This window comes from Lathyrus oleraceus, chromosome 7, assembly GCF_024323335.1.
Source record: "Lathyrus oleraceus cultivar Zhongwan6 chromosome 7, CAAS_Psat_ZW6_1.0, whole genome shotgun sequence".
NCBI classification, from domain to species: domain Eukaryota; kingdom Viridiplantae; phylum Streptophyta; class Magnoliopsida; order Fabales; family Fabaceae; genus Lathyrus; species Lathyrus oleraceus.
This window is the reverse complement of record NC_066585.1, coordinates 53,722,707-53,794,795: the sequence shown is the minus strand read 5'-3', so window position 1 is coordinate 53,794,795 and position 72,089 is coordinate 53,722,707. Positions and strand designations below refer to the sequence as shown.

The following is a 72,089-nucleotide window of genomic DNA, read 5'->3' as shown; positions in this document are numbered from 1 at the left end:
GGGAGTTCTCAAAAGTGGAAAGCCGATACGAGATTGGGAGGTGGATACCGTGGTTCGACGAGTCGACGGGTGTTCTGTACCAACTTTTCTCATTTCCCCAGCTATATCCCCAAGCGGAGTTGTGAGGACTAACTCCCCAGCAGATCCAAGGTCTGTGGATCCCCTAGCTGAGTCAGGATGATTATCCCCGGCTCTGTTTAAAACGGTGTTTCCTCAGCAGCCAGGTCTGGAGGTTGCTATCCCCGAGTGGAGCGGGTTTCAATGAAATATATCTCCAGCAGTGTTCATCCTACCAGTGGATTGGATGAGTTTCCGTAGCGGACTGAGATTTGCATCCCCAGCTGAGTTGATTCTACCTATGGATTGCATGGGTTGTCCCCAGCGGAGTGGCATTCGCTTCCCCTAGCAGGGTCAGGATGGGTTATCCCCAGCAGGTGTCAAATCAATGCTTCCCCAGTCACCAGGCCTGGAGGTTGCTGTTTCCCCAGCAGAGCTATCTGTGAGCATTTCCCCAGTGAAGTCGTCAGGTATCTGTGGGGGTTCTCCAAGCAGAGTCGGGATTGATATCCTCAGCAAGTCAAAGACCGATGTATCCCCACAGAGTGTTGGTGGTTCTTATCCCCTGCAGTTTCCCGAGCGGATTGGGTGCAAAGGAGGTTCTTCCCCAGCAAGGGTTACCTTTTCCCAGCAGCAATGTTATTCCCCAGCAGGGTGGAGATCGGAGTATTGGCGAGATCCTCAGCAGAGTGTCTCGTGCTCCCCAGAAGAGTCCCTTGAGGGGGGATGCTTTTTATGCATTCATCATGTAGAATAAGCATAGCATATTGCATAAAAGATATAATAAATCGCGTAGCATTTCCATAATTATGGAGCATTACGCAGAAAAAGTCATGCATCATTGCAAGCATAGGCTAGTCTCAAGCTGTGGTTATTGTTTGAGAGGTGGTTTCGACAGAAGTTGGAAGATGTTACTCTGATGGGTTTAGCATCATGACGACAGAGCAGTAATATTCCCCAGTAGTGCGATGCTGGAGGAAACTTTTCCGTCGGACAGAGATAGAAATGTTACGCGATCAGCACGGCTCGAGCCGTGGTTACCGCTTGAGATTTGGTTTTGCCGGACAGTGAAGACGATACTCCGAGGAGTTCAGCATTGTGAGTTTGGAGCAACAGTATTTCCCAGTCATCAGTAAGTGTCTGGTCGAGCTTTCTTTGGTGTCAGTAAACATCATCATTCGATGTCCAGTAAACGTCGAGTTATTTCCCAGTCATTGTTTAATGTCTGGTCGATCATTGTTTGATGTCCTGTCAACATCATTGTTCGATGTCCTGTCAACATCCTTGTTTGATGTCCTGTCAACATCCTTGTTTGATGCCTGTCAACATCATTGTTTGATGCCTGTCAACATCATTGTTTGATGCCTGTCAACATCATTGTTCGATGTCCTGTCAACATCATTGTTTGATGCCTGTAAACATCATTGTTTGATGTCCGGTAAACGTCGTGTTTCCTCCCAGTCATCAGTAAGTGTCTGGTCGAGCTTTCTTTGGTGTCAGGTAAACATCATTGTTCGATGTCCAGTAAACGTCGAGTTTCTTCCCAGTCATTAGTTAGTGTCTGGTTGAAGGGGTTATTCTGAGGAGTTTAGCATCTGGATGTCAGATTAGCAATGTTTTCCAGTAGTGCGATACTGGATGAAACTTTTTTCCGTCGGACGGAAATGGAAATGAAATCAAAGGATATTACGCGATCAGCGCGATTTTGGGGTTCAAACGGAGAAAAGGAAATGTTGAGACATTTTCTGGAGATCGGGGTCTAAACGGAGAAAGGGAAATGTTGAGACATTTTCTGGAGATCGGGGTCCAAATAGAGATTGGAGTTGAAGATTATATCCAGGATGAGGTCCATAGGATTGTCTTCTGTTCATGTGTCACCTTAGACTTTGGCTGAGGCCAGTGGAAGTCGTTATGGGTGTCTTCTGAAGAAGAGATGCACATGCTACCTTCCTTTTGTGAAGGTGTACCCTCTGATATGTCGCCCTCAGAGTGGTTTGGTGTTATTTCCGACGTTGCCAGTGGAATTATCACGAGAGATGGGATTTCGGGGTCCAAATGGAGAAAAGGAAATGTTGAGACATTTTCTGGAGATTGGGGTTCAAACGGAGAAAGGGAAATGTTGAGGCATTTTCTGGAGAGCGGGGTCCAAATGGAGAAAGGGAAATGTTGCGACATTTTCTGGAGATCGGGGTTCACAATGGCGATCGCAAGTTATCGTCAGGCGACTGGGGTTCAAACCGGAGAATGGGGTTCATTATTTTGGCAAATAGGAGAACGGGGTTCAAATGCAGTGATCGGGGATCATTGGCGCGAAAGAAAATTTCGGGGTTCAAGAAAATGAAAAAAGAGCGATTATCAGAAATCTCGGGGTTCAAGAAAAGCATAAAAAAAGAAAGGAATGATAATCCCCAGCGGATATGTGGTGTTCAGGCCGTGGTTATCCCTGCGTTACCATTTATTTTGGTATCCAGGTCGACGTTGCTGTTTCGGTGATTAGGCCGACTTTTCCGTACCCGACGGATTTTTGTTCAGAGATTGTTCTTCGCCGATTCTGACAGGCGTTGTTAATTATTTTCCCATCAGAGTGCAAATTGTTCGTCTGTTCTTGGTATTCAATCACTCTTCATCCTGATCATCTGAATGTCGAGGTTGTTCATATCGACAGGTTCACAGTGGATTGAATAGGGGCAGCTGTAACACCTCAAAATTTGCCCTCCTCTCTTGGGACTAGCATAACATATTACATATCATTTTTAGGTCATTAGGCATTGCATATTACATATCATGTGGTTACATTGTGCAAGTCATCCTCACAAGTCTTGAGCAGAAGATGAAGAGGTTATGTGCAAGCTAGGGTTTCATTGGACTGGATCATTAATCATCTGAGGATGGGAGTCTAAATTAGGGTTTTGGTTTCTCAAGGGATTGGGCTACATCTTGTTTGAAATGATACATCATCATCATCATGGTCTTGATATCATCCAGAAGATGCAAGAAGATTGATCATATGCCTTGAGATTAGGGTTTTGACCACTGGTCAACCCTAATCAGTTGCATTGGGCCAATCAGGGTTTGTGCAGGAGATGGGGTCTATGATAGATATGGGGATCATTTCATGATTGTATTGAGCTTATTGAGGCTAGGGTTTCATCCTTGAGCCATTTCATCAGAGGATTGGGGCTCAGCTTGATCAGTGCCTTGCCAAATTCATCTATCAGTTGAAAAGTCAACTGTGGTCAACTGTGCTTGATTTTATGGATTTGGAGGTGGGAGAGAGTTGGATACACTTCATTCATGTTGGAACAAGCTTCATTTGACATGTCAAAGCTCGAGAATGAAGAAAATAAAGTCAGACAGAAAATTGCCAAAAATGGAAAGTGACTTGTAATGGAAGTTTCCAAAAATGGAAAGTTTTTCATCACAAAATTACGTGTCCAAAAAAGATTCAAATGAAAATTTTTTCAACATGAAAGTTGTAGATCTTGGTCTCACCTTTCCAAAAAGTCCAAGAACTTGAAATTCCCATGTATGGTTGACAAGTTATGGTCCATTCATTTTCCAAAAATGCCTATAATCAAAGTGGCATAACTTTTACATGGAATGTCCAAAATGGTTGATCTTTTTATGAGCAAACTCCATTTCACATGTACTTTCATGGTGCATAATCAAAATTCATCAAAAATGGTCAATGCAAAAGGTCAATTTTCAAGTGCAACAATTAAAATCCAAGGGCAAAATGGTCCAATTTGAGAAATACATGGAATTTTGAGATGGGATTTTTTGCAACACTCTCCAAATGCAAATTGAAACTTGTTCCAACTGTCATGAGCTGTCATGGTGCAATATTTGGCAAGGGCATTTTTGGAACTTTCACTTAAAGTGCAATTATGCTAATTCTTCCAAATTTTGCTAATTGAGATTAGTGCATTGGATTAAGGTGGAGTATAAGTTACTAATTGTAACTGAATTGGTAATCATAATTACAATTCTCAAGAAATCTAACAACCTTTCCCTCCATTTTCTCTCAATTTCTCAAGAACTTCATCAAGCTTTTTGGATCCAAACTTCATCAAATCTTCACCAAATGGATTGATTCTTTTTTATTCATCTTCCACATACCTTCATCTACATCTGTTTTGTTGAATTGTTGCAAGAACCTTGCTGAATCGCGACTGTTCAAAGGAAGCTCAACAATGGCATTTTGAGAATTCTTCCAATTGGAGCAATCTTGAGCTGAAGCACGAGTTCCATTCATCTTCCTGGACATTAATCTTCTTCTGTTTTCACAATTTGGACGGTGGAGCTCGCGGATTCGACACTGTCATCATTTTAAGGTCAGAACTCGAATTCTCTAATTCTCAAAATCTTGATGTGGTTTAGGTAGATCTTGTGATGTAGAACACGATGCAACTTGTGGTTTTTGATTTGATTGAGTATTGGATGAGAAATCTGAGTTTGAACCTTTGATGAGCAAACTTATTTCGTTCGATTCTTGCTGTACATGAATTTATGGATGATTTCATAGTGATATTCGTGTTGTATGTGCTTAGACCTTTCCATCCATATATCGTTTGTGAGTTTTGGTTGAGATTTGAGCATAACCGAATTTGGATTGATGAAGATGAAGAACACGGTAATGAGCGTGAAAATTCTGGAAATATATTGCGTTTAATCCACTTCGCTACCGTGCCAATTTGAAAACTTGTTTCCCACCAAATTCGTCCAGTTACACGTTGCCAGCGAATTAATGATGCTACGTCGTTTTTGGCATGGCTGAGGAGAATTACAACAATGCCATTCGCTTAATAATTAAATTCATATTCCATTTAAATAATTATTTCACTAATTCAATTAACTTCAAAAAATCCAAACAAATTCAATATTAATCCAAATTTAGTGGGAGTTTTTTTGTTAGATTCATAATTTTCTCTAGTTTTTCATAGGTATGATAACTCAAGTTGTGCTTGGAGAATTTTTGACTTTGCCTATTGATCTTTGACTTGTGTGCATTTTGTATATGTTTCACCATATCCTTCATGAAATACTCATACATTATCCAAATTGAATGAAATTTCACATGCTAATTCTTGACTCCTTGCTGGTTATTTTGATGTATAGTTTGTGAATTTTGGATCTCTGGTTTGGTAGATATGATGTGTGCAAGTTGGGTGTGACAATTTGTGTCACACCAAGCTAGGTCAACTTCATGATTTTATTAAAAATGCCTAGAGATGTTGATTTGAGCTGAAATTTTGTGTGGATGATCATTGATATGTCAAGATTACATGAGAATTTTTCTGGAATTGTTGATGTCATTTTCTAATTGATTGATAATTTTCTTCTCTGTGTGCTCATCTTGTAACATTGTGTGACACATGTTGGCATTTTGTTTGTGAAATTCTCATAGTGTATTGGATGAAGATGAAATTTGGTGTGAGCATTGTAGACACATTATAGGACATCATGGTTTTGATCCCATTCATTTCTTAGTTGTTGTCACTGTTTTATGATTTATGGAAGTTAATGCTTGTTTGGATGCCTTGAATTGGCTTGTGTAAATGTGTCTGGACTTCTTGATTTTCATTGACCTACTTCCTTTTGTCCAATTGAGCTGAAAATTGACATGCTATACATTGGATGTGTCCTGTTTAGGTGTGAATTTTTGTGGAATTAATTGAATTGTTTTGGTATGCTTTTGATTGAGTTAGTTCTGTTTGGTCATTTGAAGGTGCAAATTGCATGTTTGATACTAAATTGTGCATGAAATGATAATGATGAATGATATGAGCATGGGACCAATTGCATTTGCTTTTGATTTGTTTGAATGTGATTTTGGATAAATTTCACTTGCTGTTTAGGATTTTTTATCTCCTTTGGACCCTAGGCTTGGCCTAGTGGTCTAGTTTCTCACATTTGGTTTGGATTTTCAGGTTGAAATGCAAAAGCCTTAAGGAGAAAATTGCAAGCTGATTAAATTGAGTTTTGTTTGATGTTGTAAACTAACTTGTTTTGTATTGTAGGGTTTGATGCTTGAGCTTGAGCTCATGGCTTGCACTTATGTGCATTAACTTGTGTTGTCTGTATAGATTGACTTTTGCTGTTTATTGTTGGTTTGTCTGAGTACTGATGATACTTGATTGATTTCAGGTACATTTAGTCGCTTACAGTTCTTTAAGAACTTGCTTGCTGCTGCTTGGTTGTATAAACCAGTTGAGGTAGACTCTCTTGTCTTCATGTAGTCTGGAAGACCTGGCTTGTTATTTAGCCAGGCAACTGTCTGAAGTCCTCCTTAAGAGGCGATGTTTGTGATTGTCTACTTTTGTGCCAAGCAGGTAAAGACCTCTATGAGGCAATTGGCGGAACCCAAGGGATATGCAATCTATCCCCCGCTATTCTGTTGAGTCGTCCCTCTGCTCACACCACTGTGTGGATGCATTGGGGCACAAACCCAAGATCTTGTACTTTGTACAGTTGTGTCAGAGTCTTGAGCGTAGAAGGGTCCCTCCATTCTGGACCCACGCTCCTTTGTCTGAAGCTCTCCCTGATCAGGGATAAGAGCTGTGAAGTCTAATCTTCACTCACCTCTCATCAGCTTCACCTTAGCCTCTCAATGGCAAGGTTAAGAGCTCACTCTACCCTCTGTACAGATGACTTGCTTCGGCAGTCGAACCCTTTGTTTGAGCCTCACTTCTGACTGGATATAGTGTGTGCTTTGTGAATATTTGTTTGAAATGTTTGTTTTATTGCGATTGATGCTTGCATGCTTGCTTTCTTCCTGGATAGGATTAGCTTGCTGTTGCGCAAGTAGGTAGAAACCACAACATAGGGCAATGATGCATGATAACACTAGGCTCGAGTACAGCTCCCTGGTAGTGTGTCTCCCCTTGGTTTCTGGCTAGAATTGCTTTCCCTTTCAGGGGAACTACATCGCCCTGATCCTCGTTCCAAACGAGGTATGTAGGCAGGAGACCGTGCGAGGTCTCTTCGGGCACTTTTTTTTTCTTTTTGTGTGTGTTTGCTTGTTAATCCTCTTGTGTGTCAGGATATGGATGTAAGCCCAGCGATTGGCTGTCCGTATCCTGATTGTGTTTGTTTGGTTCGGATGCAGATGTAAGTCCAGTGATTGGCGTTCGGGCTCCACGTTTGCCTTTCTGTGTGTGTTTTGGTTCGGATGCTGATGTAAGTCCAGTGATTGGCATTCAGGCTCCATGTTTGCCTGTGTTTGTGCTTGTTTGTTTGGCGTGCGTGAGCCGAACTACGGCAGCTCTGATTCTCGTTCCAGACGAGATACGTAGGCATAGGATGCGATGTCCTATCGAGCTCCCTTCCTCTTAACCCCACCTGTGTTGTCTTCGGTGTGTGTGTGTGTGGTGTTTTAGCAACCTTTTCTTTCTTTTAGAACGTGGATCCCGTCGAGTACGACAGACGTGAGGGGTGCTAATACCTTCCCCTTGCGTAACCGACTCCCTTACCCTTTCTCTTTGGTCGCGAGACCGTGCTTTTTCCAGGTTTCTCTGAGCGTTTCCTTTCCCTATTTTGGGATAAATAACGCGCAGTGGCGGCTCTGTTTGTTTTTTTGTTTCAGCCCGCCGGTTGTTTTTTTCGCGGATGCGACAATTGGCACCGAAACCTGAGGAATGTCCTCAAACATGATAAAAAGTTGTATGTCTTGGAGACACCTGTTCCTGAAGAGGAACCTCCTAGTTCTGCACCTAAGGCAAAAAGAGATGCTTATAAGAAGCATGTTGATGATGCCAATGAAACTGCTTGTCTCATGCTAGCTACCATGAACTCAGAATTGCAAAAGCAACATGAGAACATGTCAGCGTTCGATATGATCGAACACCTGAAGATGCTCTATCAAGAGCAAGCAAGGCATGAGAGGTTTGAAGTTTCAAAAGCCTTTTTTCAAGGCAAGTTAGTTGAGGGAGCCCCTGTAGGTCCCCATGTGCTCAAGATGATTGGGTATGTGGAAAACCTCGAGAGATTGGGTTTTCCCCTCGAAAAGGAACTTGCGACTGATTTGATCTTGCAATCGTTGTCAGATAGTTTCAGTCAATTTGTCCTAAATTTCAATATGAATGATATGGACAAATCTCTTCTTGAACTGCTCGCCATGTTAAGAACTTCTGAGCAGAATCTGAAGTCAAAAGGGAAGTCCATTCTGATGATCGGAAATGGAAAGAGACAGAACAAAAGGCCCACTAAGCAGGGTGATAAAGGGAAAGGCAAGGAAGTTGCCAAACCCAAACCCATCGTTGCTGCTTTGAAGCCTAGTGGAGGCATAGCAAAAGAAGGCACTTGCTTCCATTGCGGTAAGACCGGACACTGGAAGAGAAACTGCCCAAAGTACCTGGAAGATAAGAAGAATGGAGTAGAGACTTCAACTTCAGGGACTAAAAAGGAGTAGAGATTTGGCAAAAGGTGAAGTCGACCTACGAGTTGGCTATGGAGCAAAGGTTGTTGCTTTAGCCATAGGAACTTATGTATTGACTTTACCTAGTGGTTTAATAATTCAGTTAGAGAACTGTTATTATGTACCTGCAATTAGCACGAATATTATTTCCGTTTCTTGTTTGGACAAGTTTGGTTTTTCATTCATAATAAAGAACAATTGTTGTTCAATTTATTTGAATGATATATTCTATGTTACTGCTCAAATGAACAATGGATTAAATGTCCTTGATCTTGAAATGCCAGTTTATAACATTAATACTAAAAGGATGAAACCTAATGAGTTGAATCCAACTTACCTTTGGCATTGTCGATTAGGCCACATAAATGAGAAGCGCATTTCCAAACTCCATAAAGATGGACTCTTGGACTCTTTTGATTATGAATCATATGAGACATGCGGATCTTGTTTAATTGGAAAGATGACATAGTCTCCATTCACATGAAAAGGTGAAAGAGATAATGATCTTTTGGCCCTCATACATACTGATGTATGTGGACCACTGAAATACCAGCCAGAGGAGGTTTTCAGTACTTCATCACATTCACTAATGATTTCAGTAGATATGGTTGTGTGTATTTAATGAAACACAAATCAGAGTCCTTTGAAAAGTTCAAGGAATTCAAGAATGAAGTACAAAACCAACTAGGTAAGAATATTAAAACTCTTCGATCAGATCGAGGTGGTGAGTATTTAAGCCTAGAGTTTGATGGCCATCTGAAAGAGTGTGGGATCCTATCCCAACTTACTCCTCCTGGAACACCCCAATGGAATGGTGTATCTGAGAGAAGAAATCGAACCCTGTTGGACATGGTCCGATCCATGATGAGTCACGCCGATCTTCCAAACTCCTTTTGAGGACATGCACTATTGACATCAGCTTACACACTTAACCGTGTTCCATCCAAAAAGGTTGAAAAGACACCATATGAGATATGGAGTGGTAAGAAACCACATATGTCTTACATGAAGATTTGGGGTTGCGAAGTTTATGTGAAACGACAAATTTCGAATAAGCTTGAGCCCAAATCTGACAAATGTTTTTTTTGGGGTATCCTAAAGAAACAATAGGGTATCACCTCTACAATCCTTCTGAGGGCAAAGTGTTTGTCGCTCGAACTGGAGTTTTTCCTAGAAAAGGATTTTAATTCCAAAGGAATCAGTGGGAGAAAAGTAGAGCTTGAAGAAATTCAAGAATCACAAAGCATCGATACACCTATGGAGGAATTAGAGCAGGAAACACAAATAGTTGTGTAAAGAGCAACCTGCTCAAGTAGAACAAGACCAGCGTAGGTCGGGCAGGATACGTCACCTACCTGAGATATATGGATATCTGATCAAGGTGATGTATTACTCATGGATTCATCAAAAACGAAGATGAGCCTTGTGTCTACAAGAAGGTTAGTGGGAGCATGATCGTGTTCCTGGTATTATATGTAGATGACATATTACTCATTGGAAACGATATCCCTACCCAGCAACAAGTAAAGTCTTGGTTGGGGAAATGCTTTTCTATGAAGGACCTAGGTGAAGCAGCCTATATATTAGGAATCAGAATCTATAGAGATAGATCACAAAACTGCTTGGCCTAAGTCAGAGTACATAGACAAAGTGCTGAGACGCTTTAATATGAATAATTCCAATGGTTATGTGTTTTGCTTAAATGGTGGCGCTGTGAGCTTGAAAAGTTCAAAGCAATATACAGTTGCTGATTCTACAACCAAAGCCGAGTATATTGTTGCCTCAAGTGCAGCAAAGGAAGCTGTTTGGATCAAAAAGTTCATTAGTGAACTTGGCATAGTCCCTAGCATTGTGGATCCCATTGGTCTCTATTATGATAACAATGGTGCTATCGCACAAGCTAAGGAGCCTAGATCTCACCAACGATCCAAACACATACTTAGGCGTTATCACCTCATTCGAGATAGAGGAGATGTGAAAATATGTAGAGTACCAACACTTGACAATATTGTTGACCCACTAACAAAGCCTCTTGCGCAGCAGAAGCATGATGGCCATACTAGATCAATGGGCATTAGGGGTATGCCTAATTGGCTCTAGTGCTAGTAGGAGATTGTTGGTGTAGGCCCTAGAGGCCAATACTTTTGGTACTTGTATCGAATTATTTATTAATTAATAAAAAGGCTTTTTCTTTATTATGGTTGATTAATAAAGTCCCTGGAATAGATAGTCCGTTTAATGTATTAAGTGTGACTTAATCATGAGAGCACATTAAACATAAAGACACTATTCTTAAAGTATCCGTAGTCGAGCTTTAGTGTAAAGTGGGATAACATTAAAGCATTAAGACTATTATGATTGTAGACTGATGATCATATCTCATGGATCATGGATAAAGAGTTATCAAGTCTTAAACATAGGTATGAATATTAAGAGTAATATTTATACCGAATTGACCCGCTATGAGAATACTATATAGAAAGTTATGCAAAGTGTCATAAGTTATTCTCATGGTGATAATGGTGTATACCACTCTTCGACCTGAAACCACTATGGATCCTAGATGTAGAGTCGAGTGCTTTATTACTGATCCAACATTGTCCGTAACTGGATAACCACGAAGCATGCTGAGGGACATGAGTGACCTAGATGGAATTTGCCCATCCTGCGTAACAGGATAAATGTCTATGGGCCCAATATTGAACTGAACAAGGATGACACGGTCTATACCTTGTGTTCAATATAGACATAAGGGCAAAAGGGTAATTATACACATAATTATTATCATATGAGGTTTTGTCAGATCACATGACATTTTCATGTCTTGGGTAGCAGTGATGTGTTGCTAGATACCGCTCACTGTTTATTATGTTAAATGTGTGATTTAGTATAATTGCCAACGTCGCGAAAACCTACAGGGTCACACACAAAGGACGGATTGATGAGAATAGAGTAACTAAGGGACACCATAAGGTACGGTGCACTTAAGTGGAATACGAAATATGGTAAGGTACCAAATACTTAAGTGATTTTGGGCATATTATAAGATATGGGCCAAAATACACTTAAGTGGGCTTTTTAGCTTGAAGCCCACACAAGTGGTTCTATAAATAGAACCCCTTGGGTAGAAGCATTGTCACTCCACTCAGACTAACACTCAAGTGAAGACTTGGAATTTCGTTTCCCTCTCTCTCTCACTCAAAGCCTTCATTCGTACCAGCTAGCACTGAGATTGAAGGAATCCGTTCGTGTGGACTGAGTAGAGACGTTGTCATCGTTCAACGTTCGTGATCGCCACAAGAGGTAACGATTCTATCACTGATCATGCCCATTCGTAAGGATCCTTAAATGGAGAAATTTTTAAATTCCGCTACGCCTTGGATGGCAATTCTCCTTCACTAATGTGTGTGTGTGTGTGTGTGTGTGTGTGTGTGTGTGTGTGTGATATTTTTCCATTGATGAAGGTGTGAAACTTGGAGTTTTATTCATGATGATGAGAAAAATTGTTGTTGAAATTGATGATGAAATTTTTATGAATTGTGGTGAAATAGGTGATTTATATATTAATGATTATGCTAGTATGATTCACTATTAAAAATCATGTTTGGGTTTGTTAAATTTGTGTAAAATAATTTGGAATGATGTATGAAGATTTTGAGATGAGAAGGATGAAGTAGTAGGAGAGAAACTGGAGTTTTTGGAAAAAAAATAAGCAGTACAATCGATTGCAGGGGGGTTGCAATCGATTGCATGCCTTAAAAAGTGAAAAAAAATAAGCAGTGCAATAGATTACAGGGGGATTACAATCGATTGCAATTCCTGGAAGTGTAATTTTTTAATGTCACTAGCAAAACGTGATTATGTGCAATCGATTGCACCAGGCCAAATAGTGAAAAATTATTCTTTTGTTTTTGTTGTGTTGTCCGACGATTTTGGTTGTATATTTTAATCTGTAGATCCAAATGACGCGTCGTTTGAAGCATTAGAAAGCTAACGCGCAGAGATACCTCATGGTAGTGCTTGATGAAATGTTTGAGTTGTAGTAAATTACCTACTGTATCGATGTTTGTGATGACTCGTATGATCGGTTAGCGGATCGTTATGTGTTACACGATGATGTGATGTTGTTGTAACAACCCGTATAATATATATCTAGAATAATATCATACAAGTGTTAAATTTTGGTACTGTCACAACATAAGTGCCTAATGGCATCAATATATATACATGTCCAAACTAAAACATCAATGGAACATGTTATACAATAATGCCTAAACAATAAAATCTAAGAACTATGTACAATATCTTCATTGCACACAACTCCACAGCGGAAGATTATGCTAAACAACAACCCTTGAAACCCATATGCTCCAGCTTAGCTTATCATTCATTGTCTATCATCAATTCAAATTCTTAGAATACAAGCCTCACTACTCAACAAAATGTATGTTACTTTACTATCACATACTTCTCTTAATACCAAGGTATAACTTCCTCCACTCTACTACATACTCTAGAAATCCTTGATGTGAACAGTCATCAACTACACACCCATAACTTCATCTTAATGAATCTTAATGGTCCCATTGTGCCTTTATCTAAAATGTTCCTCATTACAACGGTTGTATTGCAACATCCTCACTACTTCCACACTCGGTGTTCACTTGTCTTCCCATGGTAATTCTCTCAGTTCCAATTACAAAACCATTCTACTAGAATTCCTTAAATCCAACTTAATTGCTCTTATCCTCAACCAGTTCTCATACAACCAAAACCCACTGGAGCTTCCATTACTATATAATGGGCGTTATCTCTCTCCAACACAAACTCTTATAATTGATCCTTAGGTAACTCATCATTCCATTACAGTTGCTCACTAACACTAAACCTCTGACTAGCTATCTTGAACCCGATCTCCCTTCTAAGATTGGATATACTTGGTTTATCTTCTAGCTTCCATTTGGTCCATACATGTTTCACTTGGAACAAACAACCATGTCCTCGAGTCTCTCCTTAGACTTCACCACTACCTTAGGCCCCCAACAAAACTGAACGTCCTTATCTCTCAAGTCTTTAACTACTTGCAAGGTACCATTCCAAATACATATATATTCCATTAAGTACTCTCGTCCTTCTAAAATATTTTAGTGGCCTTAGAAACTGAAACACTAATACACTACCTCACTTCCAGACCTTATGACATCTGCGTAACATAACCATCCTTCCTCCTTTACCATACAGAATCACTCGCAATACTATTCCATATTAGTGAGTATATCTTACTCCACTTAGCAATTCACACCTCTCTCAAAGCTCTGACAATTTATTCAATAGAGATCCTTAACTTCTTAACGCTGTTACCACCGCAGAATCGCTTGGATGATACACTACTCTTCAATTCCATAATATCCAAATCACAACGCCTCTGAAACTTCAACTGGGCCATCTAGTTCTCCTTACTTTCTAACTATTGGCTTGAGCCTATTCTCAAAGCGCAAGTTCAACCCACACTTAGGAGTCCTCGTGGTCGCTCAACCATGATCCTACCTACCATGCACATAATATTAGGTTGATCAGGCCCAATACTATATACAGTGATATTAAGAATCATGTTGGCTAAACACACATATGAGGCAAGAACAGATTTACTTATGATGTTTCAAGGCTAGGTCGAGAATCGACCTGCTCTGATAGCAACTGTAACAACCCGTATAATATATATCTAGAATAATATCATACAAGTGTTAAATTTTGGTACTGTCACAACATAAGTGCCTAATGGCATCAATATATATACATGTCCAAACTAAAACATCAATGGAACATGTTATACAATAATGCCTAAACAATAAAATCTAAGAACTATGTACAATATCTTCATTGCACACAACTCCACAGCAGAAGATTATGCTAAACAGCAACCCTTGAAACATCCATAACAGTTTCTCTTAGATCCAATCTGTAAAGAATACCTGAAAAATAACAATAATAATGGGATGAGATAATAAGTTCAGTGAGTTCTCCTATCCTATGGGTCCACTCGGCTCTACAGGATATTCTAATCGATATTCAACTCAGATCCAACTCAAGTCAACAAGGGAACGAAGACTTGAGCGATGGGGAAACTATCTCGCAATTGTATGGCAACATGCATCTGAGTTCTCATAACTCAACCACGATCATTATTCAGATTCACGCAACATCGATCCCCAACCGGATCTACGTCTAGGCCAAGGCTTGGTTCACGCATGTCTGTATGATTCGACTTTCGCGGTGGATATCCGGTTCTCCTATGGGACTTAAACCCACTTTTAAGAACCATCACCCGTATAGGACTCTAACCCACCTAGGGTATCTTTCACCGTATGGGACTCTAACCCACATAGGTGTCCACCTTTCCCCCATGTCCGCCATGGTTGGGGCTCAAACCCAATTGAGGCTCGAATCATTGGTCCCACATCCCAATGCTTACTCATCTAAGCATACCAATAGAGATGTGCACCACCACAGAAAACACACATTCTGAATACATGATCGGTTCCACAAAACATTGGTTCCACGAACCATAACAAATTCATCAATCATAGGTGACTTCATTCACCATAATACACAATAATAACATGGCATGTTCCATACAATGCGTCTCATTCTTAATCATGGTAACAATTCGTCCACGACCTCACATAAGCGTCGTACGAATGAATATCGTATTCTCATACATGTATCTCACATGTTCCATAACCTAGATTATCTTTCTAAGTTATTAATCAAATTATTCTTCTAGGTTTTCTCACTCATCTTTGTAAGGTTTTTAATCATGTTATTTCACCTTCCACATAACAACAATATTTAATTTTCATCATGATAAAATTCATGGCATTTATAAATCACATACTATTTTATAACATGGAACAATAATAATAGTCCTTTACGTTATCTTTAGTCATGGTATTTCACAATCAACCATATCAACCATGTTTAACACCCATCATAAATATAATTCATTTAATTTGTAAGACACATAATATACTATAATATGATATCATAATAATAGCCTTTTTCATTATCTTACTAACACATCCGTCCGCATCCAAAACGGAGCTATAATGCTCAATTAATTCATTAATCTATCTTAATCAAGATTTAGATTAATATTTATTCATTGCATAAGCATTCAACAACAACCTCTCTAACCTAGTGGTAAGGCATATCCATTTTTAATTCCAAGTCATATTGAGTAACTAGAGATAAAAGGATACGAATAAATTAGTGTTTTATAGCATGTGCAAACACTTCATTGAAGTATATACTTTCAAGCTGGAAAAATTCCTTTGCAACAAACTTTTCTTTGAACCTAATCTTCACTTGACCTTGAATTCCTTCATTTTTCTTAAATATCCATTTAGATCCAATTACTCTTTGCCTTTTAGGATTTTCAACCAAAATTTAGGTTTTATTCTATTCTAGATATTGCATTTCCTCATTCATGGTTGTTAACCATCTTTGCTTTTCAACATTATTAATTGCTTCCTTTAAATTCCTTGGTTCATACCTTACAAGTGTTCTGGTCGTCCTCCTTTCTATATCTCTTACCATATTGTAATCAATCAAATATGTTTAAGTTGTGTCACTATATTATAGGTCATTGTCAATCCTTAGGCATTTCAATTTGGAATTCTTCTAAGTTCCAATTTGAGTATGTCACTCTTCAAATTTCATAAAGGCATCACTTTTATTCTAAATCGCATAAATCCAAACCTTACTAAAATAGTCATCAATTGTAAATAGAAAATAAGAACAATTTGCTTGAGTTTTTGTCCTGCAAGAACCCCACAAATCAAAATGTGCATACTCAAAATTTCAATTTTTCAATTTCATCATCATTCAATAAATTTTGTTTTGCTAACTCAATTAGTCCTTTTTCACATGCACGCCATAGTCTCATACGCCATAATCTAAGTGTTTGAATAGAACTCTAGCAATCAATACTTAAGGATTCTCACATTCAAAACAGACAATATTTCATAGCCGCAATGACGCAGAGGTGAGGTCAACCGAAATATATTCTTTTTTTACTTATATAGACGGCCACGTGTTAGAATTCAATAGTTTAAAAACAAGAAATATGAGATTAAACTTTCAAATTTATCAATTTTATAGACATGATTAACATTAATCTCTATTTTTAGGGTGTTAATACAATATTTTCAAATGTCTATTTCCCATGGGAAGATGAACCTCTAGTTTGGCCCGTGAAGAGTATCGACAATAGCATAATGAGAGTGTACACGTGTCATGTTTCCATGACTAGAAATCTTCACGAGAATGCAATAATATATTGTTAGGTCACATAGACACATTCAAACAAACTTCCGTGACCGATGTGGACCCCACCAAACACTCCTATTGCCCATACCACTTTCTCTTCTACACCTTAAAATACAACCTATAGTGAACCACTAAAAACTTCAAAGCTAAAACAACCACACATTAAGGAAAAAATATATAATAAAATACCTTCAAAATGGAAGGCAAAAGAAAGTGGCATCAAAAGTGCAAAATGGTCATCATAGATATAAATAACTATATAAAGCATCTCTTCTTCCGGCTCGGATTCAAAATCTAACTCTGCCTATGCAACAGTGTTAAATTCTTTTAATTCGAAGAATTAGTCTCTGCACGTACGCATATATACGACTATGTTAAGTTGATAGCATATTTTCAAACTCCTTATGGCAATTCATTATTTTTCTTTAGATGAACATAAGAAAACTAGCATGCCAACTTTCACAAATGACCTAATTTCCAAGAATACATATATTTTGTCACATGATGAAACAAACTACATTAGGGAAGTTAATAAAGCAAACATTTAACTTTTCACTTTCCAAAAAGTCTACTATTAGATAATTTAAGCTAAAAGAAGGACTTGAACTTAATGTAGAAAAATGCATTATTTGACTTGTAGACTAAACCAACTTAACAAATTCCAACCAAAATGTGGTGGTTTGGTCCAGTAAATTCTGTTTAATCTTAACCAATTAAATGCAACTTTATCACATTCCTGTAAATGTTATCACATGACAGAATAAGAAATATATAATTTGTGGTTGAGTGGGTGGAATGAGGAGAGAAAAGTATAATGCTTAATAGTCAGTAGTCACTACCAATATATATATATATACACACACACAGAGCTATACATGTATCTATAGCTCAACATTGCTTAATTCTCATCTTTCTTTCCTATGGATGTGTTATTGTTGTTACTGCCTCTATTGGTGTCTTTGTCTTTGCCAAGCTTGAATGTAGTCGAGAGCCGACAAACACCGGCTGTGGAACACTATGTTGAGTACTATGCTGTGAGCTGCAGAGCTTACAGTGCCTCGGTGACGGAGTTTGGAGCGGTTGGCGATGGACAAACTTCGAACACGCGAGCTTTTCAGACAGCCGTCGATCATCTGAGTCAGTACTCGTCTAACGGCGGGTCTCAACTTTATGTTCCACCAGGAAGGTGGTTGACTGGTAGCTTCAATCTCACCAGTCATTTCACTTTGTTCCTACACAAAGATGCTGTCATTCTCGCCTCTCAGGTTTGATTATACCTTAACTAGTCTTGCAAATGTAATGTGATTGAAGTGCTTTGAATTTTGATATTATGTTTGTGATGTGTTAGGATGAAAGTGAGTGGCCGGTGATCGAGCCCTTACCGTCTTATGGTCGAGGGAGGGACACTCAAGGCGGAAGGTATAGCAGTCTAATTTTCGGAACCAACCTCACGGATGTAGTCATAACAGGTAAGTTTTGAGATATCGCGAACTGTACTATCCGGTTACGCTTTTGGGATTAATCTAAAATTTGGTTTCATTAACTATGTATTCGAATAGGGGACAATGGAACATTAGATGGACAAGGTGAAGTGTGGTGGCAAAAGTTTCATAAGGGGGAGCTTAGTTATACCAGGCCTTACCTGATTGAAATCATGCACTCAGATGATATTCAGATATCAAATCTCACTCTGGTTAATTCTCCGTCCTGGAATGTTCATCCTGTTTACAGCAGGTTCGTCGTTTTCTCTTTGCGGTGTTTATTATCAATCTACTAGATTATTTTTCCGAGTTTTCTAATATAAAGAAATTGAATGCAGCAACATTGTTGTTCGAGGCATCACGATCCTCGCTCCTGTGAATTCACCAAATACAGATGGGATCAACCCTGGTAAGTTAAGTTAGAATATACGTCTTTTCGAAGATGCTACGATGTATAGTCTAGTACATCCGTGACTGATTATGGTTTATGGTTTATGGCACAGACTCTTGCACGAACACGCGGATTGAGGACTGTTATATAGTGTCCGGGGATGACTGTGTGGCTGTAAAGAGTGGTTGGGATGAGTACGGTATAGCTTATGGAAAGCCGACTAAACAGCTGGTAATAAAAAGGCTCACTTGTATTTCTCCAACCAGTGCTGTGATTGCTTTAGGGAGTGAAATGTCGGGTGGTATTGAAGATGTAAAGGCTGAGGACATTCTGGCGATCAATTCCGAATCGGGAGTTCGGATCAAAACTGCTGTTGGAAGAGGAGGATATGTGAGGGACATATATGTTAGAAGGATGACCATGAAAACCATGAAATGGGCATTTTGGATGACAGGAGATTATGGCTCTCATGCCGATAACAACTATGATCCTAACGCGATTCCTGTGATTCAGAATATTAATTACCGCGATATGGTTGCTGAAAATGTGACTATGGCTGCAAAGTTGGAGGGTATATCTAATGCACCATTTACCGGAATCTGCATATCCAATGTAACCATTGGACTAGCAAAGAAGGCGAAAAAAGTGCCGTGGAATTGCACCGATATCGCCGGGATTTCAAGTGGCGTCACTCCTGTACCGTGTGGCCTGTTGCCAGACCAAGGAGTAGAGGATACTGCGGCATGCACCTTCCCAGAAGGAAGTTTGCCAATCGAAGATGATGTCGAGGTTCAAACATGTACTTATAGAATAAATTTGTGATGATATATAGAAGGAAATGGCTCAATTTCAAGGGAACAATCCAAACAATGTAATACTTCCAAAAACTGTTTGTTTGAGACTTATTACAGATTTTCTGTTAAGCCCTTTTCTATAATGCTAAACAAGTTACTTATCCAAATTCATCAAATTTAGCAATGAAACAAGAAGAATCATTGATCACCATAGGTGAAGGAAGGAATATTCATATCTAACAAATGTTACCAGATACATAATTGAAACTTAAAAAACGCGGTTTAAAGATAAACATCAGGTATTATGAAAGAAGCTCGATGTCCACGACAGACGCGTACAATTTTGCTTTCATGTTTTTTCCTTGTCCATGACACCCTATTCCTCCTAAAGCAAAACTTGAGAACAATACAACAGCTTTTTTATTACTCGTATAAATGCGTGTAACATCCGATTTTCAAGAGAAGTTTCTTTCCATGTCGTAGTTTGGTTTTAGGATTAGATTACAAAGGAAAAGAGCTTCTGTCTTAAGCGAATCATCTGAACGACGATGGACAGGCAATAGAGGTTACATTTTATACAAAATAAGAAAGGGATTACTGACAAGGTGGATCTGGATTGAACTTCACAGATTCCTTCCATATGAGCTCCTTGATATGATCTTCAGTGCATGTTGGCTGATCAAAATCAAAAGTGAATGGCCTTGGACACACCGGCTCCTCGTTCGTGTTGTGAAGCGATGAAAGATACGGGTGACACAGTGCCTCATCAACTGCAAATCAATGAAAATACTACATAAATATGATTACATGAAGTAAATGAAAGAAAATGTATTTAACAAGTCGGATATAAATCTCCTCTACAAGACTTATGAAGCGCTGACACAAAAACAAACACCAGACACGACACTGACACGTCGACACTAGTAATAATTTCAAAAATGAATAAATTGAACGTAATCACAAGTGTCTGACACTGACACAGACATGTCTTTTTTCAGAGGTGTCGGTGCTACAGAGATAATAAATACCTGTAATGCGTTTGTTTGGATCAAAGATAAGCATCTTTTCTAACAGGTCAAGTGCCTCGGGTAACATGTTTGGGAATCTAGACGAGAATTTTTGCTTCCGGTATTGTTGAAACTGTCTAAAATATCTTCTAGCATTGTCACTTCGGAGAAATCCAAGGCTAGCATCATCGGGCGAACCTATTAACTTTTATGCAGAAGGAAAAAAAAGTGTCACACATCTTTTGGCCATCGAATTTACAAACAAACTCTAATATTAACTTAAATATGCACTCATTAACAACATTCAAGACGGAACCTGATATCATTTCAAAGAGAGCTATCATAGCTTCAAACGCAATAATACATCGGTTAGAAACTTAGCAATGCTTCGGTTGAAGTTAAAAAAGGGAAACATCAAAACCATACCTCTGTGATAAGCCTTAGTTGATGAACATAGTCTTTGCCAGGAAACAAGGGCTCTCTGGTCATGATTTCACCAAATATGCAACCGACAGACCAAACATCAATCGCAGATGTGTACTCAGAACAATTGAGGAGTAACTCCGGAGCTCGGTACCATCTCGTGACAACATACTCAGTCATGAAATCAGTTTCAGATGTTGTCCTTGCCAAACCGAAGTCGCCGATTTTAAGGTCACAGTTTGTGTTCACTAGTAAATTACTCGGCTTAAGATCACGGTGCAAAACATTAACTGAGTGCACATATTTCAGCCCACGTAACAGCTGATATAAGAAGTACTGCAGAGTTTTGTGAACACTTCATGTTAGAACTTAGCAAATCTAATCGAGAGTTCCTCGGGAAAAAACAAATAGTTGACACGAAATTAAGGTCGGAAAATATCATTAGAAGCAAACCTGACAATGTTCTTCGCAGAGAGGTTGATCAGAATGAATTATATGATGGAGATTAGTGTCCATCAAATCATAAACAATGTACACATCATTAAACGCGTCCTTTTTCGGGGGTCGTATGATATCCTTGATGGCAATGATCTGTTGAAAGTAATCTTCAGAAATTTAGTTAAATAATCCCTTAACTAATTCATGTCTAGTTTCATAATTCGCACTTACATTTTGATGATCCATGTGACGGAGAAGCTTGATTTCGCGCAAAGTCCTTTTCGCATCAACTATATTGTCAAAAGCATTACCAATCTTCTTAATAGCAACTTGTTCATGTGTATCGGAATTAACAGCAGCACTATAAAGAAACATTGTTCAAGTGACAGTAAAATCATTTCCAACAATCAAAAACAAAACACCGAATTCATTCATGCATTTACCTCGTCCTATGAAAGAAAGAAACAAAAAACGCTTACCAAACGATACCATACGCGCCTCTACCAATAGGACGAATGGGAGGCACGTACTTAGAAGACACCTCAAACAAGTTTCCATACACATTGTAGTGTGCATATTTACCACCATGAGTAAGAACCCTTTTGATTTTAGTGTCCGCAGAAGCCGAAGCAGAAGCAGAAGAGCTTGACTCTTTTGTTGCCATGTTGAAACTTGAACAAAGGGTCTTCACCTTTCAAGAATCAAAGATAGAGTTTTCACACAACAAATTTCATGACTAAATGAAAATCAACCACAGAAAAAGTATATGAAAATACAAAGATACCTTTGTTCTTGGAACAATGTAATGGAAGCTAATGTTGACACATAGAACACAAGAAAGTGAAAAAGAAGCAAATGTAGGATAAGTGTGATTCAAGAAACCTGAAATGGAGTTTTCCAGATCATGAGTATAATACTTGACTATTGATAAGTCTACCTGTAAAAGCTAAAACAGAAACGTGATTTCTAAAAGTGAAAATATCAAAGTAATTGCTTTTGAAGATTTATCACGAGATGCTTGCTTTGTAATACCATAATGGCTAAAACACTTGAGATTTCTAGAAACCATGCTTCTTTCTCTTATTAGGTTGTGTTTTCACCTATAAATTTTCTAACCACGTTTACTGTGGATTCACAGATTGCATATGAAATGAAACAGGTGGTGTGGTTGAAAATTCAACACGTATTGAAAACTTTATGCATGAAAAAGAGAAAAGGTAATGGAAGATAAACTGAACAACATGAAACGAAAGAGAGCTTTTCTGTGTACAAACACGTACTATATGTGTTTCATAGTATATATATATAAAGTTCTGAAGAGATTTTCTTTCCTCTCTATTTGAAATCAACTCAACTATTGTTTTATGTGAAAATGGTTATGCATAGTTCTCTATGTAGAATGTCAAGAGTTGTAGTGTTTTTGCTTTAAATTTGAATGCAGAAATGCAATTTTGTTTCTTGGGAAAATTACTAGGTGCTGGTTTTTGAATATTCAAATTACAAATTATAAAAAATACTATAAAATAAAAGGTTGAAGTATATATCATATCATTTATTAAAAGTTAAAAATTAAAAATTTATAAAAAATACTATAAAATAAAAAGTTGACGTATATAATAAAATACATATATTCAATTTTTTTTATCGGTTTGCAGTTTTTATTTGGATTGACTTGTAACTTGTTATTGTGGAAATACTTGAACTGTAATAACAGTGACCATGTATTAAGTTTAGACTTGTAAAAGTTAGTGATTACATTGTTGCAGAAACACAAACATTGCAGGTAGAGAAAATAATTACAAATTTAACCAGGATGATGCAATCTTGTTTTCCAAAATGTTAGACAAATTAGGTAAAATAAGTCAGATAATGGTAAAATTGTCACAGAATTATGGCCTAAATTTGGACATATGAATAGTTGTAAACATCTGAGCTTTGGCACTCATTGCAGAACAAATAAGAGAAAATAAGAGATTGTGGTAGTCACGAGTTCAACAAAACACTCGGAAATTCAAAATTTTCATTAGATGATAAATACGAATAGCATATTGTGACATGCCGATTAAACAACCTCTACGAGGAGAATGTATAATAAACTTCAACTACAAGAAAATTGTGTTTCAAAAAACTAAATAGAAAAATGAATGAGAAATCATTATAATTTAAGCATCATTTGAACTAGTTGGTGCTCCAAAACCACCAGATCCACGACCAAAGCCAGGTCTTCCACCAGGACCCTGCACAATAAGATAGATCAATTGAATCAGGAAAATTTCAACAAGAAAACAATGGGAGTGAATCCAGAATAGACACCATTGTATACACAGGAACAATTTGACTTGCAGTTATGAACATGAAGACTACACATGGCTATGAAAACAACAAAAGCATCACAACTCAAATCAGATGTAAACTACAATAATCAAAGTACACAATTGTCTTATGGTCAAAACAAAAATTTGAAAAAGCACATCCAAGTACATGAGGGGATGTCACACAACACATCCAAGTAAACTTCAAAACTGCAAGTCAAATTTAAAACTTGACATAGATCACACATAAATTGCAGGGACACCATAGATCAAAAGTTTATAGGATGCTACATTAGATATTGTATGTGTTTGGTTTGACGGAAGTAAAAATTGATTTTGATTAATAGTAAGTTTAAGGTAAACAAACTCATGTTCACATATGTTTACGAACAAGTGAGCTGAATAATTAACTTAAGTGTTTAATCATGTTTGACGGCAAAAGCTACAACTAAAATCAATGAGTCAAAACTCAACCCTAGTTGAGAATTCCCTTACACCAAAATCATTTGTAAGTCCTCAAAATCACTCATGGCTCTCCTAAAAGTAAGTTCAAACATGAAATAACATGAGTTCCTCCACATAATTGAAAAATTAAAACAACTATACAAAACAGAATCATTTACACATTTCCTCCTAATCAAGGCAACAAGACATTCTATATACACAACTTTACATAAATTGGTTACTAACATCATCTTCGATAGTAAAAAAAGATACTAAAACAAGGCCAACAACAAATCAATAACATGAACTATAGAGTGGCATTGATATACAAAATAAGCTTACCCCAAATGAGGGTCTGTAATCAGCAGGAGCACCTCCCTTGTCTCCTCCAAATTCACCACCAGGTCCTCTAGGACCTCCCCGGTATCCATCTCGGTCACCTCCAAATCTACGTTCCCCTTCAAATCTTGATGGACCCCTATTCATAAATTAACCAATTTACAACCAACCACTTAATCAAAATTCAAAACCCTAAAAAACACAACACATTGCAGATACTTATGAATGATAAAATACCTAGGGCGATCACCGGGTGGACCACCGAAAGGTCTACCAGCAGGCTTAGCCTGTTTCTTCAAAGTGGCAGGTACAATTTCAGAAGGAAGATTTAGGTAAGTTCTGAGAAACTCAATTCCATCGTTTGTAAGGAACCAGTAATAATGCATCCACGCAAAAGTTTCCCTAACATATTCCCTGGATTTGAAGCTTTGCATAAGCTTAATCACCTGCAAATTGGGAACATCGATTTCTGGGTGCTTTGCCAAATTGAAATCTTTCTTGGCGTAGCATACACCCTCTGAACTCAACAATTCAAAAAACAAAATTAAGATCAAACTGAATCACATGAACTAAGTGATTATGATGATTTGTGTTGAATATACCTTGAAAGAGGTATTTGCAGATTTCTTTGCGATTCTTCTCTGATATGATCTGAACAAATTAGCACACATGAGTATGTTATGGAATGAAGAGATTGATAAAAATGTAGAACGGGTAAGAAGTTGATAACGTACCATGGTGATGAGGGGAGTGGAGAGACAGCGAAAGAGTGCTCTGCCGCAATATAAACCCTAAAACGAACTCGCTTGTGTTTTTTTCTTGTTATAAATAACGCATGTTTCATTTTTGTGTTTTTTTATATTTTGTTTATCATAATGGGCCCATTCTTGGTGATAGTGGGCTCAATGACTTAGGGTTTCTTTTACAAGCCCAATAAACTAATTTATAAGGGCTACTCTCTTTCGACCCTTATATCTTCTCTTACACTATGAAAAGTCAAACTGCTTCTAGTGTCCGGAGATGCATCTTCGAACGCTTTTTTTTAACCTATATTTTAGCAGAAATTATTTAGACATGTTTATTTATAAAGTTTTAGATGTGTCCGAAAATTCATCTTTAGACGGTGTTCGGAAATGTATCTCCTTAATATGCATAACACATTATGCTGAAATTCAAATAACTTTTATGGAGATAAAGAGTAGAGGATAATATCAGGTAAAAAGAAAAACACAAAACAGAAATTTTGTATCATTAAAATACTACAGCTTATTTATCAATTTAAAGTTATGTTATGTTGATTTCTAATTTATAGCTTCAGTAATTTAATGACTGACAATCATAATTTTGAAAAATCACCATGATCGAAAAATGCTTCTCCCTTAGGGAAGATATCACTTCATTTTAAAATATTTTTTTTCAGACCGCAAGCTTTTATCGACAAACAGTATTTAACATTAAATGACCTTAAAATGCATAAAGTACAATGGCAAATAAATCATCACATGCAGCAAAAGTAATGTAGGTTCATACAATGAGATGTGGTGTTTTACATATTACGGAGATATATCTTCGAACACATCTAAAATTTCACAAAATAAAGGTATCTCACTTATAACGCCTTTGTTAGTGTAATCTTATGTGCGTCCGGAGATGCATCTTCAAATGCATGAAGGGTATTTTCGGATTTTCAAGGGTGTGGGATACACACATAAGGGTACCCAAAATCACATCAGTCATTTCTTTTCAGAGATTCACCCCATTTTGAATAAAATATAGTCTGGAGATGCATCTTAGTATATTATTTGGATAGCTCCAGAGATGCATCTCAGTATATTATTTTAGTGTATCCGGATATGCATCTTTGAAATGTTCCATAAAGTCCTTTAAAAGGTATTAGAAATGTGTTAATTACAAGGGGTGATTTTTCGGAGATGCAACTCTAGAAACCTCCTGAATCATTTCAGACCAACACCATTGTCACATGATTGTAATTTTTTTAGGGCGAGTTATATTAAATTAAATAAGTTGTATTAAAGTGAAATGAAAGTAAAAAGTCATGCATTAATTAAAGTAAATTCAAAAAAGTGAATACCATACATAACATCTTTTCGAAATTACAAAAAATAATAATGCATTTAATCCTAAATTATTGGGTATGCTTAACCCCTTGTCTTCTCCTCCGCCTGTACTGCACGACATTACATAACTCGGCAATCATGCTCCCCATAAGGGTCAACTGGGAACTATCATCCTTAAAGAGTCGTGACTATATGACTGCTCTACCCATCTCCATAACACGTTGATAGACCGCCGATACGCCCTCGATGTGGTCATCCCAAGCCTTAAGTACCTCTTGATTAGTTGGCCTACGTGGTCTTCTAGGAGCCTCTGGTGTCTCAGAATAATATGCAAATAGACAAACTGGTGCAATAATCACTCGGTAAGATAAGGATACGTAAGATATTACCCACATGCAGTCATCTGGAGTATAAGGAAATAAGGTCCAATAGACGCGTCACGTGGTGACCCTCGTATGGGCAAAATGCAACATCATCTAGTAAATAAAGGTCAAAATACACTATGAATGGCTCGACCACATTATTCCCTTGTACTGAAGAAATGCGGCAGCACGTGGCTAATCCTCATTGTAGGCAGGCACAACTTCCCACCCGGTGACACGGAGGAAATGGAAAATGATTCATCCCTAAAAATGGTTCATATATAATATTAATAACAACTGCAATAAATGAATATGAAAATATTAGTAACAGTAAATTACAATAAGTAGCGTGCATCACCCTGTCATCTACTTTGTCTTCCAAAGGTAATCTTCACCTAGCTTCGTGTACAGGTATACCAAAATGGTGGGCCCTCAATTGTACTTGTGAATCTCACTCAACTCGATAAAGTACTAAAGATATATCACATCGATGCAGGTTGCACTTTTGTCCAAAAAAATAAAAGTGTAAACCAAGAACAAGAGGTAACACCTTAATGCGCAATTTCGATGGTATCCAACCTGCAGATCATCACCTTCGGCATTAGCAACCCACTTCATATGGTCTTTATAAATCTTTTCCAAAAAACTAAATTTTACATGAACACCGCTTGTGTCAATTGCCTCCCTTGAAGCCTTAGCTGGGATATCCCCTAAATGGGTGACCTTCATCTCGATGGCTTCCTCTTGAGTGATCCTTCTGCGGCCCAGTAATTTCCCCTTATGATGCAGAAGGCATGATACGTCTTCCAAGTTGATGATAATCTCTTCTATAGGAATGCGGAAAGATGACGTCTTTGAATGTCACATCTCTGCAAAAGTCGCATGTATGTCGTGGTTTATGGTCATGTATGCGGCAAAATATTGGCAGGATTGGAATAGCGAATAACATCAACGAACCAAGAAGCAGTGGGTTATGGCAACTCCAATATCTTCCTATCGTGTTTTACCTATTTCAAACATGTACATTGTAAAAAGAAAATATCACCATCAATACAATTTAATTAGGTGAAAACATATATATTGCAAAAGAAAATAAATATACCTCTCCTTTTCAAACATGCCTAGCAACATGGTCTACATAGAGATGAAGTAAGGAGGTGTTCCTGGATAATTCTATAAAGGGACATCGGTAGTGGGTTCCTCCTGGGCTTCAGGGACTTCAGGTTCTATTGCATCATTTGGGGACTCATGGTTATGAAACCTTATTTTGCAGATGATATGCTTTTAAAAAAGAACATCAACTTTTGATGATGACAACTAAAGTATCATGACAAGTCAAACATGCACTAGTACATAAATAACATTAGAATTATTGATATAATACCTATTTTATTAAAAAAAGATATAAAATTTATATACAATGACAATTTTGTAATTAAAATGAAAATTCTAATTTTAATGTTAATAGTTAATACCCATTTTTAAAAAACCTAGTATCTAATGTAAGAGAGAGAGATGCTTTTAGAAATATTATATTTGATACCAAAATTTAAGTTTGTATCTAATTTGATTTGAAAAAATTATATACACAATAAATAAATAATTAAAATTGCCGATAAAATTTAGAAAAGTGCGCTGGTAAAACCTACGCTTGTAAAATATATTAGGATTTCACGATCATTGCATCTTCTCTCTCAATTCTCCTCTCAATCAATCAAACTTGAAAAATTTTGTTCAGAATTAAAGAACTTTCTCTAAATCAATTTTAAATAATCACAAACGTAATCCCTTTCTTTTAGGTTTCAATTGAATTAGAATCAGGGTTCCCTTTCGCTTGTCACACACCGCCGTGTCAACATCATTGTGATATGTCCTTTGACTTATAATTATTTTTCTTAAATCCTCACTCTAATTTAGTTAGTTTTGTTTAATTTGTGTTCTTTGAAAATAAAATTTCATATCACTTTGATTCAAAGTTATAACTCTATTATTTCATATTGAATATGTTATTTGATACTTGATTTCTATGTATTGTTCGCTGTGATTAGTTCTTAAGTAAGGATAACGTATTTATTTTCATCATAATGTATTTTACTAATTTTAAATCTATTTGTCATGAATTGTGATCATTATTTTATTTTTGATTTGTTTTTGTAATACAGCTTTATTTCGTTCGTCATATATCTAACGTCTATGGTATTCTAACAAAATCGAAGAAACGAATTGTCAATTTGAATCAACACGCGAGCTATGAAGTTTTAAACATAGTTATGCAAAATATTCAGATTTAGATCTCCTTTTTGAATTGACATATGATATTTAATAATTTATTTTCTTTATTGGGTCAAATATATTTTTTTTACAATCATTTCATATTTGTAGCAAAAAGTTGTATAGATAAAAAGTTTACAAAATCTCTCGTCCTGTTCATGTTGAGCTTTTAAACATGGTTATGCAAAAAGTTTACAAAAATTGTATAGAAATAAGTTTCATAAATTTGTTTGACATATTATTATAAAAAATTTGAAGTTATTAATAAAAATTATAAATAAACAAATTTTTAACATGCAAAATTATTTATTAAATTGAAATTATCAATTTGTACCAAAGAAAGTTATCATTATTAATTTTTTTAATATTTTGATAATAAAATCAATCAATTTCATCTTTATACAATAATTTTAATTTTTATACAATAACTTTAATTGTTATACAATTAATGAGAAGATGATATTATTCTATCAACAATATTATTCTTCAACATTATTTTATCAATACTATTTAAAATTCTTATTAATGGAAAGATAATACAATTCTTAATAATAAGATATCATTTAGCTTTTCATTGTTATCTTTCATTTCTACTAATAAGTTATTGTTTTTATTTTTATTTGTACGTATACTTGTTATTTTCTACACTTTTAACTTATTTATTGGGCATAAAAATTATTTAAAATTTTAAATATATTTTTATATTTATTTTTAATAAATTTATCTAAAATTATCTTTTTATGGTTTAATTAAAACTTCAACTCTTTTATTTATTTATTTATTTTAGTTTCAAATTTTATATACAAAAACTTAAGTTCATATGATACTTAATAAAAATAAAATTTCATATATAAATAAAAATTCACAAATAATTCAATTAAACAAATAAAAAGATTTAAAATTAAAATTGTGAGGTTAGACAAATAATATCTAATTGTCTTTTTTAATAATTAATTATTTTTTGACATTTATTTTATATATAGTTGTGGATTCTACCTCCAAAGAAAAATATAGGAGCGTGGAACATTGGACTTACACACTATTAAATATATCACGATGAATTTCATATTTTAATTAGTCACACATATTTAATCTTAATTATTGTCTAATTAAAAAAAGAATTAAATAAAAACCAAAATAGTAATGATAATAATAAGAATTAAATGCTATTAAATTTTCTTATTTTCTACAACAAATATTATAGAAAATAATAGGTATTAAACATACAAACCTGTTGATATAAATGTAAGGATGGAAATGTAGTGGTGTGAGACATTTCTAAATTGATAAATTTATATTTATATTTTTTAAATTCATTTTCTATATTGATACATTTATATTTATATTTGTTTCAGCAATTTAGATATCTTTACCGCTGGTGTATCTCCAATTCCTCTAACGAGAAATTTGGTTTCTTTGATCCTTTTAGGATATTTAATAACAAATTTGGTAGCCAAAGTGATGAAGCTATGCAAACCTTCATACAAAATAAGATGTATAATCATCCTAAAAAATGTTTTTTAGGACCACGTTTGAATTTGTAAGTGCATATTACTAATTAGATTGTCTTCTAACACAACTAACACAACTAACACAACTGTTTATAAAATCACAGCAATCACGGACAATTATTTGTAATTTGTCCAGATGATAATATTACTTATTGGTTTTGTTCCCTTGGAAATCAATCAAGCAATTCTTTTAAGGATACACTTCTAAGGTAAAATGCCTCTTTCAAAATTTATATTGAGATTTTTCTATTGTTTAACTTTATATGTTAACTAAATATAATTAAATTTTTGTTAAATATTATTTTTTAATTAGGGCTATAAGAGGTTATAACATTCTGAGAGGATATACTATGAATTAAAAGCTTAATTTTATATCTATCAATGTAAGTTAATTGTCTCAAAATTATTGATATGGCATATGCAATATATATATATATATATATATATATATATATATATATATATATATATATATATATATATATATATATATATATATATATATATATATATATATATATATATGTGTGTGTGTCTGTGTGTGTTTTATTTATTTATTTAATTTGTAGGCACATCAACAAGACAGTAGTTGGGCTTGTGGTTATTATGTAATAAAAAATATGTTTGACATTATCCAGACGAGTATATTTCAAAGATTACATGAGGTAATAACAAAAAGGGTTCAATGCTTAATATGTAAATCACATCACTTCATATTTTAACATGTTCTCATTTGATTTATTTTATTATTTGCATTTGTAGATATATGATGATCCATCATCATATGACAAAGATGTTATTGATAATATCTGACAACTTTAGACTCAATTCTTTTTGCAAATAGTTGAAAAACAACATCAACTTGGAGAGAAAGAACCAGAGAAATCTATAAAATGTGGCGTTTTATAAGAATTAATTTTGAATTATTAATTAAAATTATTCTTATAATTTTGTTTTTGAATTTTGATTTACACTCTTTGGTATAATTTATTAAATTTAAACTAAAATTTGTGAGTTTAGTTTTGATCAGTTGGAACAATAATAAAAAATCTACAGATGTCATATTTGACCTCAACTTGTTTATGATTAAACAATTATGTTATGTATTTTTTTCTCATCAATTTTAGAGAATAATATTTGTTGATGGTTCATTTAAAATCACATCACACTCGATGTCATTTATAATACTAACTTTAGTAAATAACAAATGTGATACATACGGTATACAAATATTATAAGAAAAGTTTATACACCTAATTTAAGAAAAAAAGCAAGTGTGAAATGTTGGTTTCTGACCAAATAACTCTGTTAAACTTTGGACACCCAATTTTGAAGAAAATTGATATATATATATATATATATATATATATATATATATATATATATATATATATATATATATATATATATATATATATATATATATATATATATATTCTACATCTTTTTTTATGTAAAAACAAGTATCATAAGTTGGTTTCTAATCAAACTACTCTCCATTAAACTTTAACATCGGTTTTTGGAAAAAGTAGGTATAATTTATAAGTGTTTACACCTTTTTAGAGGATAAAGAAGGTGTCAAATTTTAGTTTTAACACCAATATATAACACTTATAACAATAGTTTATCATCGGTATTAAATCGATTTACCATACCTCGGTGCCAAAATCATACTTACAATACCGGTAACAACAACACCGAAAAGAATCAGGTATTAAATCTCTAAAAAATTGGTGTTAAATTCCTTATTTACACTAGTGATGAATGATTAAACGAATAAAGATGCAAACATATCTTTAGGGTTTGATAAACTTGACTATCCGATGATGGTAAACCAAGAATGCAACTAAAGCCTCATCTCAAGCTAATTAAGCATGTATCAACATAAAGAGTAGTATCTGACAAAGTCTTTAAGCAATATGGTGACCTTCTAACTTATAATGGTGATCTTTTATTTTAGTAATGAGTGAACGATTGTAAGATAAAATGACTTTATCTTAAAAGCAATTGGCTAAAGCACGCACACTAAACTATTTTCAAAATGCTTTACTAAAAGAAAATATTTTGAAAAACATCTAGAAGTGATGACAAATGAACTAGGAGCAGTCAAAATAGCTATATGCAAAGTTTTTATTTTTCTAATAGATTAGAACATTTGTCCAATCGATTAGAAATGTGTAACCTTAAGGCCCAAGCTATTTTGAAGACGCCTTAATTCAGTGCAATGGCTAAAAATCTTAAACTTTCTTTTTTAGAACTTGCAAACAATTATTTACATCTTCTAATCGATTAGACATAGGTGTTAATCGATTAGATTGTTGCAAAATGCGTTTAATGAAATTTCTTTTTTGTGTCAACCTCTGGCCTATAAATAGAGGTTCCATTTTTTGTTTCAAACAATCCAGAATTGTATTTCGACACTTTCATATCCCATTCTCACTCACTATACATTTCTTTAAATTTCTCTCACTATGTTTTTAGCCTAAGAACTTTTGTAAGAAAAGTCTTTTTTTTGAGTGAGATTATTTTTTGTAATTCTGGAATGGGTAGAATTGTAAAATTCACCAAGGGAACCTTTTGTGTATACCTTGGTTGTATACTATCCAATTAGGGATTTATTTTGGTTAAAGCTAAACATGTAAAAAACTTTTGTTTGAGATTGAAACTACTACAAATAATACATTTCATGATAAAGTTTTCACCTCACCAAACAAAAAATCGAGGTATAATGCCAAGGCGCACCATGTTTTATGTTTTTAAAACAAATACCACATACTCACTCGGTTTCTAAATATAACCGAGGGGAAAAAAATAATTCAGTACATGCTTCGAATCCCAACAAATGCAGTTTATACTTTTAATTTTTTAAAAAGTAGTGTCTTTCTTTTTATTTTATTTTTTATTTTTAAATTAATGATCTATTCCTTTGATTTTCTTTAATAAACGAGGGATTAGATAATTAAATTTTACTATAAAAGCACTTGTTAATTAGATTTTATCCTAAACCTAACTTATATGTGGTTGTTCCAAACTTATATGCATCATTCTTTGGGATGAATTACAAGACAGAAAAAATATTCAATGTTCTTCCATCTTGAACAAAACATTTTTTCTGCTCTTGCAATCTATCTCACATAATGTTGTTGTTGTATTTTTTGAATAACCTTCATATGTTGTCAATCAAAGGAAACACTCCATAATTTATTGCTTTCATCAGTTGACAACATTGAGAAATTTATTCCTAAACATTTTCCATGAAAGCATTCGCTCAAGATAATGAAATCTTAAAATAGATCTCTAAGATGGGTTCCAAGTGCAGAAAAAATTTCTCATGGTTGGAACAAATAACTTATCAGAAATTGAATGCATGCAATCCATTGAACTTGAAAAGAATGCGCATAAAGGGTATACGAGAAAATTTGGATAACAATAAAGATTTGTTGTTCTCAAAGAATAACTTGAAAATAGTTGTTGTTCTCCGAGAATCCATTGTCAAAATCTGGATTTGTTTAAACAATGTATTTTCATATTCTGTGTAAACAATGTAAGTTTAAAAAAACTTACTCCCCTCAGTTTTTTAACAGAAACCGAGATGTATGTGGCGCTTTGGATGAAACATGTTTTATTGTATTTTTTATTTTAAAAAATATATATTTTACCTCGGTTTTGAGTAATAATCGAGAAAAAATATATGCGTGTTTAATGAGTTTTTTCATTGTCCTTAAACAAATCTTTATCCTCAATTTAATGAGTATTAACGCTCAAGACATTGTCATTAGTGATCCGCGTGAAACCTAAAAGACATTATAAAAATATTATGAATATTAAAAATTGATAATGAAAACTTTGAAACTTAAGTAAGTTTGGAAAAGTTCTCTATCATGTATTGCAAGAGCAGATAATTATTTTGGTTCAAGGTTTGTGTTCTTAAATAATATTATAACTGAATATTTGTTTTATTTATCTAACAGTTTTTTGTTTTATATGAGAAACAAATGCATGAAATATCAGACATTTGATTCAATATTTGTTCTTTCCCAAGATATTCAGCATTTGTTCTTCACTGACAGCGATGTCAATGAATAAAAGTCAATTTTTTAAATATATTTTTACTTTAATATTTTGTATAAACAATGTATTTTGTAAACAGAATAATTTATTAATATTTTGTGTAAACATTGTAATGAGTATTTTTAAAAAAGAATTTATCTTTCCCCTTGGTTTTAGCCGTAAATCGAGAAAAGTATAAAATAATCACGAATTTTAAATATCATAATTCACCCCCTTCTTGTGCTTGAAGTCACTTGTCAAACAATACCCTCGAATGAACAATAAGGGTATGTGTGTATGTTAGAAACCTCTAGGTACTAAATGTGACTGATTAATATGGATAAATATCAATTGCATATGCATGAAACTTAGTCAAGAAATAAATGCACTTAGATGCTCGTTTGTCTCAATGTTATAACATATAAATGGATTTTGCAAATGTATGAACTATGTCATATCATCTAACATAATGCATTTATATATATGTTATTTGATGAATGTTTCAGATGTACTTAGGAAGATCAACAATCAGAAAGAAATGGCAAAGCTTAGGAAACAGTTCATCCACCACACCGTATGATGAGCATGAGTTTAGAATCTATATTCATGAGAAATTCTATACTAAATTAGAAAGTCGTAATTTGATACAAGAAAAAACAATTGAGTTAGAGGATATAGGATAATACTCTGATGTGGTGCAAAAAATAAACGCACAAGGTTGGGGTATTCTGACAACACCTATCAATTGGGACAAAGATGAACTTACTATCAGTTGGGACGAGATGGACTTCCTATTCGTTCCAAGAGACCTAACATGACCATCCATGCTCGAATCTAGACGACCTTCCTTATTTACAATGTTTATCCTATTAGCCACACCTCTTTTACAACCTTGGAAACTGTACATCTAATCTGGTACATTGTGAACGGCAAGCAAGTTGACATAACAAGGGTAACCTCCAATATCGAGTAATAATTTTTTATAGCAAGAATAATCTTCAATATGGAGTAACAAAATTTGATGGCAATGATCCTGCTATAAAAGCCTATTTTTCATATGGTTGGGGTGTTACTGAGGCATACCACAAAGGTATCCTATCTATTAATGACTCATTGAACATGTTGTAATTGTGGATTCAAGAATCATATGCTCGATTTGATATAGTACTTACTCAAGATGGGTTCATCAGATACCTGCAATGGCCTACTAATATGCCATTCTATTCTGAGTGGGGAAGTGGTGACGCAAGTGAGAGTGGATTAGCATGTGAGCAGGCATAAGTCGAAGATGACGAATAAGAAGAGAAATGTACAAGAGATAATGATGAAGAAACGACTAGCGAGAGTGATTACTATACAAGTGATGCATCTGCTACATCATTGTGAAGTTTTGCCATTTTATTATTTTAATTTTATTACTCGGTGAACAATTTTTGTTGGTTTATGTTGTTTGTTTATGTAGCCGGTGTACTAGCAAGGTCCATGCACAATATACTCGGGTGTGTTGTTCATTTTGTATTAATTACATAAACACGCCCAAACTTCCAACTTATTATGAATATTTGGATGATAATTGAATATCTCCCTTGATTTTTGATGTGCACATGATAAGAAAATTGAATAAGAATTTTTTTGTACAAGTGTTATAGCAGAGAGCACGTTGGAGAGCCACACAGTGTGCCTAACTCACTTTGCACATGACCACTCCTTATTTATTGCCTGAGGACAATCAAATCTTTTTTTTGCATGGGGTGGAAAATAAGGGATATTTTAAAACATGTACCTGTGAAATTTTCATGATTTACACTTTGTTAAAAAAAATTTTTTTTTTGAAAAAAATGCTTTTCAGAAAGGTTTGTCTGCAGATGATTCACATGATGATATAAATGACCAAAATGCATGGAATCATAAAAAGGTTAATAACAAAAGGTCAAAGAATAAATCGAATGAAAAATGTTTTATTCTCTCTAAATGCTTCATTCATGATTAATGTTCTGTCTATCTGTGAAATATAACATGATTATAGATTATTTTCCTTATTCAAAGTTTGATTTTTTAACTGTCTAGTAAAAATATATTGATATAAGTAAAAAATGATATGCCTAACCAAGTAAGATATGTGAAACCTCATGTTTTACATGAATAATGAGAGTAGACATGCATGCTAACTATGTAGACTTTGCACCAGTAATGTTATTACATGATATGTTTGAAAGTTATGGATATGATCAAGGCTTTGTTTGCAATTTAATAAAAAACTACTTGACCTAAAAAGCCTACACTTTGAGAGTGTGAATCCTTTGACAACCTCCTTTGAGCCTTAAAATTAAATTTTCTTTTCTTTTCAAATGTTACAATCCATAACTGATTTTAAAAAAACAATGTTCACTTTCTTATCTTAAGGATAATAGAGCATGTAAAATCAAGGGTATTTCAAAAATAAAAGTGGGGGAGAAAAAGAAAAAGAAAATTCAAGTAGTACTAGTGAAACGAAAGAAAAAAGAAAATGCTTTGACATAAACAATCCAAAAATCCAAAGTCAAACATTCTCAATAAAAAGTATCAAAATAAAATGGTTTTAAGAAAATGGATGTAAGAGAAAGAGAATTTTGAAAAAAAAATTTATGCTCTCTTATCTTTGGGCTTTTGAGTACAAAGAAAACCAATATTTTTTATAAAGCCCAACCATGTTATAACCAAAAGAAAGATCTTAGTGTTCCATGGCTGATGATATATCTAGTGATAGTGTTTAGATGAAATGCAAAGTGCTTATATAATTCATGTATTGTCTAATTTTGAGGAAAACAATAACTACTGAGAGATGCTCAATGAGACAATGATTCTAATGAATGATTGATGGCAATTTAGCAAGTGTACTAAATTGTCATTTAGTAATAATATTTATAATAAGCCATCTTTACATGAATTGATTTATATCAACAACGCACTTGAAAGGTAATAAAATTGTTTAAATTAGGGAATTTTTTTATATAAAATTTGGTTTTAAACAAAAAATAAAACAAAAAAATAAAAGTTGTCAAAAATTAAAGTGACCAGACCTTTATCAAATCATTTATTTATCACAAGTTGATAATTATGTCTATTTTCTTAAATTGGTCCACTAGTATTACGATAAATTAACAAATTAGTTATACTCAATTCCTTAGTGTACAACCCTCTCTTTTAATAACAAAACCTTGATCTCTTAGGTGAATTCGAAATCAAAACAGGTTTTATCGCATGTTAATTTCTATATTACAAAATTATTATTATCTATTCCTATAGTAAATTACAAATTTTGAACAGTTAAATTAGACCATGTTTTAAAAGTTAGGGTCAATAATCATTCAAAACCTATATCAATTCATATATTCGTAAACATAAAAAAATATTAAGAACAAAATATAACTGGATAATATTATAGTTGAAAATTAATGAAATATTACTTGACCTATTACATGGTTCAAACATATCAAAATAAAATAATCTCAAAAGACCTAATCTAAGAAAACTTAGCTACTCAATCAAATTAACAATAGCAATAAGTTTATAAGAAAGATACATAAATTTGGAGATGAAAATTGGTCTTCAATGAAGAAAAACCTTCAGTCCTTGCTCCTTGAACTCTTGCTGCCGTCAAACTGTCTAAAATCTAATATCAGTCCTCCTTGAACCCTTCTCTTCCTTCTCTTTAAATAGAAGTTGATATTGGGTTTAAGGATTGAGAAAAAAAACAATACACAATTCAATATTGTAACAACGTCAAATTTTTACTCGATATTTTTCGTCCATTTATATTCAAATTTAGAGTTTTACTTATTCATAAAAGTTGTAGCCCTATATGTTAGCTTTCATTTTCAAAAAAATATCGTCTAAATTAGAGTTTATGATCAAATTGTTTGACAAACGTCATGTTATAAATTATGCAGAAAATACTCTTTTCTTCACAATTTCTCCACTTTTTAATCTTTTTGTTTTGCTTCTTTAGTTATTAATTTTATTCTTATTTCTTCATAAAACTTAAACATAATGATCTTAAAAGTAATAAACAAATGCAAATTCTTAATAAAATTACACGATGACAGAGTGTCATAAATTGTCAACGGTTGATTTAAACATGTTTTTAAAATCTTATTTTGGTCAAGTAAATGATTTATCTTTATGCTATGGTTTATGTATAGTCATGACAGTGATTATGAACTTATATTTAAAAATAATAACATGCCATAAAAACAATTAAAAAAAATATTCTTGACCTGAGTCAATCAACATTTCATTAAAACATGTATTTAAAATATTTCTGAACCATTTGAAAATAATTTTGTTTGAGGACAAACAAAAAGATAAGATGGGGAGAGTTAATGAGTGTCAAATTTATGTAAAGTAGATAGGTAATAATTAACTTATTTTATAAGCAATCAATATAAAAATCCAACAATTTGTCTATAAAAGGCGATAGAACACTTGTTTGGACTTTCCAAGCATGTATTAACTAAAAACTGATAAAATGACTGGTAAACCACAATTTAGGATACAAATATCAAGCCAGAGCAATTCCATACAAATCAAATCTCGCTAGGCCATGATCATAGGCGCGCCTAGTGAGCTTAGGAAGCCAAATGACAATTCAAAGGTTAAAGTACACAATAATGGCTCACTATCATGCTGCCTGCAGAGTTATTCGATACTTGAAAAACAGCCCTGGCAGAGGAATAATATTTCGAAGAAATGCTGAGCTGCAATTACTTGGTTTCTCAGATTCTAACTAGGCAGGCTACATTGATTCAAGGAGATCCATTTCAGGATACTGTTTCTTTCTTGGAACCTCTCTTATATCGTGGCGTACAAAGAAAGAGGACACCATTTCCAGATCATCATCAGAGGCAGAGTATAGAGCATTGTCATTCGCCACATGTGAACTGCTTTGGTTGATTGTTCTCATGAAGGAACTGCACATCAAGTGTACCAAACTTTTTGTTCTTTATTGTGGCAGTCAAAGCGCAATGCATATTGCGTCCAATCCGGTATTCCATGAAAGAACTAAGCATCTCGAAATTGATTGTCATTTGGTTCGTGAGAAGCTTCAACAAGGATTACTTCGACTTCTACCTATCTCTACTCATGAGCAGTTGGCTGACTTTTTAACCAAGGCATTACCAACTTCAACCTTCAACAAATTTATTTCCAAGCTTGGCATGATCAATATTCACCATGCTTAGCTTGAGAGGGGATGTTGAGGTTAATCATGCTAATCATTATGGTTTAGGCTAATGGAGTTGGTTATTAGTTTGTTTAGTTTACTCCATTATGATTGATAGTTATGAGATAAGGTTGTTGTATATAAAGGATACATTTCCACATGTAATACATCTATCAAATATAACAGTATTTCACATCTCATCTTCTTCTTTATTCTTCTTTCTTCTTCTTCTATTATTTTTCCATAACAGTCTTTACATGGCATGGTTATATTCCACCATTGATAAAGCTTGATCAATCACAATACTGTTGAGATTAATCATGCTAATCATTATGGTTTAGGCTAATGCAGTTGGTTATTAGTTTGTTTAGTTTACTCCATTATGATTGGTAGTTATGAGATAAGGTTGTTGTATATAAAGGATACATTGCCACATGCAATACATCTATCAAATATAACAGTATTTCATATCCCATCTTCTTCCTTCTTCTTTATTCTTCTTTCTTCTTTCTTCTTCTTCTGTTATTTTTCCATAACAGTCTTTACATGACATGGTTATATTCCAGCATTGATAAAGCTTGATCAATCACAATATGGTATCATTCGCCAATCCGATCCTTTTTCCGCTGCTATCTCACTGAATTCTTTCCCCAATCTTATTTCATCTCTCTTGTTCAATTCTTTCGATTCTCATGGCTCCCTCTCGAGCTTCATCCTCATCAACTGACCCTGCTTTGGATCAAACCTTGTCGTATTTCGTTCATCCCAGTGATGGCCCTGGTTCTGTAACAGTTCTTCCCAAACTCACCGGTTCCAATTATCGCTCATGGGCTCGAAGCATGAAGAGAGCTCTTGGTGGAAAAATGAAGATTGAGTTTATTGATGGATCTCTCCCTGTTCCATCAGATTCTTTTGATCCATCTCTGCATGCTTGGAACCGCTGCAACATGCTTGTCCATTCTTGGATCATGAATTCTGTTTCAGATTCAATCTCACAGTCCATTGTTTTCATGGAAAATGCGCTGGATGTATGGAATGACTTGAAAGAAAGGTTTTCCCAGGGCGATTTAATACGAATCTCTGAGCTGCAACAAGAAATTTACAACTTGAAGCAAGAAACCAAATCAGTTACAGATTTTTTCTTTGATCTTAAAATCCTTTGGGAAGAGCTAGATCTATATCTACCTTTACCAACCTGCACCTGCCGCATAAAGTGTACATGTGAGGCTATGCGCAGTGCAAGATCCCATCACCAGCTATTGCAGACCATCAAATTTTTGACTGGTTTAAATGAACAGTTTGCTGTATTGAAGTCCCAAATCTTGTTGATGGATCCATTACCAACTATGAACAAGATATTTTCCATGGTGATTCAACATGAGCGCCAACTCCAGCTCCCTATTCCACATGATGAAGCCCAAACATTGATCAATGTTGCTGATTCCAAGAGGTTTGGAACAAGAAACAATGCCTTCAAACATGGTGTTCGCATTTGCACATTCTGTGGCAAGACTAACCATACTGTTGAAAACTGCTTCAAGAAGCATGGTGTTCCACCTCATATGCTGAAATAATTTCAAACTTCAGCTAACAATGTGGCAACAGATGGAAATAATGATGGATCTTCATCTCATAATGTTGACATTCAGAGTGACAATTCACCTATGACTCAAGGCCAATTCAATGCTCTAATGGATCTACTTCAGAAATCTAATCTTGGACAATCTTTAGTACATGCTTCTTCCAACGAGTTGTTGTTGGTCATCCATCAACAGGTAACACATATCATTGCATGCATAGTAATAGTAATGGCTCTTGGATCATTGATTCAGGAGCTACTGATCACATATGTAGCTCTATCAAATGGTTTCATTCACATAAGAAAATTATTCCTATCAATGTTAGATTACCAAATGGACAATGTCTTGTTGCTGATCACTCTGGAACAATTCATTTCTCTCCTGATTTCATTGTGCATAATGTGCTTTTACTCCCTGAATTTTCTTTAAATTTATTATTTGTTTCAAAGCTGTGTGAATCCTCTAATTACACTGTCAATTTCCTTAAATCACAATGTGTCATACAGGACAAACTCACCCTGAAGATGACTGGTTTTGCTGAGCAGAAAGATGGATTGTATTATCTAACACTGAGAGATAATGATTCACCTGCCACACACACACACCTGTTTTAACCTCTACTTTAGCAGCCAGTGTCATTTTACCTGATAAAGCCTTATGGCATTTTAGATTAGGACACTTATCTCAAAACAAATTATTGTACCTATATTCTCAATTTCTTTTTATCAAAGTTAATCACAAAGATGCTTGTGATGTTTGTAGCTATGCTAGACAAAGAAAACTCCTATACTGTTAGTAATAATAGAGCTATTCATCCTTATGATTTGGTTCATTTTGATATTTGGGGACCTCTTGCAGTCCAATCTTTACATGGCCATTCCTATTTTTTAACTGCTGTTGATGATTGTAGCAGATATACATGGATAACATTAATGAAAACCAAATCTGAAGCTAGACAGCATGTCATTAATTTTGTCAATCTCATAGAAAACCAACATAGTCTTCATGTCAAAATCATTAGAACAGATAATGGCCCTGAGTTTAATATCCCTGAATTTTTTTCATCTAAGGGAATCATCCATCAAACCAGCTGTGTTGAATCTCCACAACAAAATGGTCGTGTGGAGAGGAAACACCAACATTTACTAAATGTTGGGAGAGCCCTCCTTTTTCAATCAAAACTTCCAAAAGAATTCTGGTCATATGCTATCCTACACGCCACATTCATTATAAACAAACTTCCTACACAAGTCTTAAACAATATGTCTCCTCACTTCATACTGCACAATACACATCCTGATATGCACAGTCTTAAAGTTTTTGGATCTCTTGCTTTTGCATCCACACTGCATATGCACAGAACCAAATTTGAGCCAAGAGGTCAAAAATGTGTTTTCTTAGGATACAAAAATGGTATGAAGGGTGTGATACTCTATGACATTAACAGTCATACAATTTTGGTCTCTAGAAATGTTATACACCATGAACATATTTTCCCTTACTCAAATGTGAATTCCACTAACTGGACTTATCACCCATACAAAGATCCTAATGACTCATCACACAATGAACCTACCACACATGTTCCAACACAAAACATTGAATCCACAACTGAGGAACATGAGCCTTATCCTAACACAACCATTGACACACTGCACCCTGAACCTCTAGATAATACTGATGAAAACCATGACACTCAACCTATTATTGATGCACCAGTTATTGACAACATCCAATCCAGACCTGTTAGAGCTAAACATACACCTCTTTATCTCTCAGATTATGTGTGCAATACATATGATGTATCAGTAGTCAAGTCATCATCAGGTACAACTAAAACTAACTATCCTATTTCAAATTATGATTCCCTGCATTTTCTATCTGCATCTCATCGTGTCTTTGCATCCAATATCACTTCTACACATGAACCAAAGAACTACAAAGAAGCATGTTTGTCTGAACATTGGATCAAGGATATGAAGTCTGAATTAGATGCACTAGACAAGAATAGGACTTGGAACATAGTTGATCTGCCACTACATGTCAAACCTATTGGTAACAGATGGGTTTTCAAAGTGAAACATAGAGCAGATGGCACAATAGAAAGGTATAAAGCCACACTGGTTGCAAAGGGATACAATCAAATTGAAGGGCTTGATTTTTTGACACATTTTCACCTGTAGCAAAGCTTACCACTGTCAGAACCCTTCTTGCAACTGCTGCCATCAACAACTGGTTTTTACATCAACTGGATGTTAACAATGCTTTTCTACATGGGGAATTGTAGGAAGATGTATACATGACCATACCTGAAGGTGTTACATGTCACATGCCTAACCAAGTGTGCAAACTCCAAAAGAGTTTATATGGTCTGAAACAAGCCAGTCGAAAATGGTATGAAAATTTGACAGCCTTACTACTGCAGCAAGGCTACACTCAATCTGCTTCTGATTACTCTCTCTTCACTTTGAAAACTAATGATCACTTTACAGCCATTCTAGTATATGTTGATGACATAATTCTAGCTGGAACATCCATGCCTGAGTTTGATCACATTAAGCTTATCCTGGATGAAAATTTCAGCATCAAAAACTTGGGCATACTCAAGTATTTCCTTGGCCTTGAAGTTGCTCATTCACAGGCAGGAATTTCATTGTCCCAAAGAAAATACTGTCTTGATCTTTTGCAGGAACCAGGCATGCTTGGATCCAAACCAGCTCCCACACCTACATATTCATCTGTCAAGTTACATGCTGATAATGGAAAGGCCTTTGTAGACATTGGAGCATACAAACGATTGATAGGACGACTGATGTATCTTAACACCACACACCCAGATATCACTTATGCCACACAACAACTTAGTCAATTTCTGCACAATCCAACAATGGCTCACTATCATGCTGCCTGCAGAGTTATTCGATACTTGAAAAACAACCCTGGCAGAGGAATAATATTTCGAAGAAATGATGAGCTGCAATTACTTGGTTTCTCAGATTCTGACTGGGCAGGCTGCATTGATTCAAGGAGATCCATTTCAGGATACTGTTTCTTTCTTGGAACCTTTCTTATATCATGGCATACAAAGAAACAGGACGCCATTTCCAGATCATCATTAGAGGCAGAGTATAGAGCATTGTCATTCGCCACATGTGAACTACTTTGGTTGATTGCTCTCATGAAGGAACTGCACATCAAGTGTACCAAACTTCCTGTTCTTTATTATGACAGTCAAAGTGCAATGCATATTGCGTCCAATCCGGTATTCCATGAAAAACTAAGCATCTCGAAATTGATTGTCATTTGGTTCGTGAGAAGCTTCAACAAGGATTACTTCGACTTCTACCTATCTCTACTCATGAGCAGCTGGCTAACTTTTTAACCAAGGCATTACCAACTTCAACCTTCAACAAATTTATTTCCAAGCTTGGCATGATCAATATTCACCATGCTTAGCTTGAGAGGGGCTGTTGAGATTAATCATGCTAATCATTATGGTTTAGGCTTATGCAGTTGGTTATTAGTTTGTTTAGTTTACTCCACTATGATTGGTAGTTATGAGATAAGGTTGTTGTATATAAAGGATACATTGCCACATGTAATACATCTATCAAATATAACAGTATTTCATATCTCATCTTCTTCCTTCTTCTTTATTCTTCTTTATTCTTCTTTCTTCTTCTTTTGTTATTTTTCCATAACAGTCTTTACATGGCATGGTTATATTCCACCATTGATAAAGCTTGATCAATCACAATAATATTCACGATCAGTACGAAAAATCGATTCAAATGGTATATTCACATGTAATTAACGGTTAAGAATTAAAAAATCATTATTTTTAAGTTTATGTGTTCCATGCAAAAATAAGTGATAATCTAATAAGCAAATTCAAAATAGTAGCTTAAATTAATCAACCAACAAACACCCAATTATTCATGGAAAAGGTGTGGAAGAGATAAAAGATTACCGACAGAGCAGAGATTTGCTCCGGTTAGTGTTGAAAAATGGAGCGCCGAAAAAAAACTCAGAATACTTCAAGAATAAACTCCATTAATTCAATTAACTTCCAAGCTTTGATAATTATTCTTGATGGTAAATGAATATAGAAGATGAATCATGAATCTAGAATATTGATGAATAAGCTTGAATTGATGAATCTTGAATGATGATTGTTGATAAATCTTGATAAACTTTAGATGATGATTGTTGCAGAAATGGTTGATGGATGATTTTTGATGATAATGCTTGAATTGTTGATTGATAATTGTTGATGATAATATAGAAACTCTTGATGGCTAAGTTCCACGATTTTAGAACTTCAATGTGAAATTTTAAATGATGATGAAGATGAACTTTAGTGAGGGTGAAGGAGAAGATCCATATTGAGAGAGTATAGAAGAAAAATGGTGGAAAAATAATGATTAATTATGAATTTTCTAAGTTAGGTTAGTGATATTAACTCAGACCAAACTTATGAAAAATAACATGTTTATATAGACTTGGTAGGTGAATGATCACCCTTGGATTGTGATCCAAGTAATTGATTTTATCAATGGTTAGAAATTAATTTAAACTCAAGTTGCGGATCACCAATTTCAACCATAAGATTAATTGTCAAGAGTGGCTAGGATTGAGTGAAAAAATGAAAGTTGAGATTTGTGTTAGTTTGGAAATTTTGTATTAGTTTGGAAGTTATGGTAGTTAAGGATAATTAAGTAAATGAATGGTTTGTGAAGAAATAGGTAATTAAAGGTAGTTAAAGACCAGTGGTGTTGAAGTTTAGCAAAAGTGCAAAGTTAAGATGTAAGGTAAAAAGTCACTAGTAATTAACTTGAATTTTAATGCCTTTGCCTTTGGTTTTTCACCACTTCTGCCTTGAATTTTGAGTGACTTAACCCATGATTTTTAGTACCTTTGAGAAGTGATATTTTCCATTTTCTTTGAATCCAAGCAAACCTCCAAAATAACCATGAATCTCAACTAAAGAGATGATCCCTACCACAAGTAATACGAGAAATAAATCTGAATAATTACCAAATATCCACCTCGAAAATCCACTTAAACCGATTAAATTTACTATCATTGAACCTTTGGCATAAATTTGTTACCATATGCAAATGTCGATGGATGCACGATTAAATGGAAACAAGTATGCAAATGAACAAAACCATAAGCTAGGCGAATTGAATAAAAAAAGTAGGGCACATTTTGGGGTATGAGACATACAAATCAAATCTCGCTAGCCCATGATCATAGGCGCACCTAGTGAGCTTAGGAAGCCAAATGACACTTCAAGGTTAAAGTACTTCATGGTGAAGAAAGGGGTTTCTTGCTAAGCAAAGGGGTAATGCGCCCAACAAAGCATGATGACTAGGGTTACCTATCATACAATTAGTATTGAATAACCTAGAAGATAACATGTTGCTAAGAAAAGTGGCGGTGCACTAATGAAGCATGGCACCCAGGGCCACCTGGAGTTGCTTAACTAAGAAAAAAGTAGACTCGCTACTCGAAGGGGTGGTGCGCATAGCAAAGGCCCTAATCTGCATCTATAAATAAAGGTCTCTGATTCATTGCAAAAGGGAGTTTCAATGAAGTGAGGTAGTACAAAATTAGAGTAGATTCACCTTGGTCTATAATAGGAGAATAAGATAGGGAGATTAAGGCGGAAGTGTTGCTCAAATGACATGGTAGATAAGCTTCCAAGCTCATCTTTGCGGGATTACCTGTACAACCACGATGAGTAAGTGTGGCTAAAAATCTATTTGTTAGAATTAAAGATGTAGTCATTATATTTATATATTAAATAGGTCATGACATTTTATGTAAGTCTACTTAAGATTTAATATTGATGAATCTTTAATATTAATGCTTATTTTAGATTTGCTACCTAAAACATGTATTCATGGTTTGACTTGACATTTGAAAGGTGTTTGTCATTACTATATCCAAGATTATCATCTATTGGGTACTAATATCTAGACATAAGGTTAGGTTCAATATTTGCACATAGTATAATAGGATCAATACGGAGTTTTACTGATTTATAACTGTTGGGACTTAGTGTTATGTGTTAGTTAATAGGTTGAGATATCAAAAATTAAGTAACGCATTGATCTCACAATGTTGCAACTGACATGAGATACGAATGAGAGCAACAAGTGATAATATTAATAGTTGAGTAGAAGAGTATATTACTGACATATGGTTATGCATGATAAATACGTAATGGCGAAATCTACCCCTAATAAGTTTTCTTACTGTTAACACCGAAATATCGATTTTACTTTCTATTATTCAATTTCTGCCATTTACTTTCATGCATCAAAATAACTATAAAAATCTTCTTTACTTAACATCTTAAAAACTATTGAACTATCTTTGAAACTACCAGTCTCAGTGGATACGATAATTATAAAAAATTTATTCTTGCAAAAACCCTCATAAAAGAGTCATCGTCTCACTTTGAGGCAACCACATATGTTGGATCTTCTTGAAGGAATCCTTGTCGCCCTAGTGACAACATTATCATCTTCATTATAAAGACCACGACTTGGCCAAAACTAGTTCGAAAAAAGTTCTAAGATAATTCACACGATAAATAAGAGCATACAAACAAAACAATTAATCAACCACCAAGGATGAAAGTGTAAAGGAGTCCCCCAAGGGAAATATTTGTCATTATATAAAAATCCATTAGGGCATGCCCGAATAAGCCGATAAGGGCGGGAATACAATAGCAAGCAATGAAGGGCCAAAAGAAAATAACAAAACCTCCAGCTCACTGGCTTTCCTCAGAGTCATGCCTTTACTCAAAAGCATCCTCTGGATGAACTTCCTTTGTTTCCTTATTTAGCTCATCTTTGGTGTTTGTATTAGTGGAAGCAACTGACATATCAGAGGAATGACCCTTCTCTTCATGCATAAGATGGCCATCATAAACCACCTTGAATATATCCATAGGACTCATATCCAACTTAGGGTGAAAGAAGGTCACATGCTCCTTTGCTCGCTCAAAATAAATGTAAGAAGAGGTATCTAGTAGATGATCCTTGAGCGCAGACACCTCCTCTTCTAGTTTCTTCTTGGAGAAGAGGGTGCCATAAAGGGATCCCTGCAATTTTTGCTCTAAATAGGCAAGAAATATCGAGCCTTGGTCTCTGTTTCGTTAATATTGATTACCAAAGCCTCTTTCTTCTTCTCTAAGGCCTCTATTATTGTTTGACCTTTGGCAAGATCCCCTTGGTAGCCTGCAAGCTTTGAATTTATCTCATTCTTAGTCTGAGCGTGTTTCTCCCTGTCAACGTGCTCCATCAACAAAACCCTCAACAAGTGGTTCTCCTTGAGGTTATACAACTCGAGGGACACCCTTGTGTAGATGACCTTGTGGTTGTTTGGGAAGGAGAAGGCAAACGCTAGTGAATTTGATTGTGTCAATATTTGGATCTTTCAACATAGAGGACCGAGGAGGCAAGTCCTTCCTTTTTGGTGATGAATGACTACCATCTCCTTCTGTAACACTAATATGGATTATTCCACATTCTACTTCTAGACCTTATGAGCGCGGGGTTCGAAAGATGCCTCACCATAGTGTGCCTCTTGACTCTCCTAGTATTCGTATCGCCGATGCGACTTTGAGGATTACCAGCTCTTGGGCGCTCGTCCTTTTTCTTGGTAAAACGTTCCTTCCTCCCAGCCAAGGAGATTTTTAACATTTTATCTGCAAAAAAAAGAAGGGAAAAAGAGAAAATATGAGTAAGCTAGCCAACAAGATTTCTAAATGAGGGTCATTAGGATATCAAACTTACTTAGATATTTATCCATATTCTTAGGCAGGGCACCCAGGGTTACCCAACTCCCTACAGCGTCCACCTTGGTGTTCTAGAAAGAGAATAACATTCCTAAAGTTGGATGAGCCCCCAGCCGCTGACATATGATCTTAAATGCTCGAATCAAGCTCCAGTCATTGGGCGTGATCTGGAAGAGGGTCGCATTGATCACCTTTCAAAACATCCCTCTTAAACGAAGAAATAGGGATTATGACCCCTATGTCACATACTTTGGGGAGGTAAAAGTACAAGTATGAGCAGGGGAATCGCCCAAAGCAGCCATATTGGTCATCTCTATAGAAGAACATGTCGCCATGATGACTTCTTTTTCATCACCTGAAGAGGAAAGTTGACGCGTTACCGAAGTTATATCATCCTCTCCTTAGTAAGGTAATGTGGCTCAATATCCTCGTCGTCCTTGCACATAGTATCTGAGGAGACCATTAACTCCATGTTTCTTGAGAAAACAGAAAACAAAAAGGAGTAAAAAAAGGAGTAATATATTTACAAAGGGTCCACAATGGGCGACGTGAGAGGGGAAGAACATAACACATCGTCCCAACAACTTCGTGATCACCTATATACTAGATCAATCATTCATCATTTGGATGTGACACCCATTTCTCAAATACATCGCCCACTCCCTGGATGACTTGTCTGATGCGTGAGAACGTGGTAAATGACGTTTCTTAGTCCATAATAGTGTGAAGAAGGAGTCAATAAAAAATTATTGACGTTCTCATAAATAATATGAGACTAACCATTCTTTTTTCCACACTCCTAGAAGTGATTGCTATTTTCTAAGAGTCTGACCTACCTCAACTCTAAGGTTGAGAGAGACCAATTTGATAACGTAAATATCACATTCAGATCTTTTCATCTCTCCCTGTGGACTTACTCTATACCTTGTAATAAATCTAAAATGTGATTTTAACCGATACACTAACTAATACATTTTTATGATAAATAAATATAGATAAATAAAGGGAGGACTCTCATTATACTATAAATATCAATGATATCTATTTATATTTATGACTAAAAACATACTAATAATAACACATGGATTAAGTAAAATCATCTTTTTCTTGTAGAAGGGAGAGAGTATAGTTTAGTAGGGATGGAGTAAAATCTGTGATGGTATGCTTTTAGATAATGGATACCTGACACATGTCCCTTCTCTTTCTCTCAGTTCTGCTTTTGGTGTTTATGGGACTTGTAATTTGGGGACAAGCATGTGATCATAAGTCAATGCTTTTTCTCTCTTACTTTCTTTATTTGATCTTTTTTCAATTTTCAAAAGACAGGTTGGTAGTGTACTTATTAGACATCAAAATTTAAAAGGCTACTACACCCATTATTACCCTTCAAAATTTCATCAATTAATCACCACATGTATAATCAATCATAATTAATTAGCACTAAATTGAAGATGCATTATAAAAGAAATGGAAAATGTAATCAACACTCATATGTTATTATCATAATATATCAATTATAATCAAACCACACGTACTTTCAAATATTTAGTGAATTAACTGATGAAATATTGCTTTATATAGTATCTTCAAAATCAAACTCTGCTAAGTCCTACCTACCAGTACCAATCACCTTTATTATTTATTATTATTTTTCCCTCTAAAGGGTCTGAAAAACACACACCAATAATCATCTTCACGCATGCATGGCTATACATGACATGTATCTTACTTCACTCACTTTTTTTTTTACAATCTTTACATTCAAATCAGCAATCAAAAGGGACATTGAAAATTGAAAAAAATATCATCAAAAGGAAAAGAAGAATCCCTGCAAGTTTCTGAAAGCCTGGCATGGACCATCATGAATTTTTTTTCCTAGTTAGAAATGTCAAAAGAAGGGGAAAAAGAGTAGGGACACTGTTTTTCACAAATCATTATTTGTTAAATCTCAAAAAGATGAAGAAGGAAAAGGAGAAAGTGTAGTACTGTTTGTTCCCATATTTGATGATGAGTTTGGTGCTAGTTGTTGTTCTTCCCCACCGAGATGAACAATATTGTCCCAGAAAAGAAAGTTGTTGTTAGGATATTGTTGATGATGCCATTGATCAATGCTATTCAACTCTTGTACTTGTCCATGATCGCCAACTTCCTCGTCCACCATGTTTTCCACATTCTCTATCAAAGGTGGTAGATAATTCATTGTGTCCATTGTAAAAGTTGTTGATATTATTGGAGGAGGTAGTGATGCTGATTGAACTTGATTCCATGTTTCGGAGTTCAAACCTATTACAGAATCATGAAAGTATTGATCTGTTTGCAGATTATTACCACTACTTTGTATTGCTGTTGTCGTTGCTGTTGTTGTTGTTGCTGCTGTTGTTGTTCCGTGTAGTGAATTTGGCTCAAACATAAACAAAGGACATGTGGGAGAAAACAAGGTAGTTTCTTGAAATGGTGATGGTTTTGGTGTTGTTACAATATTCTGATCTAGTTTGTTAATATTGAAATTATAATCAAGAGCAAGATGGTTTTGTGTAATATTTGTGGTGGATGATGAATTAGAAGGTGAGTTATGCTTTCTGATTTTCTTTTTGATCCAAGAATTCCAGTAGTTCTTTATTTCGTTGTCGGTTCTACCAGGTAAATGGCTTGCAATATGAGCCCATCTGCATGCACATTATTTCCCATATTCATTCAATCACAAAAATATATGATTAAAATCTACAAAGTTTATATCAATCAAGCAAGATTAACCTACTCATGAAAACCTAATTAAAATTCAATGTATTTTATATCCTACACTACTCCATAAAACACATTTCACATCGGTTGGAATAAGTTTTTCACACAGGTTAATTAGGTTTCTCACATAACCTAAGGTGTTATGATAAGTCTATCACTTTTCACATCTGGCGACCGGCCGATGTGAGAAACAACTTATCACCTCGGTCAGCAGATGAAACCGAAAGGATATCTATATATGACATTCAATTGAATCAATACAATATAGAAAAATTGAAGAAGAGAAATCAATAAGGAAAGAGTTGATGATGAAGTGGTAATAGTGTACCTGTTGCCTACAACATTGTGGAGACTAATAATCAATTTCTCTTCATCAGGTGTAAACCTTCCTCTTCTTATATCAGGTCTCAAATAATTTATCCATCTCAGTCTACAACTTTTCCCACATCTTTGAAGCCCTAATTATGATTTCAAAGGAAAGAGAAAATTAAGATTAACATGATGATGATGATGATGAATGAAAAACAAAAAAGAAAAAGATGTGACTGACCAGCTTTCTCAGGAACTTCACTCCAACAACCATAGCCATGAGTGGTAATGTAAGTGATGAGTTTTTCATCTTCTTCTGGGGACCAAAGACCTCTCTTAACCTTCTGTTGATTACAGCAAGAATGGTGACCCATCTTTCTTACTATACTTACCACCTATGTTGTTGCCTGGAGAGTATATTAACGTGTGCAATAGATAGATGTTAACTCTCTCTCTCTCTCTTTCTCTTTCTCTCTCTCTTCTTTTATTTAAACGATGAAAAGTAATGGAGGGACTTATAACATGCCCTAGTTGGCGACATACATTTCTGAACCTTATCACGATGGGGTCCATAATATATTAGGGACCCAATCCTTCATCTAACCCTAAAATGACATTTCATCAACTAAAACTCTACCTACGTAATAGCTATACCTATGTAGCTACTATTCTATGTGTGTAACCAAGAACTTTCTACGTACATCTAAGTGCTTTGCTCTTACTAATTCACTCGTAATAATGTTTCAGTTGTCTGCAAACCCTAATTCAACCGACAGAAATCGATATTATTAGGTTGAATGTTAGTACGAAGGTTCAAACCTGATCCTCACAGTTGTGTGCGCATGAGTTTTTAATGGTTATTACCGGAAGAAAAAGAGAAAGCAGTAATCTTCTGTTACCAGTAATAAGATTTGCTGAAAAGAAAAGTAGAGGTACTGAGCACCTATTTACTGTCTGCAATTATTCAGCATCGTTATTATGACATCATGGAGCAAATGGATTCTGTTCCCTAGTTGATGTTGTTTTTTCAAGTTAATTTATTTTTCATAGCATGTTGTTTTCTTAGTTCTTTTTAGTGGTTACAAAAAGAAAAAGAAAATTTGATTTTGAGTGTTTTGGAAATAAAGAAGAAACAGAAAGGTAGTTTCATTAGTTTTGTCTTTATAATTAGTAGTACTTCCTCTCTTCTTCCTCTTTTTAAAAATCTTTTTCTTAATTTTTGACATGCAATAATGATAATGATTTAACAAAGAAAAAGAAATAAATGATATGAACGCGTGAGTGACAACTAGCTATTGATCAAGCTTAGGTGATTTTTAAAAGAGCTTTAAAAAATACTAGAGTATTAGTTGTGTATATGTTCATTAACATTTTCTTTAAGTGTTACTTTGTTTATAGACAAATAATTGTATAAATAGAAGAGACAAAGAATACAATATATACAAGGAGCTAACAAATAATGAATAGGCACAAGAAGTGCACCAAAAATCTATAAAAGAAAAATAACCCCAAAAAATAAACACGATAATAAAGATATAATTAAAATGTTGAGAATATATATATATATATATATATATATATATATATATATATATATATATATATATATATATATATATATATATATATATATATATATATATATATATATATATATATATAAGGAGCTAACAAATCGACATAAGAAATATACGAAAAAGCTATCAAAGAAAAACAAGCACAAGAAATAAACACGATAATAAAGATATAATTAAATTTTATGAGAATCCAAAAAAAAATCCACCGAAAGGACTAGACTAGAGAACTCATGAAAACGAACCACCATGAACATAGAAATATCCATCAAGCGTAACTTAGGACCACACTCCAAGAAAACCAGATGACATACACGAGTTGCCGTTGACACAAATAAAGAATAGTATTTGCTAACACGATAAAAAAAGAACAAGAGCACGTTGGCGACTTATCAATATACAATTTTCAAGTAAGATACATGCTTTTGTCTTCAATATCTTTCTCGCCAATCAATGAACTTGTAACGATTAACTAATTCCATAATTTCCGTATAATCCACACCACCAAATGTCAAATCATGGTAAACCCCCCTCTAATCCTAGCCCAATCTCTGAGGAAGAAAAGATCTTAGAAAACTATAAAATATCTACTAACAAGACAACTATCTATCATAGTCACCGAAAAATCATATACCACAGGTTTGTCGACACTCTACAAGTGACAAGCACGTGAAAACCCGACTCAATAGATCATCACATAATCCACAAGAAATACCAACAAGATCGAGAATGACTTGTCTTTTACACAATTTTTTTCTAGTCAAAATCTTATCTAAGAGATTTTTCCATAAAAAGACCGTCGCTTTTAAGGGGGGCTATCTGCCATAAATAGAAGTTAGAATAATATTCAAACTCATAGTAACCTTAAACTAAAAAGATTACAATATACCGAAACCACGGTAGACATCACTCTCTCTCTCTCAGGCAACCAACACCAACGACCACCCTTCAATTGTAGAATAACTTTATGGATGGTCAGAAAAATATCATCCACCAAAACCTACTCATAAAAAGAGATCACATTTAACATATCAACATAAATTATCTATTTCACCTCAAAAACTTATAAGGAATTTGATCATTCATATCTTCAAATGTCTTGTCGATGACTAGAAATACATGTATGTTGAATATATAGATTTTAAAAAGAATTTAAACACAAATATTTACCATTTTGAATAGATTTAATAAAATTATCAATCTTTTTTTAAGTATTTATAAAATTCTCTTTTTTGTTTAAAATGCTAAATTACAGTTTTGGTTCCCCAACTTTGCATGATTCACAAAAATAGTCATCCTATTTTAAATTCAAACAATTTTTGTCTCATTCTCACATTTTTCATACAAAATCGCTGAAATGTTTGTTTTTTAACTTATATTTTTATCTATAAAGTTCAATGTTTATATACGCAGATTTGTCATGTTTCACCAGTAACTTGTCATTTAAAAAATGGAAACACCTTTAATTTTATGTGCAAAAGTATGAGAAGGGGAACAAAAATATTTAAATTTAAAATAGAGAGATTAAAAAGTTTAAATTTAAAATAGGATGATCAATTTTGTGAATCAAGTAAAATAGAAGGATCAAAACTGTAAATAAGTATTAATTTTTTTGGGAGTTTTACATTTAACAAACTATTAAAAATACATACCATATTTATTTCAAGGATTAAAATTAAAATTTTGGAATATTATTTCCAAAAATATTATTATTAGAACTATCACTATGTTTTATAAATAATTTAAAATTTCAAAACTATTTATAGTTTTTATTTAGTTTAAAATAAAAATAAAGAACTTAAATAAAAAAAATCATTGATGGTTATCTCTTATTCCTTAAAAAATATAAATTTTTCATCCAATCACATAGAAATGAAAAATAAAAAAATCAAGAATAAACTAAACTCTAAAATAAAAAATTTCAAGATATAAATCATAAATACTTGAAATAAATATGAGAATGCAAACCATTAAAGTCACATTCCTAAAATTAAATTTGAAATAAATGAAACAAACACATAAGATATTAAATTAGAGTAATTAATTTCAAAGGGTCAATAAGTTTTTTTTGGACACAAATAAACTCAGGAGTCAAATGAAAAATATTATGTCTAGTCTAACAAATGAGCATCATGATTTACTTGACACTTGATAAACTTCACCTCGAAGTTGGAATGACAAACTAATAAATTCTTAATACAAAAAATAATCACACTAAATTCAGAATTACCTTCATTATTTGTATGAATTACTTGGACCATCATATGTGAGTCACTCTCAAATATAATGTGTTCCATTTGCATACGAATGACTACATGTATAGTTTCTTTCAATGTCAATGCTTTAGCCTCCGTGACATAACAAACTCCAAATTCCCAAGCTATTCTCACAGTGATAAACCTTCTGTTGCCATCTCCAAAAAATCACCCTTTGTTTGTTGTAATCCTTTGGTTATTAAATCCGGCATCCACGTTTAATTTCACCTACCATTCGTGTGATGGCTCCCAAGATTTTTGTTGGTGATCATTCTCGGTACCTTCTTGGTTGTTTTGTGCTATCAACTAGTCCTTTAAGTTATGGAATGCTTGTAAGCCCAATTGATTTGCATCCATCTTTTCATTATACTAGATCCAATTGTTCATATTGTTCCAAAACACCCATACCATGGCAACAACTCTACTCGCGGTCTTTCTATCCTCCTTACTACATATGTCGTAAATTAATTTCCTTGCTTCATTGAAACTCTTTATCCTTGGAGCGATGACGGAGCTCAAGCCTGCCTCATTCCAATATTATAAACTTGTTGTACAACCAAAGAAAACATGTCACTTATCTTCGACTTCTCCTTTACATATCTGGCAAAGAACAGGACATAGAACATGGTATTAACGAAGTCGCACTCGAGTTGGGAGGCACTCGTGACAAGTCCTCCAAACTAAGTGTTTAGCCTTTGGCGGTGCTCTAAACTTCCACATACTACACCAGCCAACCTATATACTTCGGCACCTCCGATCATTTTGGATATGCTTCAGTATCTTTTAACCAGTTTTACATTATAATCCCCATTTTGTTCCTCTTTCCAAACCAAACTGTCCTCACCTACATCATCAAAAAGGGGAACATCCAAAATTTCCTTAGTTGCATCATGTGTGAAAATTTGTTTAATTTTATGTGCATCCTATTGCTTAACATTATTCAGCATGAGGTTATTAACATTAATATTGTACACACCTTGACCTTGTGGTGCATTCTCCCACCATTTTCCTTCACTTCTCAACCATGGTTCGAACATCACCTTAATTTTGCTTCCATCTCCAATCATCCACCCACATCCAAGGGTTAAAACATAACGTGATTTCCACAAACTTCTCCAATTATAGCTGAGATTATTTTCAAGGTTAACCTAAAAAAAAGAACAAGGGAAATACCTTGCTTTAAAAATTCTAGCTACCAAAGTATATGGCTTATTCATAATATGTCATCCTTGCTTCGCCGTCATCATCATGTTAAATGCCTTAAATCACGAAAACCAAGACAACCTTCATTCTTAGAACATGTCAACCTTTCCCAAGAAGCCACCTTATCCCTTTATTATTATTACCGCCCCCACAAAAAAGAGTTCAACATCTTCTTAATACCTTTCACTGTGGTATTTGAGATAACATAGACACTCATAATATATGATGATATTGCTTGAAATACTGATTTTAACATTACCTCTTTCCTCGCTTTGGATAATTGTCAACCTCTCTAAGATTTAGTTATCTTGCAAATACGATCCTTAATGAATGCAAAGGTTTCCTTTCTGCTCCTACCAACCATAGATGACAAACCCAAATATGTTTCAGTTCTTAACACATGTCGGACACCCATTATTCTAGATAGATCCTATTATATTGGTCTACTAATATTTCTACTGAAGAACACTTCTAACTTGGTCATGTTAATTTCTTGACCCGACGCTTCTTCGTACACTTGGATAATTTCCACAAGCTTCTTTACTTCAGATACATTGCTCTTGCAAAAAAGAAAAGAATTGTCAGCAAAAAGTAGATGGGACACCATTGGTGCCCCTTTACATATCTGCATTCCATGTATATCTCATCTAGCTACTATTTTACTCATGAGTGTTGAAAGTCCTTTTGTTATTAGGATGAAAAAATATGGGGAGAATGGGTCTCCTTGTCTCAATCCCTGTTCTGGTTGAATTGGCATGACTTTATCCGTATTAATCAACATTGAATAATGCATAAAGGTTACACATATCATCACACAATGAATCCATCTATCTATAAAACCCATTCGAATTAGCACACCTCTAAAGAAACCCCAATCCACTATATCATAGGCTTTACTTATGTCAATCTTGAGATCTAACTCCACCTTATTACCCCTTGTCTTACGCTTCAAAGCATGAATGATCTCGATGGCTATAAGAGCATTGTCAAGAATAAACCTTCCTTCCATAAACGACCGTTCTTCTGACACACATTTGGATAAATAATATTTTAGCCTGTTTGCAAGCATTTTCAATAGCATCTTGTTCACCATATTACACAATGATATAAGCCGTTACTCCTTTATGTTATTAGGATTTGCACATTTAGGAATGATACATATATTTTTGTCATTAAGTGAGGATGAAAAAAAAAAACCTCTCTCCAACCAATTAGTCACTGCTGCAAAGATATCATCACCACACATACCCCAAAAGTTTTGATAAAAGTCCGAATGAAATTCATCCGAACCTGGTGACTTATCTAGGTGCATATGTATCAGAGCTCATACAATTCTGCTTTTGTAATAGGCCCCAACAACCTTTCGTTAATAACAAGTTCATATATACCTTATTTTGCTTTAAACAATTTTCTAAAGTATACTTTTGCTACCTCACATAGGGTTCCATGTTCCTTAATTTCAATTTGATCCTCATTTATCAACATCCTAATCCTTTTGAATTTTCTTCTAGATGTAGTTGACATATGGAAGAATATTGTATTTAGGTTACCCTCCATAAGCCAATAAATTTTAGCACGTTGTCTCCAAAAAATTTCTACTTAATAAATGCCTTGGTATGTCTCCTCTGCGCCTCCAAGAACCTTTCAGTATTTTCAGGTTCATGATGGATAGTGATGACTTCCCAGAAAGTGTAGTGATAATGTCTCAGTAATACAAAAGATTGAATACACATGGACTACTATTTAACAAGATAATATTGTGCAATGCATAAAAAATACTAATTTTTTTTTTCGGGGGGGGGGGGGGGGGGGGGGGGGGGGGGGGGGGAGTTTCGAGTTTTAATTGCAAAAAGAAAATAAAGTGTTCTGACAATAATACGAAAGTGGCCGGGTTGTGTATAGAATCCCTTATTTCTCTATTGTTGATGTTCGATGTATTATATGAATGATATCGTCATTATAATTCCACGGTGAATTAACAAAACAACTATACTCAATCCCTTGGTGTATAACTCACTAGTATATACTCGGAGTTTCTATCCCTAGTCCACCATCATAAGCAAGATTAGGTAATGCAATAAAACATTAATTCCTAAGCCACTACTCAGAGATTCCTATCCCTAGTCAACCAACGTAAGCACAAATTTTTTCTTAGATGCAACACATAGACTTCAGTATTTCCCATGTGCCCAAAATCAGATTAAAAGAGTATCTCACATAAAAAGCATTAAGAATAGGGTGTAATTGAATATAATTATAGATCAAATTATTCATGCAATATTAAATCAAACATATGTCCCAAAAATATCAAAATAGGTTCATAGACACAACCTAACCTAAGGAGAATTAGCTGCTCATATTGCAAATTACAATACCAAAATAAAATAAGAAGGTTGCATAAGAAATCCCATGAAGAATTGGCCTCCAATGGCTTTAAATGCTCTTCAAATATGCCCTATGGTGCTGTAAACCCTTCCTTCACGTATACAAATTCAGAACCCTTGAAAAAATATCAACTTTTCCCTTTTAAAGCCTTCAGAATGGATCAGAACACGTAAAAAAAGCCCAAAAAAGGGCCATCACGCGCGTGATAACCTACATCGCGCGCGATGCAACCTTTACTTTCCTATCGCCCTTGCGATGTTGCGCGTGATTATTCCAGTAGCTGCACATTTTTGCTCCTCTTTCACCTAATTTTCACTAATTCCATATTTCTCCGCACTTAGTCCTTTTTTCATCTTTCTTTGGCCTTTATTTATTCATTTTTTCTCCTCTTTAACTTGTTTTGTTTTATTTCTTCGACCGAAAACATGCAATGACAGAGTGTCATCACAACCCCGAACTTGAATCGTTGTTTGTCCTCAAGCAACTTGCCTACACTTCCAATTCCAAACAAAAAACAAGTTGCACAATAACAATTGAACATCACCATATAACTTTCTCTTTACCTGACCATAGTTCTAGCTACCAACTTTCATCCGGAAAATTCAGAAAACATCCTCAAACTTTGACAAGTACTAAACTTGTCTCTCGTCTCACCTTGACTCGCTCAATAGATAAGATAACCTCTCGCTCAACATGCAAAATAGTTTATACTAAGTTTAATCATGTTCTAATATCATTCTTTAGAGAAATCAAAACACACACATTTGAGGGTTTTTTCGATTGTATCTTGGCTTATGTTCGAGTAGGATATTTTGGGGAAAATAGGTTTAAACCTTTGGAGTTAGGTGCCTAGGTTTCCTTCTTTTATCATACCATTTTGTTCCTTATTTATGGTACTAGAGATATTTCAATTGTGGTCCTTAATATGCCTTTTACATTCTTTTAATCATTTGTTTTTGAAGAAGTTCCTTTTTCCAACTTCTTATTTTCTCATAATTTTGAATACTGAATGTTTTTCTTCCATATATCTCTTCAGTTTGATAGTATCGAGCAAGACGTAAATCTCATCCAATACTTCATCTATTTCTCCTCTTTTATCAATCTTGTTACAAGGTGTACTTCATCTATTTCTCCTCTTTTATCAATCTTGTTGCAAGGTGTAGGCCTATTATTTTGTTGAAGATCTTATTGTTGGACATCTACGTCTAAATAAATTATTAGATTTGGATCTTCATCTAAAACTATATAATCCTCATCTTGCATTCTTGTTCGTTTCCCACATATATATTTTCACCTCCACATCTTCTATTCTTGCTTCCATTTCTTTATTACATGGTGTGCACTTTTCTTCTTCTTTCTCTTTTTCAACTCCTCCTTTATCGATTACCTCACATTCCTGTTTGACTTCTCTTTTAATTTCCGCATCTCTAGGACTATCTAACACATTTTCATAGAACTCCTCACAATATCTCAATATTAATGCTAATTGCCTAGATATTTGAACAAGTTGCATATCTAAATTCTCGAAGGATGTTTCCATGTTACTTCACACAGTTTCTTGATGTCTGTTAATTTTTTCTAATTTTATTTGAGTCATCTTTATAAACTGAGTCAAGGTTTCTTCAAGCTGGGATGATGAATCCTCCTCCCATAAATGATCAATGTAAGGCTCTGACTCTGAATAATTTCTCGCATTTTGTTGAATTAAGGTTTTTGCTACAAGTTCCTTTGAATAAGCTTCAAACTTTGCCTAGGTAGCATAGATGTCATCTTGCATGTTTGACTTCACCTCGCTTACAACAGAAAAAGAAGAAAGCTTAAATGCACTTTTGGTCCCCTTAGTTTGGACGTTTTAAACAATTGATCCCCCTATTACAAAACCTGCGATTTTGGTCCCTTAATTTTGATGGTCTTTGGATTTTTATGGTCCCCTTCCACTTTTGCAAACGTGGCATTGATGATTGAGATGAAAAAATATTTTTTAATTATGTGGCAAGGGTGACTAGGATAATTATTAATTAATATGTTTTTAAATGAATTAATATGTTTCTAAACTAATTAATTAGTTAAAACCTTTAAAATTAAAGCCCATTAGATATACCAATAGCCCAACAGGTCCATTATCATTCTATTTCACTTAAGCATAACTTATGTAAGTTGAAGCTTTATAAACACTTTCAATATTTGAAACAAAATCAATGTGGGACTTGCTTAAGAGTAAAATTGCATCAGCTTTAATTTCTACTTTTGGCTTCCTTTCTCCTTAACAGCAACAACAATACATGACAACTATGATGATGCAACAACAACAACAACAATAACAAGAGAATATGAACAACATGTATCCATCATATATTTGAAACATTGAAGTTAATCAAATGGATGGGAAAAAACACCATGTAAATTACACGGTTAATTTAACATCGTCATTTGAATGAGTCCTTAAATGAAGTAAATATTGTAATGATAGAATATAAGCGTAAGGAGGAAAACTGAAATTATTGTATGTTGACATACTTTTACTCATGACACCAACAAGGAACCCATATGCAAAAACAAATAGGCACAACAAAATCTTAAATATGAGAAAATACAATAACAACAACGTTAAACACAAGAGTTGGAAAACAATTACCAATATTTTCACAATGCTTCAAGAAACCATTGAATTCACTCATGAGATCCGAATGCTTTCCAAGTAAATCGATCACCTGAAACATATTTCAAAAGGATATAAATTAAGCTAAAGGCAATGGAACTCATAAGGTAATGCCTCCGAGATAGTGAAACCTACTTCAATGAATTACTAAAGAGATCTTTATAAAGATAACATTACATTAGAATACAACTGAAAACACTAAGTTGGAATATACTTGTGGCATAATTTTAAACTAAAGTTTCACTTCGAAGAGATAAATAAAATATTGTGTGATAGTGGCTGCAAGTAAATAAAAAAAATCCCTAGCATGTAGCATAAGTCAAAGCACTGGGTAGTAAATAATGAGAGCAGTAATTCTTTTCCAATTCTTCCAGAACTGAATGCTTGACTATACATGCCTGGCAGAAATACAAAAATCAAATTAATAAATAGCAAAAGAAACTAAAAACAAATAATGAATTTGTATTCTATATTCTGTAATAGCCATTGAGAGTAAAAGAAACTAAAAACAAAGAATGAATTTGTATTCTATATTCTGTAATTCAAAAGGTATTTGTGATTACAAAGTATTGTGTATTAACAATTGGTGTATTGTAATTGATTTGGATTCAGTTAGTTACACTTTATAACTAGCATCTTTAACAGAATACCAATTCTGTTGTGGAGTGCAATAGAAAACAAATTTTGTTATACAAATCAGGACGTCGTTTTTTCCCCATCCATTTGGTTAACTTTAATGTTTCAAATATATGGTGGCTACATGATGTTCATATTTGTTTGTTGTTGTTGTTGCTGCATCATCATCATAGCCGCCATGTATTGTTGTTGCCGTTAAGGAGAAAGGAAGCAAAAAGTAGAAATTAAAGCTGGTGCAATTTTACTCTTAAGCAAGTCCCACATTGATTTTGTTTCAAATCTTGGAAGTGTTTATAAATCTTCAACTTACATAAGTTATTGCTTAAGTGAAATAGAATGATAATGAACATGTTGGACTATTGGTATATCTGATGGGCTCAATTTTAAAGGTTTTAACTAATTAATTAGTTTAGAAATATATTAATTCAATTTATTAAATATTAATTCATTTAAAAACATATTAATTAATAATTATCCTAGTCACCCTTGCCACATAAGTAAAAAATATTTGTTTAAAACCCCCAAACTAAGGGGACCATAAGTGCATTTAACCAAAGAAGAATACCTTGAAAACAAAAATAATAAAAAAAAAACAAAATTAAATGTTGCACAAGTGCTGTCTTGTTGAACTTATCAACAGTCCCCCGCAACAACGCCAAAAACTTGTGTAATGTGTAAAGAATACTAAATCAGGGGAGGGGGGTTAGAGTTTTAATTGCGAAAAGAAAATAAAGTGTTCTGACAATAATATGAAAGCGGTCAGGTTGTGTATAGAATCCCATATTTCTCTATTGTTGATGTTCGATGTATTACATGAATGATATCGTCACTATAATTCCGTGACAAATTAACAAAACCACTATACTCAATCCCTTGATATATAACTCTCTAATCTATACTCGTTGTTTTCTATCCCAAGTCCACCAACGTAAACAAGATTAGGTAATGCAATAGAACGTTGATTCCTAAGACACTTCTTGGAGTTTCCTATCCCTAGTCCACCAGTGTAAGCACAACAATTTCCATAAGTCTAACACATAGATTAATGGTCAATATTCCCTATGTGCCAAAACTCAGATTAAAAAAGTATCTCACCTAAAAACATTAAGAACAAGGTGCAATTGAATAGAATTATAGGTCAAATTATTCATGCAATATCAAATCAAACATATGTCTCAACAATATCAAAATAGTTTCATTAAATACAACCTAACTTAAAGAGAATTAGTTACTCATAGTGCAAATTATAATACCAAAATTAAATAAGAAGGTTGCATAACAAATCCCTAGAAGAATTGGCCTCAAATGGCTTCAAATGCTCTCCAAATATGCCATTTGATGCTGTAAACCCTTCATTCACGTGTACAAATTTAGAACCCTTGAAAAATACCAACTTTTCTCTTTTAGAACCTTCAGAATGGATCAGAACGCGTCAGAAAAAGTCCAGAAAAACCCTTTACTTTTCCTACAGCGCGCGATGTTGCGTGTGATTGTTCCAATAGTTATACGCTTTTGTTCCCTTTTTCACCCGATTTTTAGTAAGTCACTATTTCTCAACACTTAGTCATTTTTTCCTCTTTCTTTGACCTTTATTCTTCATTTTTGATCCTCTTTAACTTTTTTGATCTGTTTCTTTAACCGAAAACATGCAATGACAAAGTGTCATCAGGTACGATGTCTTTTCATCTCCTCTTTAAATTTTAAATGTTTATGTCTAGTCAATGTTTTAAGCTCTTGCGCACAACAACCTATCTGATAAGCCATCTCAAGCTCTCTTTCTAGTGCCCACCCCGAAGTCACGATATCTTCAAAGCGATCTTCTTTCAGCCAACTATTTTTGAATTTGAACGAGTATTTATAATAACATCTCTGGATCGATTCACATTGTAACAAAATTGGACTATGGTCTGAATGCGATGTCAACAAATTTAGGAGCTGCACACTATGAAAGATATCTAGCCAACCTATATTTTCCATAGCTCTTTCAAGTCTTTCCTCAATAACCTGAGAGGTTCTTCTACTTCTGATCCAGGTAAAATGGTGACCTTCAAGTTTGATGTTGATTAAATCGCAATCACCAACTGCATTTTTGAAGCCCACACACAGTCGGATAAGATGTGGGTGGATTCTTTGCTTATCTTCTCGAGTTAAGAGATCATTAAAATCCCCTATGATGCACCATGGTAAATTAGACATATCACGGAGTTCCCGCATTAAGTCTTACACTTGTGTCCTTTTCCCTCTTTCTGGATACCTATAGTAACATGTTAACCTCCAACGACCCTCTTGTGATCCCCAATCAGTAAGTTCACAAAGTTACGCGAGAAATTCATCAAACTATAGTTTATATTGTTCTTCGACAACACTTTTAAACCTTCACTTCTACTCTCTACATCAACAGCGAGACATGCATCATACTTCAACATCACTATGATATTCTGTAACTTCCTCACCTTTGACAAAGTCTCTGAGAGAAAGATGATATAAAATTGGCGCTTCTGAGCCATATTTCACAAGTTCAGAATTACATTTGGGTTGCTCAGGCCCCAAAAATTTCAGCTTAATATAATCATAGTCTTGGCAGTCCTGGCTGCCAGGGCCTGCCGATAAAAAATACTGTGTTATTTCATTCACATTCATGTCATATATATTTACCTCCTCACTTCTTCTCTTCCTCTCTGTTCGCACCCCCATAACATTTAATTTTGTTTGGGCTACATTGAGTAAGGTTTTGGTGTTGGTACTTGGTAGTGTTATTAGGATTCGGGTTAATGTTCATTTGGTTCAGGTCATGAGGGTGATTACTTGTCATGTTTTTTTGGCTAATGATGGTTATGTCTAGGTGGACCAACAACTGAATGCGTGGTTTGTGCATGTTGGTTGACAAATGATTAGGTGATGATTGAGTTGCGTAATGAAGATTTGGATTGGTAGGAAACATGATTTGATTGGTTTCTAATTGTGTGATAGGTTGTGTTTATTGGCCATTAATGTGTAATGATAAGCTTAATTGATTAGGTATAATAATGTTTGTTGGCACCTGATGGCTATTGTGGACATTAAGGATTGATGGCTCATTATTGGCATTTATGATGTGAGCATGATGCAACAACATGTCATTATTGGTTAATGAATGTGTTTGACTGACATTAGCATTGGTAACCGCCAACATTTCGTTTGTGGAGTGGAGTACAATTGAATGTGGATCCCTTCTGCAGTTATTGTCGGTGTCCCCCACTCCTTATTGCACTTGTTCAACACATGACTGGTTTGTATCTCCCCCACATTAACTTCCACCACCACATGTCTCCTCCCTCAACCACCACAAAATTGACCTCCCACCATTCCTTTTCACTTATGCTCTGAGCTCACCAGACCACCCCTTACTCCGTTATCGTTTTGCATGACAAATCTCACCTCACACTTATTTTCAGAATACCTCATTACTCCACAGACAAAGCAGAACAACCCTAATTTCTCATACTTGAATGTAACAATGCATCATTCCCCTCCTTTATTCTTCACTGTAATATTCTTCTTCGAAGGTTGGCACACATCAATTTTAACACATAACCTCATGTATTGACGCCGAAAGCTGGTATTATTATTTTTGTCATACTTAACAAAAACACCTATGTAATTTTTCATTGATCTTCTCACCTTCTCCGGCATGAGCCCGGCCGGTAAGTTATGAACTTGGACCCGTAACTCAACATGGAACAAAGGAATATTTTCAATTTAGACTTCTAGCTTCACCCTCTCAACCATCAACAAGTGGTTGTAGAAAGTTCATGGACCTCCCTTCAACGCCGCCTCCATGTCAAGAACATGGCCTTCATTCACTTGTTTAATGGTCACACCCTTCACCGGTCTCCATAGATCCGTTATCCGCATCTTCATCGATTTCACATGGATGAGTCTGTCACATAAGAATCTCCCAACCAAGCACAACCTAAGGTCTCCCATTCCTCTCTATCCTCCTCAATGTCAAAGCAGAAACCTTCCTCTTCCCCATCCTCATTTAACGACAATCCTTCAAGGTGAGAGCTAGACATAGTTCTATATCAACACGAAAAAAACTTGGACCAATTAACAGTAACAATGATTAAACAAGGAAAAGTCCTAACAGTGATTGAACATGATCACTCTTATTAAAAGATAAGTTCACAAACCCTATTAGAGATTAGGAAAATACTTAAGTCTATTAAAACTGAATAGTTGTGTTTCAGTTAAACAACAATTGTTTTGCGTCTCAGAAAGAGATGATTTTTTTATGCGCTTTTTGGTTTAGACAAGAGAAGTGCATAGAGATTCAATAAGTTAGAATTCGCTTGTTTAATGATCACACCTTTCATCGGTCTCCATAGATTCGCTATCTGCATCTTTATCGATTTCACATGGATGAGTCTGTCACATAAGAATCTCCCAACCAAGCACAACCGAAGGTCTCCCATTCCTCTCCATCCTCCTCAATGTCAAAGCAAAAACCTTCCTCTTCCCCTTCCTCATTTAACGACAATCCTTCAAGGTGAGAGCTAGACGTAGTTCTATATCAACATGAAAAAAACTTGGACCAATTAACAGTAACAATGATTAAACAAGGAAAAATCCTAACAATGCTTGAACATGATCACTCTTCTTCAAAGATAAGTTCACAAACCCTATCAGAGATTAGTAAAATACTTAAGTCTATTAAAACTGAATAGTTGTGTTTCAGTTAAACAACAATTATTTTGCGTCTCAGAAAAAGATAAAATTGTTTTATACGTTTTTTGGTTTAGACAAGAACAGTGAGGATCAATAAGTTAGAATTCGTTTGTTATATATATATATATATATATATATATATATATATATATATATATATATATATATATATATATATATATATATATATATATAATTTAAATAATAAAATTATTTTTTATACATTAAAAAGTTAATTTTGACATCTAATAATATAAATATATATAACTAATTATTTTTTTTAAATTACATGGAAGAAATGAGTTATTAAACATATTCTAGATTATTGTAGTAACATAGATTTACACTAATTTGACATTCATTTATTTGGAGTATTTGAGTGGTATGGGATGAGAGGATATTGATTCTCAGTTGGTGATGGAGACCGAAGATAAAAGGGAGGCCACCGTCTATAGTATGTAGTATTGCAATTTAATTAGTGTTAGATGAGAGAGTCTATAGCAACGCCATTTTATCTATTCATTGACGATATATTTACGATATCAACATTTAGTTTGTTTCTTTTTAGTTAAGTTCTATATAATCACCTTCTGCATGGTTTTAAATTGTATCATGACGCGACTGACTGCAATATTGCGGTTGCAGTAGTGTCCGTGTCTATATTAGATTAGAGTTGCATTATGATCTCAAATGACAGTCATAATGATCGTATCATAACACTGTAATTGCAATATCAAACTACATCAGACCGCAAGAAATTATACAATTATATATTATTCATTAAAGTTATTTGATAAACCTTTCTTCTTAGATTTTAGAGATGTTTTAAAAGATTAAAGACATTAAAAATGGGCGGATTGTTAATAAAATTTATATAAAAATTTAAAAAGAAAATAAAAAATATGTAAAATATAAAATGAATAATTAAATATAATATATTTAATATTTATAAAATATATATTTTCCTACAACGACCGCAGTACACATTATAACGACGACAAACTCCTGTAAGAAAATATTTGAGTTTTCAAAATATGCAATTGAATTACTACTTGACTTCACATTCACATGGTCTCTGTGATGGTCACACAATTCAAGGTTGAATACCTGACCAGTTTCATTTGCCATCAATGAAACGCCCTGCTGCTGCTAGTAAGATCTGTCCATGGACCAATTTCAATGCTTAGATTCCCAATGAGGGAAATTGTTTCTGTTCAAGTCTCCACTGTTGGCACATGCAGTGGCACAAAGACAGTAACCACCCTTAGGGGTAGATGGAGCCCTTGACCATGCTCTAATCCGTTAATTTAGATGGGGCCAAATTGAAGCTTTGAGCTCACACAAATTGGTTTGCCATCTGATAAAAAAAACTTCCTTTTTACTATTTTTTAATATTTATTTTGTGAATGAATTTGTTTTTTTTGTTGTATAACTTAGGTTTCATCTATGTATAATTATAAAGATTAATCGTTTATTTGTTAAAATTATTTGTTTTGTTTGTTGGACAAATGTAAACTATTTGGAGTTTAAGTAAGTATATCCAGTTATCTCCTAAAATTGTTATGCCTATTGATGTGGTGTATGTTGGTGTCCCAGCTGGAAGATTGGTTGGCCCGATAGTTGTGGAGCGTATTCATTAGCCTTTTCGCCTCTTTATCTAGTGATTTTGTTTAGCTTTTTGGTTGTGAGTCGTGATGGCGTTTTGGAGTCGATTTTAGACTATTTGGATGTTTCTCAAGTAATACCTAGATTAAAAGAGGTTCGATATTCCTTTAAGAGAAGTGTTTTTTTTAGATCAAGAGATTGGTTCAGTTTGATGCGAGAGATGCTACGGGTAAAGATCGTAGGAGTCGATTCGTTTCTAATGATCATTGGATCTTTTGATGTTAGCGTCCTTGAAGGTCGTATTAAGAAGAGAAATGTGAGGGAGAATTTCAATTATATTTCATTGATATTCAGGAGGTTAAATTAGGTCAGGTGGAGGATGTACTATATCATAGCCTGTGAGGGAATTCCTCTTATGATGGAGTTTTTGTCTGGAGAAGGGCGTAAGTCAGGGGTTACTTTTCTTTCTTAGGGTCAGGTTACCTTAGAGTTTTCCTTGAGTGGGGTGTCAGTGTTAGGTTGTGTTTTGTGGTGAATGTCTAGGCTTTGGGCTCTATAGGTCAAAAGAGCGTGATGTGGAATCATTTGATTGTCTCGAAAGTGGTGGTTTCAGAGGGCTATCTGTGTGTTCTTGGGGACCTTAATGTTTTCCTTAGGCCCTCGGAAACAAAGGAGGTAGGTAAATAGTCATAGGAGTCTGGTGGTCGAATATCTCGAGTTTGGGTTCTTCATTGAGGCTATGGGTTTGGTGTACTTGGTTTCCACTCTACATTTTATAACAAAACTTTTACCTCGTCTAACAAAAAATCAAGGTGTAAACCATAGGCGCGTCACATTTTTTTTAAATACTACATATTTCCTCAGTTTCAAGGAGTTAAATATTTAGAGGACACGTCTTCGAAACCCAACAACTATATTTTAGTACCTTTTAATTTATTTTTAATTTTTTTATGACCTATTACCTCGGTTGAGCTGAAAATCGAGGGGCAAAATATTTAGTGGACACGCCTTCGAATCCTAACAACTACATTTTAACACCTTTTAATTTTTTTATGATCTGTTACCTCAGTTGAGTTGGAAATCTAGGAGTAAAGTATTTAGAGGACACACCTTCGAATTTCAATAATTATATTTTATCATCTTTTAATATTTTTAAATATTTTTTTTATGACATATTACCTCGGTTGAGCTGAAAACTGAGGGGTAAAATAGAGTATTCTATTTTATTTTTTATTTATTTATGACCTATTTGATAAAAAAAATAATCAAGTAACGAATCTTTGTCGTTCATTTATAAAGTAACAATAGTCAAGATATTGTTAACTCATCAATCCACATGAAACATTAGTGATCCACGTTAAACTCTCACTAGCCAATCAAAACGTGAATTCCATAATTATCCATATTGGATGCAAAGTGGTGAAATATAAACTTAACATAATGAATACAATGGTAATGAAAGCAAGGGCATGAAAATATTTCAAGGTTGGTTTCTTAGTGTAATCTCTTCTCTAGTAATTCCTTGTTAAAAATGTTTAATGTTTGTTAGGAAATCATGAAAGTAACTTATTAATGTTACTTGTTGTTGTATCAAGTAAAATGTTTAATAATTTTTGTTGTTGTTGAGATTTAATATTTAACGATTCTACTGATTTTGTTTATTTGTTGTTGTTGGTGTTGTTGGTGGTGGTGAGATTTAATGTTTGAAGAGTCTATTGATTTGGTTGTTGTTGTTGTTGTTGAGATTTAATGCTTAAGGATTCTATTGATTTTGTTTTTGTTATTGTTGTTGTTGATGAGGAGGAGGAAGATTCAAAATTTGTCAACAAAATTTTTTGTTTTGCAGATTAAAATGAAAAAAAAAGGTTAAAACAAAATTTTTGTAAACAGAACTTTACCCCTTGAGTATTATTTAAAACCAAGGTAAAAAGTAACACATATTAGAAAATCCAAAAAATGTTGTTGCTGATGATCAAACACATGATCAGTACAGTTTTTCCCCTCGGTGGAACTTTACCCAAGGGAAAAAGTGGCGAGTTTTCATGTCGAGCTTTGTTACCTCGCCTATAAAGGTAAGGTAAACTCCATTTTCCAACCGAGGTAAAAGGTTTTTTTTGTAGTAATGTCCGTTATGTAGAATGTTTGATTGGTTTCACTTTAATGAAGTGTCTATGAGTAAGTTGCATCAGATTCTCATTTCTCCGGGGTGGGAAGAGAAGTGGAGCGACGAAAGTATATGGTTGTTTCCTAGAGACGTGTCTAGTCATTTCTCTTTGGTGGTCATTTACCCTTTGCAGCTTTTGGGGCCTAAGCCACTTCAGTTTAAGAAAATTTGGTTGGTTAATCCTACTTTTGATTCCGTGGTCTAGGACTCCTAGAGTAGGTTAATAGTACATGCTCATTGGATGGCATTTACTCTTATCGATAAGCTGAAAGCTCATAAGTCATGTCTTAAGGTGTGGAATAAGGAGGAGTTCGGTAATATGAAGTTTAAGAATAAGAGTTGTATGGATAAGTTGGAGGCGTGAGAGTTGAAGGAGGGAGTGGTGGACCTTTCTCCTGAGAAATTAGGTTCTAAAATGTTGGCCTATGAGGAGCATGGTGAGATTCTACATTGTCGTGACGCCCAATTCTTCCAACAGCCGAGGGTCGATTGGATTGAATAAGAAGGTGATAACACAAGCTACTTTCATGTCTATTTGAACCAAAGAATCTAGAG

General features: G+C 34.5%; 5 protein-coding genes across 5 annotated transcripts; 2 read left to right on the top strand and 3 right to left on the bottom strand.

Moving 5' to 3' along the window:
• The first annotated feature begins 17,089 nt into the window (after positions 1 to 17,089).
• LOC127104235 (probable polygalacturonase) lies at positions 17,090 to 19,596 on the top strand. The gene is made up of 5 exons (XM_051041429.1): positions 17,090 to 18,066; positions 18,150 to 18,270; positions 18,361 to 18,535; positions 18,621 to 18,691; positions 18,786 to 19,596. The coding sequence occupies exons 1-5, from the start codon at positions 17,722 to 17,724 to the stop codon at positions 19,493 to 19,495; spliced, it is 1,422 nt and encodes a 473-aa protein (XP_050897386.1). The 5' UTR covers positions 17,090 to 17,721; the 3' UTR covers positions 19,496 to 19,596.
• An 86-nt stretch (positions 19,597 to 19,682) lies between these two features.
• On the bottom strand, positions 19,683 to 22,544 carry LOC127104236 (mitogen-activated protein kinase homolog MMK2). Its single transcript, XM_051041430.1, has 8 exons — positions 22,368 to 22,544; positions 22,120 to 22,217; positions 21,815 to 22,026; positions 21,567 to 21,696; positions 21,351 to 21,488; positions 20,901 to 21,233; positions 20,496 to 20,679; positions 19,683 to 20,237 (listed from the first exon to the last, which is right to left on the bottom strand). Exons 1-8 carry the CDS (start codon positions 22,402 to 22,404, stop codon positions 20,062 to 20,064), a joined length of 1,308 nt encoding a protein of 435 aa, XP_050897387.1. The 5' UTR covers positions 22,405 to 22,544; the 3' UTR covers positions 19,683 to 20,061.
• A 781-nt stretch (positions 22,545 to 23,325) lies between these two features.
• On the bottom strand, positions 23,326 to 25,277 carry LOC127104238 (40S ribosomal protein S10-1). The gene is made up of 5 exons (XM_051041432.1): positions 25,165 to 25,277; positions 25,033 to 25,081; positions 24,668 to 24,947; positions 24,434 to 24,569; positions 23,326 to 23,572 (listed from the first exon to the last, which is right to left on the bottom strand). The coding sequence occupies exons 1-5, from the start codon at positions 25,165 to 25,167 to the stop codon at positions 23,498 to 23,500; spliced, it is 543 nt and encodes a 180-aa protein (XP_050897389.1). The 5' UTR covers positions 25,168 to 25,277; the 3' UTR covers positions 23,326 to 23,497.
• An 18,504-nt stretch (positions 25,278 to 43,781) lies between these two features.
• Positions 43,782 to 44,864, top strand: LOC127101985 (uncharacterized mitochondrial protein AtMg00810-like). The gene has a single exon (XM_051039409.1). The coding sequence runs from the start codon at positions 43,782 to 43,784 to the stop codon at positions 44,862 to 44,864; it is 1,083 nt and encodes a 360-aa protein (XP_050895366.1).
• A 5,911-nt stretch (positions 44,865 to 50,775) lies between these two features.
• On the bottom strand, positions 50,776 to 52,833 carry LOC127104237 (transcription repressor MYB6). The gene is made up of 3 exons (XM_051041431.1): positions 52,588 to 52,833; positions 52,366 to 52,495; positions 50,776 to 51,961 (listed from the first exon to the last, which is right to left on the bottom strand). The coding sequence occupies exons 1-3, from the start codon at positions 52,718 to 52,720 to the stop codon at positions 51,244 to 51,246; spliced, it is 981 nt and encodes a 326-aa protein (XP_050897388.1). The 5' UTR covers positions 52,721 to 52,833; the 3' UTR covers positions 50,776 to 51,243.
• Between the last annotated feature and the right edge of the window lie 19,256 nt (positions 52,834 to 72,089).

Excerpts from the sequence above, each read along its gene's own strand:
- LOC127104235 (XM_051041429.1), top strand. The coding sequence starts at position 17,722 with ATGGATGTGTTATTGTTGTTACTGCCTCTATTGGTGTCTTTGTCTTTG. Across the intron at positions 18,067-18,149 it reads CTGTCATTCTCGCCTCTCAG|GATGAAAGTGAGTGGCCGGT; the intron begins GTTTGATTATAC and ends GTGATGTGTTAG. Across the intron at positions 18,271-18,360 it reads CACGGATGTAGTCATAACAG|GGGACAATGGAACATTAGAT; the intron begins GTAAGTTTTGAG and ends GTATTCGAATAG.
- LOC127101985 (XM_051039409.1), top strand. The coding sequence starts at position 43,782 with ATGACCATACCTGAAGGTGTTACATGTCACATGCCTAACCAAGTGTGC.
- LOC127104236 (XM_051041430.1), bottom strand. The coding sequence starts at position 22,404 with ATGGTTTCTAGAAATCTCAAGTGTTTTAGCCATTATG. Across the intron at positions 22,027-22,119 it reads ACATTGTTCCAAGAACAAAG|GTGAAGACCCTTTGTTCAAG; the intron begins GTATCTTTGTAT and ends GATTCTTGAAAG. Across the intron at positions 21,697-21,814 it reads GGCGCGTATGGTATCGTTTG|TGCTGCTGTTAATTCCGATA; the intron begins GTAAGCGTTTTT and ends GTTTCTTTATAG.
- LOC127104237 (XM_051041431.1), bottom strand. The coding sequence starts at position 52,720 with ATGGGTCACCATTCTTGCTGTAATCAACAGAAGGTTAAGAGAGGTCTT. Across the intron at positions 52,496-52,587 it reads TGAAGTTCCTGAGAAAGCTG|GGCTTCAAAGATGTGGGAAA; the intron begins GTCAGTCACATC and ends AATCATAATTAG. Across the intron at positions 51,962-52,365 it reads CACAATGTTGTAGGCAACAG|ATGGGCTCATATTGCAAGCC; the intron begins GTACACTATTAC and ends ATGTGCATGCAG.
- LOC127104238 (XM_051041432.1), bottom strand. Across the intron at positions 24,948-25,032 it reads CTGCAAATACCTCTTTCAAG|AGGGTGTATGCTACGCCAAG; the intron begins GTATATTCAACA and ends TGTTGAGTTCAG. Across the intron at positions 23,573-24,433 it reads ATTACAGACCCTCATTTGGG|GGTCCTGGTGGAAGACCTGG; the intron begins GTAAGCTTATTT and ends CTTATTGTGCAG.